This window comes from Barbus barbus, assembly GCF_936440315.1.
Source record: "Barbus barbus genome assembly, chromosome: 38".
Taxonomy (NCBI): Eukaryota; Metazoa; Chordata; class Actinopteri; order Cypriniformes; family Cyprinidae; genus Barbus; species Barbus barbus.
This window is the reverse complement of record NC_136716.1, coordinates 18,529,434-18,600,863: the sequence shown is the minus strand read 5'-3', so window position 1 is coordinate 18,600,863 and position 71,430 is coordinate 18,529,434. Positions and strand designations below refer to the sequence as shown.

The 71,430-nt window shown below is 36.8% G+C and overlaps 6 protein-coding genes across 11 annotated transcripts; 3 read left to right on the top strand and 3 right to left on the bottom strand.

Annotated features, from left to right (window-relative positions):
• Positions 1-433: 433 nt before the first annotated feature.
• Positions 434-1,274, top strand: LOC306857851 (gamma-crystallin M2-like; the record flags this gene model as incomplete). The annotated part of the gene is made up of 2 exons (XM_079398080.1): positions 434-532; positions 996-1,274. 2 exons carry the CDS (start codon positions 434-436, stop codon positions 1,272-1,274), a joined length of 378 nt encoding a protein of 125 aa, XP_079254206.1.
• Positions 1,275-1,901: 627 nt separating this feature from the next.
• On the top strand, positions 1,902-3,610 carry LOC306857850 (gamma-crystallin S-1-like; the record flags this gene model as incomplete). Its single annotated transcript, XM_079398079.1, has 3 exons — positions 1,902-1,940; positions 2,709-2,951; positions 3,335-3,610. The coding sequence occupies 3 exons, from the start codon at positions 1,902-1,904 to the stop codon at positions 3,608-3,610; spliced, it is 558 nt and encodes a 185-aa protein (XP_079254205.1).
• Positions 3,611-4,612: 1,002 nt separating this feature from the next.
• Positions 4,613-17,109, bottom strand: LOC306857846 (delta-1-pyrroline-5-carboxylate synthase-like). Of its 4 annotated transcripts, none has more exons than XM_079398062.1 (18): positions 16,947-17,109; positions 16,356-16,456; positions 14,681-14,832; positions 14,399-14,548; positions 13,017-13,121; positions 12,771-12,929; positions 12,215-12,305; positions 11,397-11,521; positions 11,150-11,294; positions 10,976-11,049; positions 10,698-10,797; positions 10,353-10,573; positions 9,963-10,100; positions 8,696-8,891; positions 8,448-8,569; positions 7,414-7,600; positions 7,045-7,140; positions 4,613-6,959 (listed from the first exon to the last, which is right to left on the bottom strand). In XM_079398062.1, the coding sequence occupies exons 2-18, from the start codon at positions 16,435-16,437 to the stop codon at positions 6,763-6,765; spliced, it is 2,340 nt and encodes a 779-aa protein (XP_079254188.1). In that variant the 5' UTR covers positions 16,438-16,456; positions 16,947-17,109; the 3' UTR covers positions 4,613-6,762. The 4 variants fall into 4 exon arrangements, with proteins under 4 accessions (XP_079254188.1, XP_079254189.1, XP_079254186.1 ...); XM_079398063.1 differs by having other exon boundaries at positions 12,777-12,929; positions 16,947-17,093; XM_079398060.1 differs by having other exon boundaries at positions 14,681-14,901; positions 16,947-17,080.
• A 5,886-nt stretch (positions 17,110-22,995) lies between these two features.
• LOC306857848 (ectonucleoside triphosphate diphosphohydrolase 1-like) lies at positions 22,996-40,671 on the top strand. 2 transcript variants are annotated; one of them, XM_079398073.1, is made up of 11 exons: positions 23,000-23,115; positions 31,567-31,872; positions 35,575-35,702; positions 35,793-35,910; positions 36,683-36,833; positions 37,682-37,841; positions 38,047-38,265; positions 38,727-38,978; positions 39,073-39,180; positions 39,288-39,425; positions 39,621-40,671. In XM_079398073.1, the coding sequence occupies exons 2-11, from the start codon at positions 31,764-31,766 to the stop codon at positions 39,822-39,824; spliced, it is 1,587 nt and encodes a 528-aa protein (XP_079254199.1). In that variant the 5' UTR covers positions 23,000-23,115; positions 31,567-31,763; the 3' UTR covers positions 39,825-40,671. The 2 variants fall into 2 exon arrangements, with proteins under 2 accessions (XP_079254200.1, XP_079254199.1); XM_079398074.1 differs by lacking the exon at positions 31,567-31,872 and having other exon boundaries at positions 22,996-23,115.
• Positions 40,672-44,333: 3,662 nt separating this feature from the next.
• On the bottom strand, positions 44,334-52,172 carry LOC306857465 (solute carrier family 35 member F3-like). 2 transcript variants are annotated; one of them, XM_079397421.1, is made up of 8 exons: positions 51,708-52,172; positions 51,424-51,638; positions 48,627-48,981; positions 47,076-47,295; positions 46,819-46,944; positions 46,476-46,668; positions 46,149-46,238; positions 44,334-45,217 (listed from the first exon to the last, which is right to left on the bottom strand). In XM_079397421.1, the coding sequence occupies exons 2-8, from the start codon at positions 51,632-51,634 to the stop codon at positions 44,967-44,969; spliced, it is 1,446 nt and encodes a 481-aa protein (XP_079253547.1). In that variant the 5' UTR covers positions 51,635-51,638; positions 51,708-52,172; the 3' UTR covers positions 44,334-44,966. The 2 variants fall into 2 exon arrangements, with proteins under 2 accessions (XP_079253547.1, XP_079253548.1); XM_079397422.1 differs by having other exon boundaries at positions 51,424-52,155.
• A 3,117-nt stretch (positions 52,173-55,289) lies between these two features.
• Positions 55,290-63,093, bottom strand: LOC306857612 (potassium channel subfamily K member 1-like). Its single transcript, XM_079397637.1, has 3 exons — positions 62,511-63,093; positions 57,300-57,695; positions 55,290-56,913 (listed from the first exon to the last, which is right to left on the bottom strand). The coding sequence occupies exons 1-3, from the start codon at positions 62,863-62,865 to the stop codon at positions 56,660-56,662; spliced, it is 1,005 nt and encodes a 334-aa protein (XP_079253763.1). The 5' UTR covers positions 62,866-63,093; the 3' UTR covers positions 55,290-56,659.
• Positions 63,094-71,430: the final 8,337 nt, after the last annotated feature.

Genomic DNA, 71,430 nt, shown 5'->3' with positions numbered 1-71,430 from the left:
GTTAGAGTCATATTTCATGTTTAGAATTGGTATTTTCACAAGTCATTATTTGCTACATTAGGGATGTGAGCTTCACCCTGACTTGGAACAACCTGAAGACCATATAGTCTGAAATGAACTTCAAAATTCAAACTAGATAGAAGAATAGAAGATCATCCATGGAAGTTTAGCCATTACAGCTTTCTATGTTATTTTCACATAAGACTGGACAAAATAAGTATATTCATTCACCACTTCCATAGATTATTCCTCTGTTCCTTGCTACCATACTCTTTCCTTCTGCCATCAGATCATCTTCTATGAAGGCTCCAACTTCCAGGGGCGCTCCTATGAGTGCTCTGCTGACTGCACTGACACCTTTAAATACTTCAACTGCTGCAACTCCATACGGGTCATGGGGGGTCACTGGGTGGCCTATGAGAAGCCTCACTATATGGGGTATCAGTACAACCTGGGCCGTGGGGAGTATCCTAACTTTCACCACTGGATGGGCTTCAACAGTTGTATCAGATCTTGTCAGATGTTCCCACCAGTAAGTCAATCAAACTGATGGGTTTTATTTCACGCAGTTAGACACCTTTAAAAAAAAAGCAACGTCAATCAATGAGCCCTTTGAAGTAATTCATATATGCAGGGAAAAAACAGGTTCACAGGTCCACCAGGAGATTTAGTTATTTGAAATGGAGCAAGACACACTCCGATGACTGCGCAGCTCATCATAATTCCATTCATCTCTGTTTTGGCAGTGGAAGAATCATGACACTGTCACTAGAGTTTGTTCAACAAAAATGACTAAACGTCTACTTGAAAATCTTTGAAAGTTGTACGTTTACAGCAGGAAGTCATGTTCAAAGGCTCAGTCTCAACAGCGACATCAAGAATGTTCAAGGTTTTCTCCCAAACATTCTGACAGCTGGTCTCTCAAATGTCTCTGTGTTGCCCTGATTATTGATTCCTCTAAAGCCCTAACTGCTGTTTTTCTCCCCACACAACAGTACAGAGGTGCCTACCGCATGAGAATCTACAACAGACCTGAAATGTACGGACACATGATGGAGTTCACAGATGACTGCCCCAATGTCTACGACCGTTTTGGCCACCACGGCATCTACTCCTGTAACTGTATGGAGGGCTACTGGACCTTTTACGAGCATCCCAATTACAGAGGCCGCCAGTATTTCCTGCGGCCCGGAGAGTACAGAGCCTGCAGCGAATGGGGTTGCATGAATCCCATGATTGGCTCCTTTAGGAGAATGAGGAGCAGTTTAATGTAAACTGTCTTTTTTATGACCATTAAAGACGTTGAAACTGATTAAAACGGTTCTTGTATGCTGTCTTTTCTTCATGACACTTTGAATTATTTGGTAGCGTAGGAAACAGAAAGTTTCTTCAGCTTATTCAGTTGTTTTTCCAAATAAGGGTCCATTGATCCATTGCCCAGTGCACATCAAAATAAAGACATGCATGTTTCAAGCCAAACTCAACTTTATAAATCTGACGTGGTTGAAGAATTCATTTTAGTCTCATTCCAAACCATAAAACAAGCTGATAAAAAAGAACTATGCCTATGTGAGAGGACAATTTCATTGAAATCACTTCATATTAGCATTTCATCTTCATTTATTTGTCCCTGCCAGTTCATGGTGTTTACATGTAGAGCCCTGAAGCAACTAAAAGCTGAGTTTGCTACTTTTTTGTCAAGCACTGAAAAGTGCAGTGGTGCTGTCTTTGGAGAGAGAGATAGAAAAAAAACTTGCAAAGACACAAAGGGGGGCACACACTGGCTGATCTACAGTCGCATCCACTCTATAGAACACATTGTGCTGACCAGACAGATTTTTGTGAGTCACACACAAAGCACTGATCCATGCCGGGTCTATAAAGAGGTCCTGGCCTCAGAAATGGTTTGGTTCACTCAGAGAACAGTCACAATGGCCAAGGTAAGTGACTAAATTGTTTCTGTAAATGATATAGATTGCGGTTTTAGGATATGCAGCCATATTATCCGAAACCTTGCTTTTAACTCTTGAAAATAAATATGAAAAAAAAAATAGAACAGCTGTTATTTTTTTTTTTTTATGGAGAAGGAAATATTTTTGAAATATGTTTTGAAAAACCATAATAAAATAACTAACTCTCGATTAAAAGATTTTCTTTGAATTATATGGTAATCTGTGTTTTAGCTTTTGTACCAGTCGCAGCTTTTTTATTTTAATTTAATTTAAATTTTTTTAAGGGAGTGTATTTTATGGATAAAATAATGAATTACAATCTGAATTCAGCTTTGTTTAACCTTAGTAAAGAAAAAAAAAGTGTTCTTGACTGTATCCATCCTATTCTGATATAAAATGCCATGGTTCCAAGCATCTTATGATGTTCAATTGATTTAAATTGTAGAAAATATTCATTCCAACAATGAAGCGAGAGCGAAACAGACTGCTTTTAGCCTAAGGTAGCCCTGTTGAGTTCAGTTAATATGTTCAAGATTAAATCTGTATAGTGTAGACTTTGGTGCCATATAGAAGACAAATAAATAAACAGACAGATCATAAAATATTCACTTTTTAAAATAGTAATATTAAAAAGAACTATTCAGATTTTCTATATAACTTCTTACAAAAAATCTGATGAAGTAAGAAAAAGTGAAACTTCAGACTTAAAGTCTACCTGTAATGCTGAATTTTTCTTTCTCTACATCCATCCAACAGATTACTTTCTTTGAAGACAAAAAGTTCCAGGGCCGTCACTATGAGTGCACTGGAGACTGCGCTGACATGCAAGCCCACTTTTCTCGCTGCAACTCTGTCCGAGTAGAAAGTGGAAGCTGGGTGGCCTACGAGAAGCCCAACTACTCTGGATACCAGTACATGCTGTCCAAGGGTGAATACCCTGATTTCCAGCACTGGGCTGGATTTAACGACTGCATTCGCTCCTGCCGCATGGTTCCTCCTGTGAGTCTTAACTGTACAGTCAGTAGAAGTAGAAAACAGCATTATTTAAAAATAATCTATTGTGATAGGAAATGTTTTCTCATGCATGTTAGGTTGTGAGAATCTAGCTCATCGAAAATATGTTCTTTGAGTATTTTGTAATGTTCTCTTTTTTATTCTTTTTGTCTTTAAAGTTTGGGATGTTTAAAAAAAGAGGTTTACCAAACATTCACTTTGTCAGCCATTGGTCGACCGAATTAATACTCCAACTCTAAACTCATTCTATTGGCTGATCCAGTGTTGCCATGTTGGGCTGATAAATCAGAGCAATGCCTTACATTTTTGGAGAGAAGTTTTATAAATATATATATATATATATAAAATACTGATTGTTTCTTCCCCAGTACACTGGAAACTACAGGATGAAGATCTTTGAGCGTTCTGATTTCGGTGGTCAGGCAATGGAGCTGAAAGAAGATTGCCCTGATCTACGTCAGCGATTCCACAATGGAGACATCTCTTCAGCCAATGTCATGGAAGGCTACTGGACCCTTCATGAGCATCCCAACTACACTGGCCGCCAGTTCTTCCTGCGCCCTGGCGAATACAGGAGGTACGTCGAGTGGGGCAGTACAAGTCCTACGATGGGCTCCCTGCGACGTGTGACTGACCTCAACTGAAGATCCAAATTATACAACCACCTCTCCCAGTGTGTCAACAGCAATGCCTGTCCATGCAGCGACTGCGTCTGACCTTCAATCACCTCCAGGTGATCGGGCCTGTGGATCTGTCATGCTGAATGTATTTGTGATGCTTTATTCTGGCACAAGTGCCATTTAGCCTCACTTAATGACGGCTATTTGTCTCTTTTAGCACTGTCGACTGTGCAAACTGTATTTTATCAGCACCTTTCCCTTCCCAAATACAACTGGAAATAAAGGAAAATTTGATTAAAATCAAACTAATGACATTTGTACAGTATGAATGTCATGCAATGGCAGGGTTTCTGCAAGTTTTATGGAGGTAAATTTAAGACTTTGAATTTTTTTTTAGGCCAATTAAAGAACATTTAATTGGCAGAAAAGGAATATGGGGCAGACAATGAGGCGTATTTGCAGCAAAATTTAAAAAAATTAAATAAATTAAAAAAGTGATGCTCTTCCTCAGTATTTTAGTCATGTTTTCAGGTGCAAAAGTCTAAAATTCTAGACCATAGATGCAATGATGACATAAAAAGTCTTGCTTGAAATGTAAATTTGTAATTAAAAAAAGGAAAAATATCTGCCAATGGGCTTAGAAAAGAATTGAAACTAATTAAAATGTAAAAAAAACTTTTTTTTTGATGGTTTAAAATTGTAAGATTAAAAAATAAAATTATTGTAATTTGCATTGGAAAACAAGACAAAGAGATATTCTTTTTTCAGTTCATGCAACATCTAATGCCATGATTTTATGAATTTATTTGCGAAAGGGCAAACTAAGACTTTTTAAAACCGTTTTAAACCCTGCAGAAATCTTGAATGAATGAAACATGTCAAAATGTTGTTGCATGCAGTATACATCCATCGGCTTGATCGTACATGATGTCATCTTATTCCTGAGAGACAAAAGAAAATTATTAAGGAAACCGCTTGTTCTTTGAACTTAGTTATTAAAGAACAAAAAAAGGGGTTTCTGAGGATGGTAGAGCAGAGGACTTTTATAAGATCACATGATGTCTAGCAGACGCTTTGGGCCCTTGAAAGAGGCCCCATATTAGCAGCACATCATAGGGCAACACAGACTCAAAGAGGAAAAGTCAAAGTGGCCTGGTCTTAGCCCCGAGCATGCGGCTCTCTCAGAACACAAAACAAAACCAAGTCCATATCTCAGCTCATGCATTTTTCATAAGGTATGGATACCGAGCTCTTTCAGAGATTAATATCAATTATTGAAATTGTTAATTAGAAGCCCATAATTGGCAAAGATACAAATGAATAAATAACTTCGATGATTAATTATTGATTTGAAAAAATTAAGCTCTGCAGGGAGCATATTTGAGTCTCTAAAGATCAAGGAAACAAGAAATATGAGTTTTCGCCTCAAGTAACGTTCAATTAAAGCTGTACTGACTGTGAAAGTCCAATGGCTTGCCAGGAGACCGGTTCTTTTGAACTTCACATCCATTATACCTTAACCTCTCAGATGTGTGAAATATTGCGAGCAGGTTGATATACAGTAGTAGCAAATCAAGAATTATTTAGAACTCATAATTTGAACAAAACTACAAAATATATCTGAAAATACAGTTTTAGGGTCGACACTTTTGTTACTTTATAAAAAGCAATCTTATATTTTGAAAATCAGCATTGCAACCTTTGTTTCACGTGTTAGTTATAATTTCACTTTTTATACAGCTGCACCTGTATTAGCGTCTCCTGATTTGGCAGTAACATTCTCCTCATTTGAGCATTTGTTAACCTCTTTCATCCAAACAGTCATTGATCACAGATCTTACGCAGTGAAGTTGGAACACAATAACAGATGAATGAGACTTTGTTTCTCTTCATCTCTGGATCTTTTTAGTTTCTGATGAAGGCTCATTGAGCGTAAACCGCACATTTTGCAGAATAAAAAGAAGTTGTGAGTCAAAAGGCACTGGCACTTTCATGGCAAGCCTCAGTCTTCTCACAGTCTCTTCTTTCCTAATAGCAACATAATTAATCCTCTGTAGTATTATTTTCACTCGTCCATGTCCCACTTAGTGCTTGGCAAGTCTCTCTCTCCCTACAGAACAGCCTCTTGATGTTTTCCACACTGAACTGTACTTAAGAAAGATTATTAGTTAAGTTCAAAATGGCCCCAATACTTGTCGGTTTCCTCCCTAAATCCTTTCCAAACGTCTTTCAGGTACAAATTCAACTTTCAGATCTTTGTCAGAGGCATCGAATGCATCCAGAAGCATTTCGAAAGTACAAAAGAAATTTATTCTACATACAAAAATTGTGAACATCTTCAGAATACTTTTACTATTAAGCGTCACTATTTTGTCGAGCATTACAGCACTTTAAAGTACAGATAACGAGGTCTTTTTGAAGCAGATCAGGACAAAAGCAGGGGGGAATTTTACAGCAGTAACACAGAAATGTCTACAGGTCTGCACATTATTCATGATTAAAAAGCAGTGAGCATAAAAAAAATGTAAAGAAAAAAAAAAAAAGCTAAATGAGCGGTAATGCACAGGAAAATTGTTTTTCTGTTTTCTTTTCAATAAAAGCAACTTATACAAACAGAGCAGCTTGAAAATACTAGTTTTCTTTTTTAATTAAAGTTTTCTTATGTTGTACTGTCTTTGACTAGCACTATGGCAAATTTAAAATATATTTCTTCCCATTATAGCTGAAGTTACATTAAATATTACACAAATATATAACATCGGCAATTCGGGAGGTCTCTTTTCATTCACTCCATACTGGAGTGAAGCGATCATTATTTTTGCCATGATCAGTAATACGTTTTGCTGCTCAAAAGAACATAATGACAAAAACAATCATATGGACCACAGCTTTAAGCAAAATCCCTTGTTGTCTTTGTGGCAAGACCCTTCTGCGTTTCCGTAGCTATAAGTTCGACTCGATCTTTCTGAACAAGACACACTTGACTAAAATGGGTGCTTCTGGGAAAATTAAAATGTATGGGTTCACCGAACAGCTCTCGATCCACAGTTAATTTCCTTGTATTCACACATACTCCAAATATACTGGCTGATGAGAGTCTTTAAATAGGTTTTAAGTGGGCGAGCTTTTACTTAAGATTTGATTCTTGATTCTGTAGATGCTTTTATTTCACGACTCTAGCTGGTGGTTCTTCGTCCAGGAAGAACCTGTGCCACCGGAAGATTCTCGTGAAGATACGTCATGCTGCCCTGCTCAGAGAAATCTGCAGCTGTGTGGCCCTCGCCCCGTAAGACCCATTTGGTAGTGAGAAGCCCTTCCAACCCCACTGGCCCACGGGCATGAATACGGGCCGTGCTGATGCCAACCTCCGCACCTACAAAGCACCACAGGGTCATTATGAGATTAAAAGGGAAAAATTTAGTTTGTGGGTGAAAAAAAAAAGAGAAAAAGACACCTACCGAGACCAAAACGATATCCGTCAGCGAACCGCGAGCTGGCGTTCCAAAAGACACAGGCACTATCTAATTGCTGGAGGAACTGCTCTGCTGTGTCCTCTACACAGATTATGTGAAAGATAAAGAGAATTAAATAAAATTCAATAACTAAATAAATTAAAAAACAATGTTTGAAAATAATCTCAATCTTCCCACTAGATGGCACTACAGCACTGCTTTTTTGTTCAATAAGAGCATTTAAAGCTGAAGTGTCATTTTTTGATTAAAGCACATCAGCTTGTACTTCAACTATAACACAGCTTGCTACTAATGTTAACACAAAGTGCCTATATTTATGTCACATGATTATCCACCACTATAGGGCAGTCTTACCATTTTCAGTGACAATAACATCAGTGTGGGAACTGCCGTATTTATGAATGTGATCAACAGCCTCTTGCATACTGTCCACAACCTCGATAGAGCACTCCAGATCCCCGTACTCAGTGCGCAGAGACTTCACCTCTGACGGACTGAAGGTCAGGTAAGATGCAAACTTGGGACCAGCGTGGATCTTCACCTACAGGTCAAATCACCAATAATTTTAAGAAAGTGCAGTTATAAACATTGACTATCATTTTTGAATATGCAGAAGTATATGGAAAAAGAAAAAGGTAACAGTGAGATATAATTAAGATGTATGCTACTCTAGTAGTTCTCAAGTTTTTAGTAAAAAAAATTTAAATAAATTTATACTTTTGAGCAAGGAAGCATTAAATTGTTTAAAAGTGAGTGTAAACTAATTTATTATTTACAAAATATTCTAATTCAAATAAATGCCGTTGAACTATTTTTTTTTATTAATCTAAGAATCCTGAAATAAAATTGTTATCATGGTTTATGCATCATGTATCCACAAGATTATTAAGCAGCTCAAATTCTTTTACATTTATAATAAAATAATATTTTCTATAGCATCAAATGAGCATATTAGAATAAGCTCTGAAGGATCATGTGACATTGAAGAAAGGAGTAATGTCTAATGAAAATTCAGCTTCGCCATCACAGGAATTTTATCAGTTTTAATTTATTTCAAATTTGAAATGATATTAAAATAGGAAAGTAACTAGAATAGAATAATTTCATATTATTACTGTTTTACTTTATTTTGGTTTCAGTAGAAACAGCCTTGGTGAGGAGGAGACTTCTTTCAAAAACATTTTTAATAATCTTTGACCCCAAACTTTTGAACTATAGTATGCATTTGCATTTACATTTTTTAATTTTGTTTTTCCCGAGGCAGAAAACAGCTTCAATAGAGAAAGTATATTATTTTTTCTAGACCAAAGACAGATTTGGTTACAGTCCTCAGAGTGTAAACCTAACTTAGTATGAATGTCATACTGTGCATATATATGCGATCTTACATGTTCTGTCCTCAGCATGTCGATGATCTGATCAAACAATGGGGTTCTGAGAAGTTCTCGATGCACCAGCAGGGTTTCCATGGCATTACAGGCTGCAGGGTAGTCGCATTTGGAGTCTCGGACTAGAGAGAGAAAACATAACCAGTATAATTTAAACCAATTTATACCACAATATCAAATGGTTATGAAGTACACCTATGTGGAAATAAAAAACATCTACACTCGTAAATCTTCACTGGCAATCTTACTGATCTTGATGGCTTTGTCAACACTGGCCTCATGGTCCACATAAACATGGCAGATCCCCTCACTATGGCCAAGAACAGGGATGCCCTTCGCCGCACGCTGAATATCTCTGACTAGCTGAGAGGAGCCACGAGGAATGATCAGATCAATCATCTTCTCCAGCCGGCACAGATCCTCCACCTCTTCACGTGTGCTCACCTGCCACAAATTACATCTGTTAAATGACTACATATAAACACACCACCAAACCATTATTTTTATGCAGCAAAGATGCATTCAATTTATCAAAAGTGACAGTAAAAACATGTTATAAAAGATTTTTATTTCAGTGACTACGTTTACATGGACATCAATACTCTGATTTTAATACGATTAAGACAATACTCTGATAAAGAGTCTACCATGTAAAAAGAGATTTTTGATTACCTTAATCGGGCTAAAGTCATAATCGAAGTAAACACAAATCGAATTAAGACCTGTGTAGTATTCCTATTTTAGTCGCATTATCAAGGTGCAGTACAGATATGTACACACCTTAATCAAACTATTACCGTCGTGTTTTGCGACAGGATACACACACGGCAGTGCTCTTTAATAAAAGAGCTTCAAAACTGCCGTTGTCTGTTTGCATGTACAAATAATTAACTGCACTTGAAGCTTTCATAAAATGAAAAATGATATGTGGCATCATCACGAAGACGAACTGTTCATAAGGGAAATTCTGGAGGGGACGTCGGATGGTGTCACATGGTGACGTAATAACGCATGTCATTAATCGATCTATATACCATAACATGTAAAACGGGAACATGAAAGGATTATTCTAAAATCAACTCATATAAACACCTTAATCGTAATATTGTCTTATTCAGAATAAGGTAAATAATTAGATTACTGATGTCAATGTAAACGTACTCACTTATATGCTGCTCCTTGGCACCATCTATTTATCAAAGAATCCTAAAAAATGATCACGGTTTCCACAAAAATATTAAGCAGCACAAATTTTCTTCAGCATTGATAATAATAATAAGAAATCTTTCTTGCGCATTAAACTTCTAAAGAATCATGTGACAATGAAGACTGGAGTAATAGCTGCTGAAAATTCAGCTTTGCCATCACAGGAATAAATTAGTTTTGAAGTATATTAAAATAGAAAACAGTTCTTTTAAATTGTAATAATACTTCACAATATTGCTGTTTTTACAGTAGTTCTGATCAAATAAATGTAGCCTTGGTAAGCTTGGTGCAAATATATGTTTAATTTACCAGCTGGATGGCATCTTTTACTCCATGGATGGACAGAGCCTCCTGGGAAAGTTCGTGCAGGATGCGATTCGTGTTGGCTGCCTCTTTGCCACCTTTCAACAAAAGAGCATTTCCACTAGCAATGGATAAAGCAGAAACCTGTTGGGATTAAAAAAATAGAAAAAAAAAAAAAAAAAAAAAAAAATTTAGACATTTAGCAGATATTTACACAAAGCGACTTAAGTAAACACACACACACAGACATATTGAGCAACCTGGATTTAGTAAATTTTGTGACAGATTAAATGCTTTGAATCTACAACCTTTCTGTTTACAGCCAAGAGCTTTAACTAAAACAATGACCCAAAAGTTACACTATTTTTGTAGATGCATGCATTTTGTGCACCTGACCTGAGGAAGGCAGTCTGGCCGTGACTCAAAGATGACCAGCAGTACTCCTATGGGGACAGTGATCTGCTCCAGCTCCAGGTTGTTTGCCACTCGAGTCCTGCGCAGAACCCTGCCAACGCTGTCATGAGAGGACACTGCGATCTGACGCAGGCCAATGGACAGACTGTTCAGTTTAGATGATGACAAACTGAGTCGCTTCAGCATGGCTGGAGACAGACGACCTGTAACATAACGGATTGAGATTGAGTGAACCAAAAAAAAAAGCCCTTTGTGATACACCACTCCAGTGGGGAGAAAAAAAATACAATGCACATAGTCTGAAGAGTAGCAATCACTTCCTGTTACCTGTGCTGACAGCATGCTCCATGTCCTTTTTGTTAGCAGATAAGATTTCATCTTTCCTCTCAGTGAGAAGATCAGCCAATGCGCAGATAATGTCACTTCTCTGTGGACAAACATATTGATATGACAGATGTTAAGATAGATGTTAACATAGATCTTAAGATGAAAATAACCCAGAATATTCCTATTTTTTAAATCTAATGATTCTACTGTTTCTGGGAAAATATGCACAAATGATTCCAGACAGTCATGTAAAATAGTGGTTTAAAAGTTAATCTAACCTGCTCTGGTTCAAGGGAAGCAAGAGTCCTGCCAGCAGAGCGAGCCATTTCTGTCTGCTGCTCGACCGTGGGACCTGTGGATGAAGAAAAGTGGCATGTGAGGTCTTTCAACAAACAAAGATAAATGAATCACATTAGAAAAAAACTGAGCCAGTAGAACATGTGCTAACTCACCAGCTGGCTTGACCTCTGAGAAGAAGGTTCCTACTTTCTTGCCCTCAACAATGTCAGTTATTACATGACCTGTGACTTTGGGGTGTGTACCATTAGCAATGACAACAGACGTCCCACCTTGGAGAGCCCAGAGAGCAGCTTTAACCTGACGTTTATTAAACACACAGACTGTCAGTTTCAGTTACTGATCCTAACAAAAGCTATATAGTGTGTGTGTATATCTCAGATATTCTTTCTGTAGTCACACCTTAGCTTCCATTCCTCCAATGCCGACCCTGGACTTTGTGCCGTAGGTTATGGAATGCTGGTCCCCAGGGTAAAATGTGTCCAGGAGCTTGGCATCGTCTGACCCTGGTGGGCTGTCGTAAAGGCCTGGAAAGTGTGATAAAGGCAAGTAAAATGGTTGAGTATAATTATTATTTTACTCGAATATTAAAAGCATGTCATTATTTACTATGGAAAGCTTTAGACTGCATTTAACTGCATTAAAAATAGTGACAATCTTAGTCTTTAAACTTTTCCTTTAATTATATTTAGTCATATATAATTTTAGATTAGTCATATAGTTAAAAATATATTTCTTATAATACTAAAAAAATAAATAATATTTAGTATTATTATAGTGTGCAAAATCATAACCATGATACATTTGTCTGCATTTATTTGAAATAGAAATCTTTTGTAACATTATGAATGTCATCACTTTTGATAAATTTAATGCTTCCTTGTGGAATAGAAAAAATTAAATTTTTCAAAAACGACATTTCTTAAAAAAGAAAAAAAAGAAAACCCATTTAAATGTGTAAAATATAGATGATGATGATGATGATGATAATTCTGTACCAACTACTACAAAAACTAAAATTGATGGTTTTAAATGCTACAATAAAATTTAGGCATCACAATATCTCAACACACAAAAGTTACTAAATACTTTAATAGTAAAAAAAAAAAGAAAATTGTACAAACAAGTAAATATACATTAGACATAAAAAAAATTAATAAAAAATAAATATGATATAGTACTGATGTATTCACTGATTAACATTGAAACTGAAATCTCACCTTCTACATCAGAGAGAGCGATGAGAAGATCTGCCCTCATCTCCACGGCAAGCCGCGCTGCAAGACTATCGTTATCCTTGATACTGATAACCTGCAATATGAAAAAAAGAAAAGAGTCTCAAAAGAGAGCGGCCCTTGTCTTTTAAAACCCACAAAGGCAGACATCACTACAATATTTCATGCTCCCATGAACATTTATCTCTAAACTATAGCATTAAATGGGTGTGATGAACATTGACTCTGTCTAGTCTATGAGAAGACAGAATTCCACATGAAATCACATTTGAAGCCACAGCGAGTGCAAGACAGAGTAAGCGTAAATGTGCCCAGAGAGTAAGCGACAGTACTGTGAATGAGGTAATGTTAATTTCTTTCCGGTTTCTACAGGAATGGAAAAAACCCTTAGGCTGCAACAGTGCAGGAGACAAAGATAAAGTGTCTGCATTGCTCTGACTCCCAGCATGCATCAGTAAAGGCCCCTCCCAGCATGCAGTTCCAAAAGGAAGAGGATGGGTGGCAAGGTTGCTCGGCGATCTCTCTCTCTCCCAATACCCACATTTACCCCCTGTAGGTCACTGTTGGGTTCTGGGGGAGGCACCACAGCGTCGTTGGTATTGATGATGGGCACAATGTTCATACGCAGCAGCTCGTGCAGAGTGCTGTTCAAGTTCCGTCTTTTCTGGTCGTCATGGAAGTCCAGGTTTGTTACCAGGATCTGATGCAACAAATAAAAAATAAATTAAAATATTAATAAGGGTGTATTTTGTAGCTTCACCATGCAAATGTTAGTGTCTGTATGTACCTGGGCAGTACAGGTGCTGTATTGAGTGAACATAGCCTCATACAGAGCCATAAGTCCACTTTGTCCCGCAGCAGCACATGCTCTCGCCTCTAGAACTGGCAGTGACTGACAAAGGAAACACATCCAAATTCATATGCTTAAGTTTTTAAAGTTAAAAGATTAGTATACTCAGCTGAAATATGCTTGCTTGCTGCACAGGACCCAATGAAGTCTGTTTCTCGTATGTCAAATACAGTAGCTTCTGTTTAACATATTTGATGTGCTCCATGTATGTGCTTTGATTAATGTTTATGTGAATTAAAGCCTATATTTAGTCTGTTCATAAAAAGCGATTTTGTCTCTTCAGAAGACTTAAAAAGCTCAATTCAAAATACATTTCTTTCGTGATCTCTAAACCCTATGCCTTCTGTATCATATTTAACACACAAATTTCTAAAGGCCTCTAATTTATCAACATAATTAAAACATTGGTGAAAAAACTCTGTGTTTAGAATGTGGTATATGTGCCTTTATACTGTGAAATTCTACCCCCGGTTTCACAGACAAGGCTTAAGCCTAGTCCCAGACTAAAATGCAAGTCTGGGCTATTTCAAATGAAAGAAACTTGCACAGAATGATCTTAAACTATATCAGTGCCTTTATTTTGTCTCAAGATGCAAACCAGTAATGTTTTTTCGTTTATAAAAATTACTTAAATGTCCTAATTGAATTATGGCCTAATCCTGGTTTAGGCTAAGCCCTGTCTATGAAACCAGGCCTTAATGTATAAAGTAATGTAAGAATATCTTTTATATTGCAAGTAATTTAAAGATAAACACTTAACGGACTGAAGCAACTTAGGTTTACATGATTATATATACTTTTTTTTTTTTTTAAGAAGAATCATGTAAAAGTGTGAGTATCAAAAACATAAGACATCAGGCTTTTGAGGAATGTTTATTTAATTGTTTTGCACCTGCCAAATTATAACTATAGTTTTTATCATAAAAGTATTTAAATATCATCTTCATAATATAACATATTATTGGGAGATATAGAGTGACAACTCATATTTATATACATTTTATTTATGTAAGTAGTTTGTTAAACCGTTATAAAGATAATGGTAAACTGTTCCATTTATATATTTATTTTTTTGTGACTATTTAATATTCTAGGCTGTAAAGGGTTAATAAACCCTTTGCAATTTTGGGTGAATGAACTTTTAAACGGAAGGACAGAAATCTCTACAATTCACAACAAATGAAAGTCTTATGGGTTTGAAATGACACGAGGGTGAGTAATTGATGACAATTAAATCCATTTAATGTAATATTATATTTTTGTTTAATCTATTTTTATTTTTAACTAAAAATATTGTTAACAAATTTATATGTCCTCACCATATCTTTGAGCTGATTCTGGCCTGAGTGCAGGGCTTGTCTGACACTCTGTGAGAGAAGAATTTCGTGCCTCAGCCTTTGTTTTCCAAACGCTACAGCACCACTGGTCACGATCATCATCTCTCTGCCCTGATTCTGAAGCATGGCCACCTTAAACAATCAAAATGCATAAATAAAGAGTTATAATGTGGCATCAATTAAATATATTTTTACAGCATTATGATTTGTTAGTACAACATTTTATTTATGTGCAAATCATTAAACTTTTATCGTCAACTTTACCTGTTCTACAATTGAAGCGAGTCGGCCCAAAGCGAGGCCGCACTCGTCACCGCGGGTTACAACAGCACTCCCCAACTTGACGAGGATTCTCTTGGCCTGGCGGAGATCACTGCGGTGGGCAAATGACTTGCCGTGTGCCCGTGCCAGCGGCACTGTAAAAAAAGGCACGTTACTCCACTGACGCACAGCATGGAGTGTGAGAAATGGGGAGGAAGAGGGATCTGTATGAAGAGAGAGCCGGGAAAGCACCCAATGAGGAGCATGCCATGCAGGAAAGCCAGTGAGTGATGGATAAATGGACTGTGTAAGTGTGCATTGATTGTATCACCGATGAACATTAGGATATGAGGGGAAATGGTAAAAGACAATCAGAGAAAATAGGAAGTATGTAGTGCATGTCCATAATGTAACAAATGGCATTGTATACTATGAATATACAGTAATTAGCTCTGTGACAAATTGCTTAAGTTCTTCTCTTGTAAAGTAAGTCTCTTTGAAAATGCATAAACGTAATGTAATTGTAAACAAATGAATCCTATGCTATTCCCCCAAAAATTAATCAATGCATGCTTTTTATTATCTATAATGTAAAATGGAAGAACTTTATGTGCTTCTTTATTACTGATGTAAACAAAGCCACATGGGCAGAAAAAAATAATAATAACATCACTGTCCAACTTTCATTATCCATTCTAATGAAGCCTATTCTAAAAATTACGTAATTAAGAATTGTTTTTTTTTTTACATCATTATAAAAAATATTAACATAAAATATTATTAGTTTATAAAAACATCATAATATGTGTGTATATAGTGAAATACATAAAATATCTGGCATTTAGCGGTAAGATGATAATTATTTCCATGTAATGGCCGATACGAACAATAAAATGTTTAAAAACTAAATCTGACTGTTTTAAATACAAATGTGCTGAAAATGTGTCTTTTTTATAAGTCAGCATTTAAGAGTGTCATTAAATGCTTAAAATGAGTCATACTGACCAGTTACTTTTCATATTTTGAGTAAAAACAGTGAATCTGAAATCTCACTGCCTACATAAGAGACAATAAATGTAAACAAATTAACATTATGCTGGTGTCTATGGCATTCTAGAAAATTCAAGCCAATTTATTTAAAGAAAATATGAAATTAATACTGACTATATTTACTTATAAAATATCACTGGTCTTATTTTACAAAATTCATCAATAAATGTCAGTCCAGTAATAAAAGTGATCTGTAAAAGCAGTCAAATCTTGGACAAGCCATTCACAAAGCTGTGAGCTTATAAAGTTCAGTGCCCACCAAACCCAGCCACATTCTTTATGAAAGAAAATAACATAGTAAAAGCTGCCACATCAGCAAAGCCAAACAGCACACCCAAACGCTGACAGGACAGAACTCAAAGAGGAGCGCCGGCCCAGTCAATGAGACACAGACATGCTGTAAATTAAGTGCAAGGGTCATGAATGGAAACAACTAACTGTATCTCCATATTTAAAGCTCTGACTGATTTTAATCAATAAGAAACAAGGATATACTGAACAGTATCCGTTCTGATATAGATCCGTTTCACAATCCTTAAACTTTTCTTTATAGCACTCATTTTTCTTTCTTTCACGAGGTAAGTTATGTGTGATACAAGGTAAGTTACAGAAATACATAAATACTTACTTTTGCCTTGTGAAGCAGCTCTTTTGAATGTTTGCAGAGCATTTAGTCTCGGATAACAGGAGAGCATCTTCTGGAGATACATGGTGACCTGATTTGTACAACTGAAACATAAATCATATATTTATATCAAAACACAATTGATCGGATCAATTTAGTTGCAAAATATTATGCGAGATCACACATGATCATAGTTTATTTAACTTAAACAAAAGCTTGATCTACACCCAACTGACATGCATTCAATTCAACAAGTCGAAGAGAAAGATTAAGTAGTTAAATTACCAGGGTTGGATGTTTTTATTACATGAATACATTAAATAATGAGTAGGGAATATTTATATTGTGCAAGATTGTGCGTAATAATATTTAACAATGCTAAAAAACGGGGTTCAAGAAACCACCACGACAAATAATAACGAGTAAACAAATCAATACTAACAGCCATTAAAAAACAAAACACTTATTTTGTCTGTAAACTTTCTTTAGAGACACGTTGGATGATGCAAGAAGGAAGATTAAATGGCCCTGCGTCACATTTCTAATGCAAAGTAAATGTGTAAAGCAGTTTTGCGTAAATGTCATTTTACATACCTTAATCTACAAAATAAATGTGATTTATTAAGCTCAAGTTCACTGCCGCCGCTGCTCTTCAGTGCCACATCAACTCTCGGCAGCTGCTCTCATGGATTCAGCCATGTTGACGTTCATCCACGTAGTTACGCAACGTGCGTACGCACTGCTACCGTCACGATTCACAAACATATTTACGCTCGACTCCGCCTGGGTCACCTGTAGAGTTGTTTTTTGTTTGTTGTTGGTGTTGTTGCTGTTAATAATAAAACACTTTAAAACGCCATTAAACGTCAGAATATGTATTATGTAGTATTTTATTTCTAGTTGTTTTATAGTCTATTTGAATCTCAGCCTCCAGCACTAGAGGGCGGTGTGTAAACATCTGGACACATCTGCATTCCAAGAACAGAACACTGACAATGGACCATTCTTAATGCTGATGCTTTGCATAGTTTTCTTAGGTCTTTAGTGGGTTAGTGACCCATTTCTCCATAAACTCCATTGTAAAGTGATCACTCTAAATAGACTTGTTTATGAACACCAGGGGCCTGGACCATGATGGGAGATTAACAAATTCAGAGTTATAGGATACATTTTGAGTTGACAAAACCACTCCAATCTGGCTTTGTTGGTACCATGAAGTTGATCATCAACTTTCTGTGTCAACTCAGGCTTGATCATTTAATTTTTTTTTTTAATTGAATGCTTGAAAAAACAACAACAACAACAAAAACAATAACAATCGTCATCGTCAAAACATAACAATACAACAACTGTTCGATGTTTCATTGTTTTCTAAACAGAAAGAACAGTTGGTATTAATATCATTCTTAAGTCTTTTAAGAGAGCACTTATCCGGGTAAATTATATGAATCAACTTAAATGCAATTTCTCTCATTTTGTTAGTAATGAAATATTTGTGAGGTAATGACCAAACTTTCTTCCAGGGAATATCACTTACTAAACCATTCCAATAAGAGATTACATCTGATTACATCTGAAACAAAACTCTAATTTTCTTATTGTTTTTTGACTTGGATGACGAAAGGCACTGTTTTCCAACAAATGTTTTACAAAGATGCACTGAGTGACATGAGATTGGAAAAGAAAGACCTCCAAAAAGCAGGAGAATGTGGCACTGCATCAGCATCAATTACAAACTCTTTCGGACTAATTCCATGCTTAACTAAAAACTCAGAGTAATTACAGATTGAACCATTTTGATTGAAAAGTTGAGACACAAAAATAATAAAATTTTTAAACCAATTTAAAAAAAATATATATTTGTGTTTATACAGTAGATACTTGTTATTCCAGATTAGATACGAGTGAGGTGTAAAATTGTGTTTAAAAATGAGGGACCAAGCTAATAACATTTGCCTATGAAAAAGAGATCATCTAACAGGGATTTTCATGATGTTATAGTTACAGATTAATAAGAAATTTAAACCACCTAGTTTGGAAAAAACAACATTAGGGATCAGATTCCATACAGATGAGGGCTTATTGATACAGTTTTTTATCCAATTTATTTTAAAGGTGTTGTTTAGTGTGGTGAAATCAAGAAAGTTTAAATCCCCTTTCTCAATGGTGTTCATAAATACAGATTTTCTAATAAAATGAGTTTTATTCTTCCAAATAAAGGCTTGATCATGGAGCGTGACATCAGCGGCGAACAGCCAATCACAACACAGAGCAAGTGTGATTTACTTCTCGCGAGAGAGCCGGCGAGATTCAAAACAATATAGGAAATTATCTTGCTCTATCAGTGCAGTCACAACAAGTGAAACTTGTGAAGTTAGTTTATATAGTTGATAATATATGAATATTAAATTGAACAGGTGTTCCTAATAATCCTTTAGGTGAGTGTATAACAGCAAGAAAATAAACAGCATATAAATAAATGTGAGTTATTGAGAGCTGTTATCTTACATTAACATATAAGTTTGGATTTTTTTTAATCATTTGACACTTTCATTAATTTCATAATTTCTGTACGCTAATTCAAATAGCCTAGTATGCAATGTTTTAAAGTAAGATGTCTACTAAAACCACAATCACTCAAAACATTTTAACAGAATTAATTAAATCCAGTGCTAAAATGAATATACTAGGATGCAAAGGGATATGCAACATATTTTAGAAATTAGTGCAGTTTCCAGGGACATGGGAAAAACATCCCCTCAAACCAATTTTGTGATTTCAGAGCATGTTGCAATTAAAATTTGACTTGATTTCCATATTTAATAATTGTGAGTTTAAAACACATAGTAATGGTATGAACACATGAAAAAGTACTGCACAACAGCATTGACCCATACAGCCTTATCTAATCTATTCATGATGTTTCATGACTCTGCAAACAATTTAGAAAAGCACGTCATCAACAAGGACACCTTAAACAACACAACACAGATGTTCAGACAGGTTTTATTCATTTTCCACATTCCACAGTCTCTTAGTTAAAAGCTCTGTACCCATGACTAAATCAAAGACAAGTCCTAGAGTGTTTTTTGGCATCAATGGTAAGAAACACATGCACGTCTCATGCGTTTATCTGTTTAGACAAAACCATTTATCTTCTGCTATGGAGACCCAATCTGACAGGCAAGAAATATCGTGGTCCTTTTTTCATTCATATAATGCAGTTTATAGTATACAAGTGAACAAATGGTTCACGTTGTAAAGTGGGGAATAATAGTGGGGCATGATTAGCCTATAAAAGATGCAAAAGCACTGAACAGCTCTAAAGTAGTTTAAAACCAGTATTTCAGAGAAAACCACTCACAACACACAGAAAGCATCTCATTCAGCTGAAACACCACATTATGCATGCTTTTATCTTTAGAAATCAAATGAAATTGACAACTGTGCTTAGTGTTCTTTAATTATACTTCATATGTGCTGAGAAATCGAAGAGTTATAGCGAGTAAGAAAATGATGATAATGAAAGTGTTGTGATCTAATAAGTGAGACCAAAAATAAGCAGTGAAGTAAGAGGATTATTTGCATTTTTTCTCATTCTGAAAAAAAATGCTATAGTGTTTTTTTGCATATTTTTGGAAGACAGCAGAATGCGTTGAAAGTTGCAATTTGAAGCTGTTCTGCAGCATTTGTGATGAGCTCAAAATGTATTTTTAACATCAGTATAACTGACTTGCACTACTTATTGTTCAAGATGTGTACCACAAAAGTCCTTTTTAATGTGCAGCAGGAAACCTTTTTGGAGGGAAAAGTTTCTCCAAGAGGGAAGCAGATGGTTGACATCATTGCCAGACAGCTATTATAGTGCGACTGCTGGCTTTGAATCACCATCTGCAAAGTTTACAAAGTTTAAAGTTTACTTTTTCAAGATCGGTTAGTACCATTCGAATCATTGGGGTTCATTTAATAATACTTTGTCAGTTACACTTCAATCTATGCATGAGTTAATATACAGAGGTCTGTGTAGTAATGGTTGGTTACACTTTTGACCTCATGCTAAAACAACACTTATTTCTAACAGTCATTGGAAAATAATCAATGGCTTTGCATGAGAAACTGCTTTATTTACTAGTTTGGGAGCTCATAACAATAGGCTGTGGGGTGAGACAACCACTGAAATCCACAGGGTATTTTTATGGGAAGGTCACAGACAAAATAAGACAAAGGTTTGTGTGGTCCATCGTAACACTGAATGAATCCATATCCTGAGAACGTAAAGTGATTAATATGCTCTCATTTTCAAAGGTTTCCTAACACATGTGTTATTTTTGCTCCAGTCAGATATTTCGGTCCAATTACATTGTTCCATTACCAGGAGAAAAAAAATCACATGGAAACAAGATGAGGCACTTGATTATGTTGTTACCATCCAAATACAGGGGATATAAACATGCACCAGGAAACAGCTTTCTGAAGGTTTAATTGAAAGAGTATGCTGTTTAGTTCTGTTTTTCGGAGACCCCAGGAAGTCATGCAGACGATACATTTTCTTGTAAGGGAAGTTCTATAGGAATCAAACTTTCAAAAAAGTTATGTATTATGCATTTGGTATCACAGAGGACCCTTGTGTGTTCTAAATTTAAAAGGGCAACTAGTTTCCACTCAAACTGACCACGTTCCAATGCATTTCCACTGTTGTGTAATTGCCTCAAAGACTTGTATTGTTCTAAACACATTTGAAATCAGACCTCTCTTATTATGTGTGCCTTTGATCTTGAGCTTAATCTTTTATAGGAAGTATTACTCACTGTATCCGACAAAGATAAGCACTCAGAATATCTGCCGATTTAAAAGAACAGTTCACCCAAAATGGGTTAACTCATCTTCATGTATTTTCAAACCCATATGACTTTCTTTATTCTGCAAAAAGCAGAAGGACAATGTCAGTCACTATATGGAAAAAGATGGACTGAAAGTGGTGACTGAGACACAACATGAGAATTACAGAATTTTCATTTAGGGTGGACTATCCCTTTAATTAGCAACAGCTGATCTCAGGGACGCTGTGCACTGCTCTTTCAAGAATGCCTAGAGGACAGACTAGCATCTGTGTTTCTTAGCATTCAAAAGGAAAACATTTATAAATTGCGACATAAGTGCTCTCTTGCTCACACACCTTAAAAGTGGTTCGTCATTTGGTTCCTCTGGTTGAAGAAGTGAAAATACTGCAAAAATGTCTTGAACAACATCCCATTTTCTTTTAAATAGCAGGCTTGCATGTTATTTAGTCTCAGCAAATCATATTTACTACAAATAATACTACAAATATCAGCAAATCAACATCACTGATGTGTCCAGAGGCATCAGCAAATATATATATATCTTTTTTTTTTTTCATTATAAAACACAAAACTATTTTGCAACATTCCTCTGTTGTTTTTTTTGTCTTTTTGTCTAATTCTTTCAAGGCACTCTTTGCATGAGGTGTACAATAAAACACACACACACACACACACACACACACATATACTGTACATATATGTATATGTATATATATATATATATGTGTGTGTGTGTGTGTGTGTGTGTGTGGTTGTCCATGCACATATACTGTATGTATAGCTGTTTTTTTGGTGTTTGGCTTAGTGTTATGTTAGAATCATTATTATACTCATACCTTTTGTTCTTTAATATTTTGAATTGTTTTTAGCTTTATTTTTTGTTTTTCATTTAAATGTTAAGTTTTGAAAGTTTGTTGAATGCATTTGTCATTTTTATTTAATTTCTTTATTTTTAAAATGTCTATAGGTAGTATTTATAAAGTTTTAGCTTTTAGTTTTGGATCTGTTTTTAGTTGTTTTAATACTACAATTGATTGCTTCTGTATATATATATCCTATATATAATACAAAAAATAAAAATAAAATTGACATAACTTTATGGAATACAAAAGGAGATATTTAGCAGAATGTCTAAACTGCTCTTTTTCACACCATGAAAGTTTAATTTTAGTGAACTATCCCTACATTTACATACTGTAATACTTAATAATAAGATAAGCCTCAATAAGTCAATTATTTCTCACATCCTACATCAATGACATTATTAATTTCCACAAACACCTCTTCCTGTCCCCAGGGCAACATCTGCGTGAAAGACCCAGACATAAACAGAGAGAACAAAAAAAACAGAGAACAAAACATGACTTTTGTTGTGTGTTGATGTTTTTAATGACAACCAAGGGTGGCAGAGCTAATTGTAACCCAGAGAGAAACAAAAATGTCTTTGTTCCTGGTTAGAGCTCTCGCAAAAGTGGTACAAAAACGGTTAGTGAGGGAGAGTGTGGATACTGTAAGGTAAGCTCTCTCTGTCTGTCTCTCTCTCTCTCTCTCTCTCTCTCTCTCATAAACACACACACAGACACACTCTTTGTCAGTGTCTTTGTCTCTCTTTTTACACACACACACACACACACACACACACACACACACACACACACACAATTGAGTACAGAGAGGTAACAGGCAGATCGTTAACATGGCTGGTGGCGGAGGGAAGGAAGGAGGGAGGGAGAAAGCTTGGCGACTGGCCCGCCCACTCATGCCCCCTAGCCTTATAAAGAACCTCAAGAATGGTAAAGACCCTCTAAGAGAGCCGAGCCAAACACCCGAAACAGCACTCAGAGTTGGGACGAATCAGAAAGAGGGCGAGAGAGAAAGAGACAGAGGATTATAGGACGCTGCATTCATGGATGAACAAGGAGGTGAGTCTATGACAACCACTCACATGAACACACACTTCACCATATTGGGTTCACGGCAGAGCAGGATGTAATTTGGAAAGGAGTGCACAAAGGAAGGAAGAAGAAAAAACAATGCAGAACTTTAGGATCACATTTTGTGGAGCGGGATCACTGTAAATACACTCCAAATGATCTGATTTTGTGGATGTTTCTTATGCTAAATCAGGCTTTCTTAAAAGGACGATTAATTTAAAAGTGGTTCTGTGAAAACTGATTGTCCTCATCCATATTTGTGTGTTATCTTTATGGTTTTTAGTTTCACAATGCTTTTTGTTTTTGTTTGTTAAATTACAGATCTGTTGTTTGCTGAGATAACTATTTGACTTATTCAGCAATTCAAAAAATGTAAATCAGTGATATAATCTCTATAAAAATTCCAGATGGACATCATACGCTCTCATTTAAGTCTAAAGGCTTTAAAGGATCCTTTGAACCATGCAGTTTTTTATTAACCTGACGAACTACCTGTCAAAAAGTTCAAAAGTTCATGCATCAGATTTATTTGCGACCTCTAAGAAACGCTATTGTAGATCAGGAACCGGTAAAGTGGATGGATAATCCAGTATTGTTTTGTGATCTCGCGCTACATTTGGCTTAGACGTGTAAACAGATTATAAGAAGCAATGTACATAAAGGAAGATTAAAAAAATACAGGAATCCACTGCAGGCTGGTTGATCGTCCGACGCATCGGGTTTCAGCATCTGGTGTCCATCAAACCGCTTTAGTAGCAGGAGCCTGTGAGAGTTTGTGCAGGACTGAGAGCACAGAGGCATCGTCAGAGGGGAAGAGAGAGATTGTTACATAACACCAGAGGATTTCTTCCTGAGAGTGGACAGGCCATCTGGTAGTAACAAAACATCCCCCATTGTAACCATGACTAAAAAGTATTTAAGTTAGTTGCAGCTGCATTATATCTAATGGAGTTTTGCATTCTTGCACGAGGAAAAGAACTACCGGAACGTTTTCATTAAGAGAAGTACTGTTCTGTTTTCGCATGCAAAAATAAGGAAACTCACTGAAAATCATGTACTTACTATGCCATCTTCATATGCCTGCAGTTAGTGCCTTGAGCAAACTAAACTTCCTGTAGCTGACACAACAAGGTCAGCGCAGACGTTCCTCATTATTCCAGTCATGTGCACTTGAGGAAGTCCCACCCCTCCCACACATGGGGCCTCGTTTGGAAACCTGTATGAAGTGATTCCCTTTTATTTATAGGGCTACTTCAAGAATCTTTGGACAAAATTAGCTTTTTAAAAAATGGAAATTGTTTTAGAAAGAGTAGAAATAACAAAGAAAAGGAAACTTCAGGTGGTCCCATCATGTTATATAATGAATTAACTTCAACAATGAGCATTAAATTTGTTACAGTATTTATATCTTTGCTAACATTAGTTAATTAAAACACGATTTTTCATTGTTAGTTCATGCAAGCTCAGGTCCAATAAATCCTAGATATTCATCCCTGCTTCTGGGGACCCACTGTCCTGCAAAAAACAAAAAAAAAACAGTAACATTTCAGTATATAGGGACCAGTTCTCACTATTAACTACATTACAACTTCACGCAATACTTCTAGCATGCATTAATCTTAGCTCATGTTAACCCATAAGACAAAACAACTAAACAAAACTGTGATCCAAAAACAATGTTTCAAAATATATTTACATAAATATATTTTCAATATGTTTTTTGGTCACACTTTAAGGTCCAATTCTCGCTATTATCAAACCATTAACTACAACTTTTGCCTCAATAAATGGCCAAGTCAGCTTCTTTTTGTCAATTAGTTTGCTGCTGAATAAAACAAAAAGTCTCCTCTTTGAAATATGGAAAGCTCCCAGAGTCTCCGATATTAACTGAATCTGATGTGTATTTCATAAATGATAATGTTCAAATAAAAAATCTGAACGAACAAACATGAACAAACGATCGAATGAATGCATGAATGAAAATAACTGTGGGATTATATCTGTTGCTGAAGCACCAGTTTTCAAATGAAGGACTCTGCAAAGAGCAATTCCAACCAACCCTTACAAAACTTCCTTGCTTAATCAAACATTTGGCTCAAGGCCCATTTGACAGCAAGGAAAAAGCACATTTCATATGTCCCAGGAGCATCTCTCTAGAACGCAACGCTTCCACAGTTTGCTTTAAATAAATCAATCAAAGTCACTGGTTTAGCACAGCGGGGTTAACGTGCTCAAACAGATTGCAAGTGTTACCTTGCACAACAACAAAGAAGACATGCATTTGAGTGGGTGATTGTGAAGTGGAAATGTTTGAGAAAACTATGACAAAACGAAAAATGAATTCTGGACTATTTGTAATACAGGAAATGCATAGATGCGATTGAGCTTGGCTGGTCATGTCTGAGCAAGGAAAGATGCCACAGTAAAGGAAAGATGTTCCTTGTTGTCGAAGATTAATCATAATTGTGATGATATTTTTTTTTTTTTTTGCAGTCAGGCTTCCTTGAGCTTGTTGGCTGAGATATTAATTACATAATTAATTATAATGAATTCACTTTTGTGTATCACTCAAAATTATTTGGTAGTGTTAAGAGATTAAAGTTTCTGTGTTCCACACAGGAACGTAATTTTCCATATTGATTTCATTTTTTTTGACAGGTGTTTTTCCCCATGTGTTTTTGACTTACATGTTGCACTGTGTTGTGTTTTGGAACCTTATCCGTAAACTGAACTTTTAACGTCCCGGCAGAAAATTACCAGTACCTTTACATATACAATGCAGTGCCATCCTAGGGGTGAGGGCTCATATACGACAAAAGAAAAAAGTAATTATTTTTCAAAAATATCCTACACTGTTAGAAAAAAAAAAAGACCAGAGAATTACTAGATTTAGCAGTGCTAAAAAAAATCCTTCAAATCAAAGGAATTTAATTTGACTCAAAAATGAACATTTTGTCATCATTTACTCACCCTCATGTCATTCCAAACCTGTCTGAGTTTCTTTCTTATGTTGAACATAAAAGAAGATATGTTGAATGATGCTGGTAAACAAACAGTTGATGGTACCCATTGACTTCCATAGAATCTCTTTCCCTTCTGTGGAAGCCAATGGGGTCCAATTACTGTTTGGTTCTTCAAAATATCTTCTTTTGTGTTCAACATAAGAAATAAACTTTTTTGAAGGATATGAGGGTAAGTAAATGATGACATTTTAGGGTGAACTATTCACTTAACACAGTACATTGATCTGTATTATAACAGACTTTTAGTGTGTAAATATAAGGAATTCTTAAGGAAAAATATTTTCAGTTTTAAAACATATTTTAGTTTAAACCTTAAAGGAATTACAAAATGTACTTCCAGTGTCAGGAAAATCCATTTCCAATCTTAAAATACATTTTTGTTAAATGCATATAAATATATTTTGGATAGATGTATTTATAATGAAATGGACATAATGGAAGAAAATAAACCTCTAAAAAGGTATTTATGCAAATGTATTTATATAGCAATATATTTCTGACCATTTTGGTATATCATGACATATTTATGAAATATAACTGTACTTTTTAAAAAATATATACATTTTGCAGGATGGGTTGTTCTGTCTTGTCATTACTCATTTCACAACTCACAGCTCACTTCCTTTAATCTCAAAACAGCTTACAGCAGTTGAAATAAACGACCTTTTCTGATAGAACAAACCCTTCAGGGAAGACCGTCCACATCACACTTTACGTGGTCACTTCATTTCATGTACTGCGGAAACACAGGATGTGTAGTAATAACTCCACAAATAATGATGGTCATTACTATGCCTTTCCTGTTATGACAAAAACACCATTATCTTTGTTTATTTTGAAGTTCAAAGCACAGATCTTAACCATTTTCCCCAAACAATAATTCTAAAGAAGAACACTAAGATTGAGCTTTAACATATCGCTCTTCTCTAGAAGGTTAGTTGAAGACAGATTCAAATACATCTGCTGGGAATCTGTCCTCTTCAAGCGTGTTTGTGCTGACAAGCCTATGTTGACCACAAGATCACACTGGCACATGTTTCAAGGGTGTGACAAAAGCTATGGAAAGTCTGAGTGCAAATTCTCTAAACCACTAAACTTAACGCTTCTTGGCTCATTTCTTGTCTTTATCAGTCTGTAAGACTGAATGAACCACATAACGTGCAACCTAACCCCACTGATCTAAAAAGGCTTCTTGGCTCTGACATAATAAAACAGTCTGATTGCTTTCAAATGGACTTTACGCTATTAGATACTATAGCAAAGAGGCAAGAAAGTTACAATTTATTTTATTACTGCTCTAAAAAAAGCATCACACACAGATGAATGGGAAATGAACAATCAATGCAAAAGCATTTGTTACTGTAAATCTTGAATGGCTGCTAGCTAAAAGCCTACAACACGGTCAAAAATAATTGTCATGATGAAATATTGTAAGATCTCATCAGTTTGACCTTTGGATCAAGCATATTATTCACACCCCTTACTTTTGGCTGATGGTGCTGTTTTTGGAATTCATCCTTGTCAGCTGAGAATTAGTTTCCAGATATTCTGCTAATGCTTGTCTTTTAAGAAAAGCTATGTACAACACATTGAGGACATACAGCACCAAAGGGTCAGGGATTGCATGTTTAGCTTTGTCCAGTTAGCTTTGTCCCCTGCTAGTAGTAGTAGTCCCCTGCCAGTAGATGCAATAATTACATAATTATGACCATTTGCCCCAGGTAATTCTAAAGCACCAAGAACACTCCATTCCTGGTAAAAAAACAAAAAAGAAAAGAAAAAAGAACCTGATTTTCAAAAGCCACAAAATAAACTTAATTCCATTAAATAAGTACAATGAACTAAGCAAAAAGCAATTCAGATGTCTCCAATCACATTTTATAATACTCAAAATATCAAGCATTTCACCCATCATGCACGTTATCACGTCTGTCAAAACTAAAGGCTGGCAGTCGATTGGAATATTAGAACTAAAAACATTGACGCACTTGGGCATCAATCACCTCACTGAATACATGTTGGCTTAGAAATAAATTATTATTCACATAAATCCATTTAAATGTCATCATTTGAATATCGCAACATTGATGTCTATCAAAAAAACAATACATGGCAGTACTTATGAGAAGCATATTTCTTTCCCTATTTATGAGTATTTCTTTCCGTACTATGGAAGCCAATGGGGAACTGTTTGGTACTCCAAAATTCTTCAAAACATCTTCTTTTGTGTTCAACATAAGAAATAAAGTTATACAGGTTTGGAACGACATGAGGTTAAGTAAATGATGTCAAAATGTTCAACTATTCCTTTAACAGTACATTGGTCATATTGAAAATGTATTTTAAAAATCACCGCAATGACGTCTGTCAAAAAATAACAAAGCAGAAGTCCAGAGAGTATACACATTTCCTGGAAAACCCATGTTACCATTCATCCTCGCTTTCTGTGAAGAAAAATGGCAGTCTAATAATGTGCCAAATACATAATATCTAATACAGGGGTGCAGGGACGTGCAGAGAGTTCCTCAGGGGCAGGGGCTCAAATGTAAAATAGGGGCAATGTAAAAAAAAAAAAAAAAAAAATATATATATATATATGTATGTGTTGAAACGGCTAATAATAAAATATGACATTCTGTAGTTTTGTCTCATATTCATCTTTTAATCATATTTGCAAATGTCTTGACTCCACAGCCAACAGAGCAATTTTGTTTTTACTGTTCCAATACTTATGGAGGGCACTGTATATATAAATATTTATAACTATCTATATCTTATACACTATCTCCAGATACTACAGACCACCTTGAGCCATTACAACCTGACACCTTTTATAACACACTCTCTCACAATTTTAATTATCATATATTATAAAATGACATTGTTATAAAATCACAATAATAATAAAAAAAAATATTTTACTTTTCATTTTAAAATATTAAAATAACATTTTACATTAAAAACATATTATTATACTAAATGTTGTACCAGTGGCTCAAAACGTTTCATATATAACAGAATTTCTTCCCCATATATAACAGATTGACAGAATATGGAATAGAATAATTTTTTTGTTTGTTTGTTTTAAAGAAAAGCTACTGTTGCTTTGATTCACGATAACACAAAACAACACAAAGACATTGCAACCTGACACCCCTGATATCCTGCTTTCTCACGATTGCGTTGCAAGAACCACTGTCAGAGTTCCCTTTGTAGGGTGTGAAGTGACATGTACCATTATTTACCATGTCTCAAGAGTGTCACATTGACTTGTATTACCTCATACAAGCTTACTCAGGCACCTGAGGCGTGTTAGTGCAGGTAAGTGTTACAGAGAAGACATTAAACCTGATGTAACATGTTTAGTCATGGATTTGGACTACAGTGACTCTTCAGGCTGATGAGACTAATAAATGCTGTCAGTGCTGTACTATTCTTTCAAAGGATTTAGTAGATGACGACAGCATCTCAATTACGGCTGATTTAAGCTGGAATTTAGAGAAACACCCCAGGTAGAAAGAAAGTCTGTTGACTTGAGAGCATGAGTGTGCATTGACGTCTCTCTTGTGTTCCAGTCAATAAAAGATTCACAGCTGAGACATGTAGGTTGCTATACAAGCATTCTTTGGAAGACCGTCATTTCACAAAGAAAGCTTTTTTGTGTTTCCCTTTGCTCAAGAGGAAATGCAACTTAGTTTCATAATGAAGTTTGGTTAAGTAAAGCAAGAGACATACCACTGATGCTGGAGATAGTTTTCGGTCCCTGTCTCTAGTATCGGTAAAGACATGCATTTGGCAGAAACTCACGAGACATTTACAGTAAAAGCCCAGGGGTGATGCATTTTATCTTGGTGTTTGGAAGAATGCAGTGAACAGTGCAGAAGAGAAAGTGTTCATAAAAGACCATTGATTGGGTTGTTTGGTTTTAATGTTATTTTGTTAGCATAACAGTCATGCTGTTTTTCTTAACAATCTGCTAATGTTCTGTACTGTCAAGCAATATATTCCCAAGAGGCCCGAAGGGAAAATAGAGTAGGATGTCTTATTCAGAAATGAAAAGCCATTTTCCACATGAAAATATTTGCGCTGCTGGTTTATATTTTAAAAGAGGCTTAAAATTACTGCATAAAATAATTAAGAATTATTCATTTAAATAATATGAATACTGCAAAATCATGCATGAAAAATAACAAAGCTATCTAATTTTAATCTTAGTGTTCAGAGCAGTAAAACAGGGCTGTTCAGAACTTAGGTTATTCTAGAAGGTTAATTAACCATTGGGCTTCCTCCTTCCTCTTTTAATTACCTGTACCACATGGATGTGAGTTTTAAGTAATAGTTTTCCCCCCAACAAAATTAAAATTTGCTGAAAACTTGCTTTCAAGCTATCCAAGGTGTAGATGAGTTTGTTTCTTCATCAGAACAGATTTGAGAAATTTAGCATTACATAATTTGCTCACCAATGGATCTTCTGCAGTGAATGGGTGCCGTCAGAATGACAGTCCAAACACAATTCATAAGTTATCAATACAACTCAAGTAAAGTGAAAAGCTGTGTGTTTGCAATAGACAAATCCATCATAAAGACGTTTTTAAACTCAAACATTGCTTCCAGCAAAAATATGAGTCCTCTATTCAAAATATTGCTTTCTCCAGTGAAGAAATCATTTAGTCTGAATCAGGAGAGAAACATGTGCAGATCAAGAACCATTTACAAGCTAAAACAGTTGAGAGGACAACATGGGATGGAATTTTGCCACTGTAAGAAGCATTATTACGGAGTATGGACTCAGTTTGCCTTGTTTGTTTGTACAGCTCTCCAGTTGACAGTGTCTTGAGCTGTGCATTGTGCAATATAGGACATATAACATATGTTTAGATTTTAATCTTCTTAGTCTGCTCAGTGTTTACATAAACTCAGCGGTGTTCCCTTGCAAATACCATTGTATTATAGCTTTAAAATGCAACAGATAAAAGACCTACACTAGCATTCAAAAGTTGTGGTCAGTAATTAATCATTTTATTCAGCAAGGACGCATTCAGTGTATACATTGTTACAAAGGATTTTAAATAAATGCTGTTCCTTTTAACTTTCTATTGATCATAGAATCTGGAAATTCTTGTGGTTTCCACAAACAAATAATAAGCAGCACAACTGTTTTCAACATTGACAGCATATAAGAATAATTTCTGAAGGATTGTGTGACACGGAAGACTTGAGTAATGGCTATAGAATTCAGCTTTGCCATCACAGGACTTACATTTAAATTACATTTTAAAATATATTACAATAGAAAAAGTTTTTGATCAAATGAATGCAGCCTTGGTGAACAAAAGAGACTTTAAAAAAATAATTTAAAAACATTCAAGAATCTTACAGACCCTATAATATAACAGATTGTTTTCATTGTGTCCAGGCAAAACTGCAGATTATCCAAGCATAATCAGTCTTTCAATTCAGGGAAGGAAACCAAGAAGGAACCTGAAATAACATAGACAGACTGATCACTTTCCACTACGAGTCATCTCAGGACAATTAAAGGACCCTGAAGCAGCAAGTAAAATATTTGGGTGGAATATGTAGTAACAAGGACAACAGAGCAATTTGTCCTGGATGACAGTATCTTCCATATGCGTCAAAGGAATAATATTCTGTCTTCATTCAATCACCCTCATGTTTTACCAAGCCTGCATGACTTTCTTTCTTCTACGGAACACACAAGGTGAACTCTATCCTAAAATCTGATTTCTTCACTTCATGCACCATTTACGGCATGCAGCAGATGCTATTTTCCTGGGGGGAAAACTTTGCTGTTCTTACTAAGGAATAATAAATAAATAAAAATAACAAAAATTGACTTGCCATCATAGCATTAACTTCTGTGGAACACAAAAGGTGGATTTTTAAGAAATATCAGGAAATCTCTTTTCCATCAAGGAGAATGGGGGATAGGGACTTTCCAAGCTATAACATGATATATAACCGTCATAAAGTTTTCCAAATATCTCATGTGCTGTATTCCAGGTCTTCTGAGAAACAGACTAGAATTTCACATATTTTATTTATTGCTTTATGAGAACAACAGCTGAATTACTTGTTCTGGAAAATAACATCTGTTACATGCAAATGTTACATGCATTAAATTCAGTGCATGTAGGAAAGTGGTTAAATTTAAAAGCGAGTTAGCCTATTTCTATATCTCATTTCTGATATAGTATATGTTTAACTCCTGCATGAAGTGGACACATCTTTCATCCACTGTGCCCTCTTATGAATACAGTTACCTAACTTTTTAATGAAATATCAATTCTGTTTCAATTCTGAGAAATAAAATTTTAATATTGCATTAAGATGCAGTTTACAGTCTTCAGACCAGAACACTTGAATGCCAAAGACAACAGCTTCAGTTCCAGAGGCTGATTAGTATGCAGCTCACACAAGCTCTCCAAAGTGGTTTAGTCCCCAAACCGGCGCACTAGGGAATTCCTCTCACTCCCGCCCGTGACGTCACTGCGAGCCTGGCTCCACTTGCACAAAGGGTGTTTCCCCAAAATAACGCGAAATCACTTGTGCCAAGCAAAACTGCAGCTACGCACACAGGTGTGATTGATCGTTACTTGAACAAATCCCTAGAAAGAAACTAACTCGCAAGACTAGGCTGTAATTCAGAGGGCAAGAATCGATAAATACTCTGTTGGATGGGATTTACCACATTAACCGTCAACCCTTTTCACACCTTTTTTCTCCAGTAAGAGAAACCGGCGCGTGTCCTGATGGGTAGGTGAAAAGCGCAACGAGGCGCGCTGATATAGCCTAAATGCTTCATTGCTGCATATAGCCTACTATAAATACTTTACGCTTTACTGAAATCTTATGAGATGTGGCTTCTTGGGCTTGCAAGAACTAGACGTAAACTAGCTGGAATAGTTTTTTATGTGTCTCAAACGCTAAAATAATATTTCCACATGTGTCTGCTATAAGGTGGTTTAGAATGGAACAATATGTAGATGTCGCTCTAAATTAGATTCTGTCACATGTACATTACTTGACCAGAGCTGAAATACTGATAATGAGTTCACAACTGTAGCTCATTTCTGATTGGTTAAACTGATGGTGTTACATCTGACCCATTACTGCAACATTCCCTGTTCTCCCCTTCAAGATGATTATAAGACTATGTAAACACTGGTGTACAATGCTGAGTGTGATTTAGATAAATTAAACTATCAAAATAACAGTTTGGTTATATAAACAGTAAACACACAATAATAAAACACACAGCATTTTTTTTTATAATTTCATCAGTCACTCTGAACACAAAATTCACATTCTTCACAGGAAGAATGTTAATTTTTCCCAAGGCTATACTTACAAAATTCGGCCAAAATATTATCCATCCATCAATCCATCCATTCTCCAAGCAGCATTTCCTACAGGGACATGTGAATGCTGGAGCCTATCCCAGCATCTGCGACCACAGAACATATGAACTGGATATTTTCTTTAATTCAGAGTTATTCATTGGAGCGACATTTTTCCTGATCTGTAAAATATCTATTATCAGACACATGAAGGGCCTCTTATTCTTTTAATACCTTACTTAATAATCTAAGCCTCACCAAAAGACAAACAATATTTAGAATCTGCTTCACAATTATTATTTAGACTAGATTAGAGATAACAAACACAAGGCTTCGGTTTACATTTTGCATCGAATCCATACACCCTGTACTGTTGTTAATAATTTAAAATGTTACATGGAGAATATGAAGTACATACAGGTCCTTTTCAAAAAATTAGCACATTGTGATAAAGTTAATTATTTTCTGTAATGTACTGATAAACATTAGACTTTCATATATTTTAGATTCATTACAACACAACTGAAGTAGTTCAAGCCTTTTATTGTTTTAATATTGATGATTTTGGCATACAGCTCATGAAAACCCAAAATTCCTATCTCAAAAAATTTGCATATTTCATCCGACCAATAAAAGAAAAGTGTTTTTAATACAAAAAAAAGTCAACCTTCAAATAATTATGTTCAGTTATGCACTCAATACTTGGTCGGGAATCCTTTTGCAGAAATGACTGCTTCAATGCGGCGTGGCATGGAGGCAATCAGCCTGTGGCACTGCTGAGGTGTTATGGAGGCCCAGGATGCTTCGATAGCGGCCTTAAGCTCATCCAGAGTGTTGGGTCTTGCGTCTCTCAACTTTCTCTTCACAATATCCCACAGATTCTCTATGGGGTTCAGGTCAGGAGAGTTGGCAGGCCAATTGAGCACAGTAATACCATGGTCAGTAAACCATTTACCAGTGGTTTTGGCACTGTGAGCAGGTGCCAGGTCGTGCTGAAAAATGAAATCATCTCCATAAAGCTTTTCAGCAGATGGAAGCATGAAGTGCTCCAAAATCTCCTGATAGCTAGCTGCATTGACCCTGCCCTTGATAAAACACAGTGGACCAACACCAGCAGCTGACATGGCACCCCAGACCATCACTGACTGTGGGTACTTGACACTGGACTTCAGGCATTTTGGCATTTCCCTCTCCCCAGTCTTCCTCCAGACTCTGGCACCTTGATTTCAGAATGACATGCAAAATTTGCTTTCATCCGAAAAAAGTACTTTGGACCACTGAGCAACAGTCCAGTGCTGCTTCTCTGTTCAAAAGTGGCTTGACCTGGGGAATGCGGCACCTGTAGCCCATTTCCTGCACACGCCTGTACACGGTGGCTCTGGATGTTTCTACTCCAGACTCAGTCCACTGCTTCCGCAGGTCCCCCAAGGTCTGGAATCGGTCCTTCTCCACAATCTTCCTCAGGGTCCGGTCACCTCTTCTCGTTGTGCTGCGTTTTCTGCCACACTTTTTCCTTCCCACAGACTTCCCACTGAGGTGCCTTGATACAGCACTCTGGGAACAGCCTATTCGTTCAGAAATTTCTTTCTGTGTCTTACCCTCTTGCTTGAGGGCGTCAATGATGGCCTTCTGGACAGCAGTCAGGTCGGCAGTCTTACCCATGATTGCGGTTTTGAGTAATGAACCAGGCTGGGAGTTTTTAAAAGCCTCAGGAATCTTTTGCAGGTGTTTAGAGTTAATTAGTTGATTCAGATGATTAGGTTAATAGCTCGTTTAGAGAACCTTTTCATGATATGCTAATTTTTTGGGATAGGAATTTTGGGTTTTCATGAGCTGTATGCCAAAATCATCAATATTAAAACAATAAAAGACTTGAACTACTTCAGTTGTGTTGTAATGAATCTAAAATATATGAAAGTCTAATGTTTATCAGTACATTACAGAAAATAATGAACTTTATCACAATATGCTAATTTTTTGAAAAGGACCTGTATATGCTAAAGCACCGAAGCTGTTAAATAAGTGCACATTTTCAACCTGCTCTCTTTATTTTCTCTTTTTAGAAGTAAAAGTAAAGAACCCATGGCACAGGCCATTTGTCATCTTTCTGGCTGCTTTTATCGCCGTGGGAATCATCACCATGGTGGCCATTTCTGTCGTCCAGAACAAGCCTTTACACCAGAAATACAAAGTATGACTAACACTTTAAGTGAACCATTTATTGTTACGTATTAGATTTGTACAGATTTCACTGATGCAACGGTCCTTGTACACTTGACAGTATGGAATAGTTCTGGATGCAGGTTCCTCCCACACCTCTGTGTTTATCTATGAATGGCCAGCTGAGAAGGAGAACAACACTGGCATGGTACGACAGAAACACACCTGTAATGTGAAAGGTAAGTGATCCCTAATTTGCATAGAGAAATACTTCTAGTTACATGTTTTGGATAGTGTTTTTCCTTTTTCCTTTTTTTTTCAGTATGTGAAAGGGATCATCCACTCAAAATAGAAAATTGTCATCATTTACTCACCCCTCCATGTCTTTAAAATCTGACTTTCCTTCTCTGTGGAACCAAAAATGAGCTATTTAACAGAATGCCCAAGCTGCTGTCTTCCCTACACTGTAAAAATTTCAGAACTCCCAATTTTCTAGTGACTGATTACATCTAAATTTTTCCATTGGCTCAACATATTATTTCTCATTGAGCCAATGTTAACAGTCTGTTGCCACTATTGATAGCAATTGGGCCAATGGAAAAATTTAGATGTAATCAGTTACTAGAAAATTGAGTTGGGAGGTCTGTAAATGTTTTACAGTGTATAGTGACCACAACTGTCAAGCATGATTTCCATTAAATAAAGAGCTATTGTATGGCTTTAGGGGACGTTAATGTATATAATGAAATGTGTAAGTCACATGGACTACTAAAATGATACCTTTTGCAGCTTGACAGCTCCTGGTCCCTATTCACTGACATTGTAGAAGAGCTCAGACATTCTGATAAAACGTAAAAGTCAAGAATAAATCATGACAGACGTGTAACTTTTGGGTGAACTGTCTATCCCGTTAGAAGTTGTTTAAAGACAGCATTATTTCCAACAACATTTGCATACTGCAATAAGCCTGTAGGCAAAGTGTCTTGAGAAACGTCTTTCTGTTTTTTCTAGGCAAAGGCATTTCCAGTTACTCTGCTAATCCACAGGGGGCTGGCGCATCTCTGCAGGAGTGCATGGAGGAAGCCAAGCAAAAAATACCCGCACACAGACACCTCGAAACCCCTGTGTACCTGGGAGCCACAGCAGGCATGAGACTGCTCAGGTAATTCATTTCAATATTCAATACTCAATATTCTCATTTCTCAAGAATCAAATAGTGAGTCTAGTGTGGCCGAGAATAATTCAGAATAAAACTTTAAAAGAAATGAATTCTACAATTCCAGCACCTGTCAAAAGTTATAAAGGAATAATTAAGATTTTTAATGTTTTTGAAAGAAGTCTCTCATGTTCACAAAGGCTTTTGTTTTTTTGAAAAACAGTAATATTGTGAAATATTATTACAATTTAAAATAACTACTTTCTAATTTATTCCTGTGATGGCAAACTGAATTTTCAGCTTTCATTCTAATAAGCTCATTTGATTCCCATTATTTTAGTAAATTATTACTGGTGCTCAACTATTAATAACAGTTCTTATCAGTAATATTAACTTATCAAAATATTTGTAACATAAAAAAAGTTTACTCTTGCTTTTAAACAATTTAATGTGTTTAATGAATAAAAGTATTATTATTTTTAAACCTTACCCAAACTTAGCATGGTATCACGGTTTCCACAAAAATATGTACCTGTATATAAGTATCAAAAACTGTTGTCAACGTGAATAGCACCAAATTGTTACTCTCAACTAAGCTGGCATAACATCACAGGAATAAAAAACATTTTAAAACCTGTTACAGTAGAAAATACTTATTTGAAACTGTAATGATATTTCACAGTGATGTTTTACTGTATTTTTGATTAAATAAATGCAGCCTTGATGAGCATAAGAGACTTCTTTAAAAAAATGTTAAAATCCAAACGTAGTGTATATTGTTTAACTAATTTATTTATTAAGTTTTATCATGCAATTGTTGAGTGGTAAAGGCTAATCATTTTTTTTTTCTTAAGGATGGAGAATGAGGAAGCCTCAGATAAGGTATTGAACTCTGTAGCACATTCACTGAAGAGATACCCCTTCTCCTATCAGGGAGCTCGTATCATTTCAGGCCAAGAGGAGGGAGCTTTCGGATGGATTACAGTCAATTACCTGAGCGAAAACTTGAAAAAGGTATGGTTGTTTTTAACCTGGACTTAGCAATGTTTTTTTACATTTGTAATTTTGATTTGTAATTTTTAACCCAAAGCCCTTTTTTCAAAGAATTGCAGTGCTGAATATATACAGTGTACATTTTATATCTAGTATAAGAATGATTATTGAATCAGTTTCAGTGTGAAAAGGCCAATTGTTAAATCTTCCTGTGTTTATCATGCAGCCCACAGGGACGCTTGGAGCTCTGGACCTGGGTGGAGCGTCTACTCAGATAACCTTCGTACCTCAACAGAATATTGAATCAAACGACAATTCTATTGACTTCAGGCTGTACGGAAACGATTATCACCTGTACACTCACAGCTTTCTCTGTTACGGAAAGGACCAAGCTCTCAAGCTTTCAATGGGCAAGAAATTAGAGTCAACACCTAAAGTTGATGAGGTATGCTTGTCATTGTATTTGAAGCTGTACAGACCAGGGGTCTATGGAAATTTATACTTATTCTATACAATAAAGTGGTACATCGAAGCAGTATTTCACTGAAAAACAAAAACCAAAAAACACTGCAGTTTTCACTTCTAGTAAATATCATAAATAATTAAAGAATAAGCAAGCATAATTTATTTTTTTGTAAAATGTATTACTATAATCTATTTCTCTTTATTTACTTTTACTGCACATATGCATGCTTTGCAAAGCAAATAAAATAAAATAATTATTATTGCTGTCATTGATAAATGTGACAGAAATTATTTGTTAGGAACAATAAAACAATTAATTGGATTTTAGCTTCTTGTAGCTTTGTTTAATTTTAACTATTGTATTTTTATTTAATGCATATCTAAAGAGACCACTCTTATACAATTGTACCTTATATTTTTAAATGTTTTTTCTTCCCTAAGACAGACTCCATTGAGTTAAGAGATCCTTGCTTTCACCCTGGATATAACTTCACCAGGACAGTTCCAAATGTCTTCAATACACCCTGTATGAAAGAAGTGAAACTGCCAAAGGAAAAAGTATTCCATGTGGGGCTTGGGAATTGGTCTCAGTGCCAACAATCAATCAGAAAGGTTTTAAATACCAGCTATTGTCCTTACTCAAGATGCTCTTTCAATGGTGTTTTCCAGCCTTCTGTCTATGGAAAATTTGGGGTAAGAAACAATGTATATTGTTTATCTGAAAGAATTTGAATGGCTGGTTGTAAGTCATAACTAATAATAATAATTACGCCATTTGACTCTCTAGGCCTTTTCAGCTTTCTTCTTTGTGATGGACTTTTTGAATCTGACAAGTGATGCTTTAGCCTCTACAAAGCAGAGGCTAGCAACGTACTGTTCTACACCATGGAAAAAGGTAAAATGCTTTATTAACCGTCTTTGAAGGATGTTTAAAATGGTTGCATCTTTGTAGGAACATGATGTCTAAATGATACTTTTTTTTTTTTTTTTACTTTTTTGTAGATTGTAGAAAATTATCCCCAAATAAAAGAGAAGTACCTTTCAGAATACTGCTTCTCAGCAACCTACATTCTCACTCTTCTGGAAGACGGATACAACTTCACCTCCAACAACTGGAAAGACATCAGGTTCATTAAGAAGGTAAGCATGGTGTAATTAAAAATGTTACATTATTTCTCATTAAAAGTATTCAGACTTGATTTTATGTAGGTTAAAAAAGAAAGTGATAAAGCAATATATATTGTTCAAAATGAAGTATTGAGAAACTTTTATTTTGGGCCATTGAATATGGAAAATGATTGAGATTATGTTGTGTCATCCACTCTCTATGTGCAGATAGGAGACAGTGATGCAGGATGGACATTAGGTTACATGCTTAACCTAACCAATATGATTCCCGCTGAAGCTCCAGACACACCGCTGATGCCTTATGGGGGATATGTCTCATTTATGATCCTCGTCTCACTTCTAATACTACTTCTTCTGGTCTATTTGTATTTCCGTCGGTCCACTAGAACAGTTCAGAAAGACATCATATAGACAGGGATATTATTCTGTGGTCTCTCTATGTTGAATCTTTATTTCTGCAGAACATCCAAAAGAATCCAAAATCATGGTTTGACTTGATCTGAAATGTTTTACATTTCAAATAATTTGGAAATCATACCTCATGTGAAGGATAAACAGGTTTTTGGAGAGAGCTGGGTTACAGGTTTCACTGCAACTGAAGGGACATCAGACTCTATTCCCATTCCTCTGTATTTTTGTGACCACTTAAAAGTCTTTGTTAAAAATCATGAGTACAGGTTTTAGATTTTGGGGGGCTGGGTGAAAAGTGTTGTTGAGCTTCCTTAAAAGGAAATGTGCACTGACATTCAATATAGCATGTGCCTTCAGTCTTTATTGAAGTTGCCCATTTTATGTATAGAAAAGCAAATATCTTGATGCCAGTGTTTTTTATTTTTTTTTTACTTATTATAAAGAAATGTCTGTGAGGGTCAAATCTTTTTTGCATTATGGTCATATGAAAATCACTGGATATCATTGTTTAAACATTGCTTTCAGCATAGCATATTTTTTTAATAATTGCAAAATAATGGGGGGGGGGGGGGGGGGCTCTGTCGTTGTGTCCTTTTTTTTCTCTCTCTTTCTGTGCTTAATGTTTCTCGCTTTGTATTGCAATATTTTTTTTAATACCATGATGTAACAGGAGAGTTAAAATAATTATTTGTCCTAAAAACATTTGTCTGCTTCTATAAAGCACATTCTGTGTATGAAATCCCTGTGTATGGCTCTGAAGTGATGTGTAAAATTATGTGAAATTTTGTTTTATATATATTTAAACAAAAAATGGAGCAAATTTCTATTAAAATTACAAATGACTGATTGTGTAAGTTTTATTTATAAAACATAAATGCATTTTTGAGAGAAATCTCTTATGCTCACCAAGGCTGCATTATATGATCAAAAATACAGTAAAATGAGCAATAATATGGAATATTATAATTTAAATGTTTTGAAATGTCATTTATTTGTGTGATGGCAAAGCTGAATTTTCAGCAGCCATTCCCTAGTAAAAAACTAATATATTTAAAATACATTTATTTCATATTAAGTATAGTTCAAGTATATTAACACATTTACTGACAAATAACTCGAAACTTACTGATATAAAAAATTATAATTGTGCACAACGCACATTTCTTAATATTAAATCTAAAATGTGTTTTAATGTCACTGTTGATGAGGACTGTATGATCTTTGAATATTGGTCTTTAAATGTAAAATATTTGTACCTTAGTGTACCTTAAGTATACTCGCAATAGTTTCACTTTAGCACAATCAAATATACGAAGCATATCTTTAATTGGACTTCAGCACTACTTCAGCACAATTAAAATGCATTAAGTACAAAATTAGTTGTTCCAATTTAGCAGACTTTAAGTATACTAGATTAGTATACTAATAGTACAATTGAAAGGAATTTTATTAAGTACATAAATAGGAAAATGTATTTGTAGTATACTTAGCATGAACATGAACATTTAAGTGTATTGGTTTTTCACTAGGGTTACTTCAGTCACACATGATCCTGCAGAAATCATAAAATATGCGGATTTGTTGCAACTAACATTTCTTTAAAAAAATAAAAATACATTACTTTCAGGGTTCTTTGATTAGAAGGTTCCAAAGAACAGACTTTATTTGAAATACACTGAACAAAATTATAAATGCAACACTTTTGTTTTTGCCCCCATTTTTCATGAGCTGAATTCAAAGGTCTAAGACTTTTTCTATGTACACAAAAGGCCTATTTCTCTCAAATATTGTTCACAAATCTGTCTAAATCTGTGTTAGTGAGCTCTTCTCCTTTGCCAAGATAATCCATCCACCTCACAGGTGTGGCATATCAAGATGCTGATTAGACAGCATGATTATTGCACAGGTGTGCCTTAGGCTGGCCACAATAAAAGGCCACTCTAAAATGTGCAGTTTTATCACACAGCACAATGCCACAGATGTCGCAAGTTTTGAGGGAGCGTGCAATTGGCATGCTGACTGCAGGAATGTCCACCAGAGCTGTTGCTCGTGAATTGAATGTTCATTTCTCTACCATAAGCCGTCTCCAAAGGCGTTTCAGAGAATTTGGCAGTACATCCAACCAGCCTCACAACCGCAGACCACGTGAAACCACACCAGCACAGGACCTCCACATCCAGCATCTTCACCTCCAAGATCATCTGAGACCAGCCACCCGGACAGCTGCTGCAACAATCGGTTTGCATAACCAAAGAATTTCTTCACAAACTGTCAGAAACCGTCTCAGGGAAGCTCATCTGCATGCTCGTCATCCTCATCGTGGTCTGGGTGAGCAGTTTGCTGATGTCAACGTTGTGGATCGAGTGGCCCATGGTGGCGGTGGAGTTATGGTATGGGCAGGCGTATGTTATGGACAACGAACATGGGTGCAATTTATGGATGGCATTTTGAATGCACAGAGATACCGTGACGAGATCCTGAGACTCATTGTTGTGCCATTCTTCCACCATCACCTCATGTTGCAGCATGATAATGCACGGCCCCATGTTGCAAGGATCTGTACACAATTCACGGAAGCTGAAAACATCCCAGTTCTTGCATGGCCAGCATACTCACCGGACAAGTCACTCATTGAGCATGTTTGGGATGCTCTGGATCGGCGTATACGACAGCGTGTTCCAGTTCCTGCCAATATCCAGACACTTCACACAGCCATGGAAGAGTAGTGGACAACCTGATCAACTCTATGCGAAGGAGATCGTATTTTCAGACCCCCCCCCCCCCCCCCCAATACAGTAAAACTGCACATTTTAAAGTGGCCTTTTATTGTGGCCAGCCTAAGGCACACCTGCAATAATCATGCTGTCTAATCAGCATCTTGATATGCCACACCTGTGAGGTGGATGGATTATTTCGGCAAAGGAGTATACTGCTCACTAACACAGATTTAGACAAGATTTGTGAGCAATATTTGAAAGAAATAGGCCTTTTGTGTACATAGAAAAAGTCTTAGATCTTTGAGTTCAGCTCATGAAAAATGGGGGCAAAAGCAAAAGTGTTGCGTTTATAATTTTGTTCAGTGTAGAACACTCTAAATGTATACTTTTTTACTGTCACTTTTGATCAGTTTTTTTAGTGTTTCCTTGGTGATTAATAGTTTTTTTAATATATATATATATATATATATATATATATATATATATATATATATGTGTGTGTTTGTGTGTGTGTGCGCGTGTATGTATTATTTATATATATATATATATACACAGGTACATCTCAAAAATTTTAATATCGTGAAAAAGTTTTTTTTTTATTGTAACATTTCAAAAAGTGAAACTTTCATATATTTTAGATTCATTACATGTAAAGTAAAACATTTCAAAAGTTTTTTGTTTTAATGTAGATGATTAGACCTTACAGCTCATGAAAGTCAAAAATCTGTATCTCAAAATATTAGAATATTTACATTTGAGTTTAAATTAATGACCATCCCTACAGTATAAATTCTGGGTATCTCTTGTTCTTTGAAACCACAATAATGGGGAAGACTGCTGACTTGGCAATGATCCAGAAGACGAACATTGACGCCCTCCACAAAGAGGGTAAGTCACAGAGGGTCATTACTGAAAGGAGTGGCTGTTTACAGAGTGCTGTATCAAAGCATATTAAATGCACAGTTGACTGGAAGGAAGAATTTGGGTAGGAAAAGTTGCACAAGCAACAGGGATTACCGCAAGCTTGAGAATACTGTCAAGAAAAGCTGATTCAAACACTTGGGAGAGCTTCACAAGGAGTGGACTGAAGCTGGAGTCAGTGCATCAAGAGTCACCACGCACAGACGTCTTCAGGAAAAGGGCTACCAAGCCACTTCTGAACCAGAGACAACGTCAGAAGTGTCTTACCTGGGCTGTGGAGAAAAAGAACTGGACTGTTGCTCAGTGGTCCAAAGTCCTCTTTTCAGATGAAAGTAAATTTTGCATTTCATTTGGAAATCAAGGTCTGGAGTCTGGAGGAAGAGTGGAGAGGCACAGAATCCATGTTGCTTGAAGTCCAGTGTGAAGTTTCCACAGTCAGTGATGATTTGGGCTGCCATGTCATCTGCTGGTGTTGGTCCACTGTGTTTTCTGAAGTCCACAGTCAACGCAGCCATCTACCAGGAAATTTTAAAGCACTTCATGCTTCCTTCTGCTGACAAGCTTTATGGAGATGCTGATTTCATTTTCCAGCAGGACTTGGCACCTGCCCACACTGCCAAAGGTACCAAAAGCTGGTTCAATGACCATGGTGTTACTGTGTTTAATTGGCCAGCAAACTCGCCTGACCTGAACCCCATAGAGGATCTATGGGATATTGTCAAGAGGATGATGAAAGGCACCAGACCTACGTGTAATGAATCTATATAATATATAGGTTTCACTTTCTAAAATGAGTGACAAAAAATATTGACCTTTTTCATGATATTCAAATTTTTTGAGATGTACCTTTTAGGGAATGCTACAATAGGCATAGGATATACATTCGTTCTTTATTATTGCTATTAAGAAGTAACAAAAATCCTTACAAAGGTTTACATTAAGCCTTAATTCCACAGGAATATATGAACGAAGTATTGCCACTGATAGACATATAATGCAAGATATTATTCTGAGGAATCTATGGGTGTAGCCTTTCTTTCAGATTATATGAGGCCATAACACTGTCAAATACATATGCAGAGTATAGAGAACCAGTGTGAGATTACAGCTCATATCAGGAGTATTATGTTATGCTGAAGAGTGTGACAATGTGTCAGCAGTGGAGATACTGGCAATATACAAAGGTACTTCATTCATCACATGAAGCGACAATGAAATATACACATCTACACAAGACATTTACAAACTCTCACACAGTGGCACTTAAAAATGAAACACAAACTTGCTCGTCATTAACTAACTAACTGTGTAACATGTGAACCAATCGAATCCTAAAACTATCTTCTGATCTAGCACCCTCCTTTATAGATCTCTAGCAACTTTCATCTGTCTAATCAGTTGTTGTTATTCAGTTTGATGTGCAGTACATTTAAGTTGCCTCGTAAATGTGGAAGAGAGTAATCTGGTGCCTGTCGGGAGCTTTTGGAATTAATAAAATGCAGAGTCAGTGGACACTGGGAGTAGTTTTGGAGTTGCAGTTCTTGGCCTCTCTCGGCCTGATGTGAAGCGTTTCTGAGTGTTTGTCTCTGGCACTCTCTTGTGGCTCTTCCCGGTTGTACAGCATTGATTGTAATTGTGGCAGACACTGGTCCCAATCCTCAGGCAGTAAGAGCAAAAGGAAGCCCAAACAAATGATGGACACCGCAATGATGCGTACACTGTTGAGCTGGATCTCACACATGTAGTGATCTATGACTGGAGTATGAAAGATTTTTGATGGTCACTTATGAATTACAGTTAAATGTTTGAATATTTTAGTATTGAAACACCAAGATGCTAATGTAATCTATTTGTAAAACATTTAAACTATATGAAATCTTTTAACTACAATTAAAAAAATTATACCTTTTTTTTCAGCAAGGATGCATTAAAAATTGATCAAAAGTGACAGTAGCAACATTTATAATAATACAAAATAATTACATTCCAAATCAATTCTAATTATCAAAATCCAATTATCAAAGAATCATAAAAAATAGGTTTATTGGTCTCCAATAAACTGTTTTCAAGAAGAAATGTTTCATGAGCATCAAATTAGCATATTAGAATGATTTTGAGCTGCTGGAAATTCAGCTTTGAGATCACAGGAATACATTTAATTTTAAAATATATTAAAAGACAAAACAGTTATCTTAAATTGGACTAATATTTTACAATATTACTTTTTTTTACTGTATTTTTGATCAAATAAATGCAGCCTTGGAGACATCTCTCATTTTACAGAACCCAGATTTTGAACAGTAGATTATACAGTATTATGGGGTAAAAGAGTAAATTAATCATATAAAAAGTAATTTACTCAAAAATCATTTACTCATCCTCATGTTTTTGGATTCTGTATGGCTTGTTTTCTTCCGTGAAACACAAAATGAAATGTTTAACAGAATATTGACGCTGAAATTTTTCATTCAATGAAAGTAAATGGTGATGAAGTATTGTCAAACCCACATTTCATTAATTCATTCATTTTTTTTTTTTTTTTGGAAGTTTGATGACCCCTGGTCAATACTTATGTTCAACAGAGTTAAAATAATGCTTAACATCACCTTTTGTGGATTACAGAAGAAATATAACTTTCTAACAACATAAAACTTCACAAACATCAAGTGGCTGTATTATGACTCACCAGCATTGAGAGGCACACTGAGGACAACGCCCAGAGAAATCAGAGCAGGAAGTGTTATCAGAACACCAAAATTCAAGAGGAAGTTGAACACTAAAAGAGCAGCCAAAGAAAAGAGTCAGAAGTTAAACGTCTTAATGATGGATTTGTTTATTACAAACACACAGCTTTTCACTTCTGTAGATGTTAACCAATATACTGGAGTCGTGTGGATTACTTGTGGATTATTGCGATATTTTATCAGAGGCTTGAACTCTCATTCGGATGGCACACATTCAATCTGTGTAGATAAGAGAAGTTTGTGTCTGTGTATTTGTGTCCATCTCTTACCCAGCAGAAGAACGGACATGCCACAGATGCTTGGCCATGGCAAATCTCGAGGTGAAACAAAGTCCTCGGCCCCCATGAGAAGCAGGATCAGAGGTACAGCACTAATGAAGACCAAATTAGCTCCTCCGAGGACAGTAAGATACACAGCTGCTTCACCCAGCTTTGCACTACCCAGAACAAGCTTAAACAGAACCTGAAGAAACAGATTTACACTTATAGATTTCTCTACAGATGAAGAGAGCATAAAATAATTACATGTTCATTTGAAACATCTCTGAAATAGCAGGTCATTGGTGTATGACAGTCTCAGATGTGTTTGTTGTGCTTTGTAATCCCATCTTACTTTGTATATAGCTGCTGTTGATGCAGAACCAACCACAAGGGAGATGCCTATCACAGAATAGCTGTGGAAACCATCGGCATATGTCATCATAACAATGCCCCCAATGGCTAAAATGGATGCCACAATCTGTGATTAGATAGAACAAAGTGCATTATGATAAAAAGTAAAAATCAAGTATAGACTTAATCGCAACTGCACACAACAGTATAACCATAATTAAAGGTTTTAATAGATCAGTTTATGTATCATAGACTCACCCGCACTCCCATAAAGCGATCCCGCAGGACAATCCAGGATATTAGGAAGACAAAGGCACGACTACAGCAGAAAAGGGCACAGGCATCAGTGGCAGGGATTCTGCGAAGGCCTTGCAGGTACAGGTAGCTGGTGAGAGTCCACAGCACTCCAAAAGGAGCCACGCGAGAGAACAGCATCCTTAGGGACAGCCCGTCATCTCCCAAGAACTGACAACACTCTCTGTTGTGAATCCACACACATGCAAATAACGTATCATACCATAATTTATCGTACCGGCATTTCCAATACACATTTATGTAACAGAGAATGCCAAAAGTTTGGACACACCTGAATGGCTGGAAGATTGATCTTAAAGATGTTTGATCTGAAGTCTAGTGCTTCATTTTCTATATAATTAAATAATCTAATGCTTAAAATTATTTTGTAGATGCATATCTATGTATTTCTTTACAATTTAAAAATACATACATTTTGTTTTTGTTTTTTTAAGACTGTAAAGTAAAAAAAAAAAAAAAAATCCAACGAGTGTCTACACTACCAGGTTTTGGGTCATTTGAACGAAAATGTTTCATTTAAAAAAATAAAAATAATTTTATACAGCAAGGACCCAATAAACTGATCTAAATTGAGAGTAAAGACATTTACAGTATAAAGTTACAAAATATTTTTATTTTTAAATAAAGCTGTTCTTTTAAGCTTTCTATTCATCAAAGAGTCCTGAAAAAACATATCATAGTTTCCACAGAAATATTCAACATTGATAATAATAATAAATGTTTCTGTAATATAATATTAGAATGATTTCTGTGATCATTTGACACTGAAGACTGAAGTAATGGCTTCTGAAAAGCTTTGCCATCACAGGCATAAATTACATTTTCTAAATCAAATATATTAAAATATTTTTTTATCAATAAATGGCTACAGTAAATTGGCAAGATATATAAAATAAAATATATTAAATATATACAACAGTAGCCAAAATAAGCCTTTTGATAATGTTTAACAATAACCAACATCAAGCAAAAGTCGTTTCAAAGGTGGAAAAGTAATTATATTTTTATGAAAGTTTACAAAATCAAACAATTTTTGTTTCCTTAGAAATAAAATACACTGATGAGCGCATTAAGATGTGCACATTGAGACATGGAACTTATTAATAAAGTAAATAGGTTTTGATTTTATGATGTCTTAATGAAGAAGAACTAGTAACTAGATGAACATTACAAAACCAGCTATCCAATTAGGGAAACCCTGCTTTGATTAAATTACTTCCAAAACTGCTGCTAAGTTAACCTTTAAGAAATCCTTTGTGCTGAACTCACAAAAGACAAAAAATGCCATGAGACATTAAGAAAATGAGATTAGTGTCAAGTCCTCTATCTAAGCAGCCTAGCCCAAAAAAAACGCAAAGTCAACAAAAGGTGTCTGCATAAAACTATTACACAGTGCAGCACTTTTGCAAAGAGTTCTCATTTTGAAATGCAGTGAAATTTTATAGGTCACAGAGTCAGATCTCCTTGCATGAAAGGAAACACAACCCATCTTACCTGAAGCGCTGTCTGGGAGTCTGTCTGTCCTTGCTACAGCACAGGTGACCCAGGTAGTAAAGAGGGAAGATGGCACAGTTCCAGGAGGTGGAGAACCAAGTGAGGGTGAACGGGGCATTCAAGCGTCTGATGGTTATTTTGGCCAACTGAGTGCAGCCTGTCCAAGAAACGCAGATGCAGATCACCACAGCAACACCCCACAGTGCTCCGCGCAGGTGGACTGCAGTCATATGCAAACAGCAGCGGAGCCTCTGCAGCCTGTTCCCACAATCTGATTGGACTGTTTCTGTGGCAGAATGGCCATCTACCTTCACTTCCACCTTCTCACAGTTGGACTGGTCCTCCCCTGCAGAAACTGACAATATAATTGCATAATACAACGTCATAAGTATAGCCACAGGTATTTAAGCGCATCAACCCCTCTTTTTTAGCAATAAACTTTCATAAATGACAAAAATGACTGCAAATCTGAAATGCAGTACATAAGAGATATGTAATAATATCATTTCAGAACTGTAACTTTAGTAGGACAACTCACAGTTAGCACCTTTGTAAAGTTGAAAACATCTGAAATTCTAACAATGTTCTGGAGTCAATACACGTTAAGCACATTTTTAGAGCACTGTTTTTTGTCTTAGTAAAATAGGTGATTATAGAAACACTATTATTTAAAAGTTTGCAGTTGGTAAGAATTTGTTAATGTTTTTGAAAGGAGTCTCTTATGTATGTTCTCTAAGGTTGCATTTACTTGATAAAAATACAGTAAAAACAGTACTATTGTGAAATATTATTACAATTTTAAATATTTATATAAAAATGTTTTAAAAATGTATCCCTGTGATGGCAAAGCTGACATTTCTGCAGCTATAACTCCAGTCTCCTGTGATCTTTCAGAAATTATTGTAATATGCCAATTTGGTGCTCAAAAACATTTCTTAATATTATCGATGTTGTGCTGTTTAATATTTTGTGGAAACTTTTTTCAGGTTTCTTTAATTCCTTAAATAATTTTTACTATAACATATTACATTATACATATAAATTAAGCCCACGTTTAGAAGAACAGCATATATTTATAAATCTAAATATTTTGTAACATTATAAATGTATTTACTGTCAGTTTTAATCAATTTAGTGCATCCTTGCATATTTGTGGCATAATGTCATTTATCACAGACCAAATTTTTGACTTGTCCTTACGTTTTTTGTTTTTTTAAGTAAGACATATTTATACAACATTATAAAGCAAGATACAAGAACATTAGATTGCAGGAAGCAATACACAAGATATATGAATAATGTATTGCTGTCCATGGTACTGGAGGAATTATTCTATCACTAAGTTTTAAAGATGCTCCGTTGCATCATTTGAACTCCAACATTGATGATGAATGATCTACTTAATTAAAATGCTCTAAACGGAAGTCTCAACATTTTTACTTTACTACTAAGCATTATTTTGGAGAATCTGTTAACACCAAATATTTGTATCTGTTGCAACTGCATTCACAGAAAACCTTTTACTCCATTACAATTTCATGTAGCCTAAAATACTACATTGGTAAAGTTTATGTTATACTGTATGTCGTTATGACTTAAATCTCTCCTCAATGATTTCAAAATAAAATCAGATTTTTTTCTTTACCCTAATGTGACTAACAAGTCGATCAATCATGTTCACATGTTTAACTTGCACGCAAATCTTATGCTATGATGCAGTCAGTGGAGAAATGGAAATGAGAATTGAGAGAGACCTCATCTGCCCCTCATGACTCTCAAAACTGGGCTGGGACTCAGTTACCTTCTCATGCATAGTAGGAAAAACTGACAGAGCTGCACGTCGTAACTCAGGCAAGTGCTCAGCTCAAATACAACAATAGATACATCAGGGGTCGCATTTGCTAAACGGATATTTGCAGAATATGCAAGATGCTTCTTTTTTTTTTTTTAATAAGAGGGATTATAAATATTGCATTTTTGTTTTTCCTGTTTACAGTATTTACATATAGAAAGTAACTAAAAAGTGCTCTTTGTTAACAGATGATCTGACTCTGTTGTTTATCAAATAGGTGATAGATTTTGTCGCCTATGCCTGTGTCAACAGTATTTGAAAGTGCGGCGACAAATAAATATTTGTGCGGGTGGTTGCAGAGGGGCTCAAATTGATGCAGGGGTGTGAAGCTGGTCTTTGATCGATGTGTTTACATCGCAAAGCCTAGATGTTCAGCTCATACAAAAAAATAAAAAAATAATCAAAGACAAAAGAATTTATAGACAGGATTAGCAGCTTGATGAAAAACAAGAAGAAACAATCCTCGCTGTAACATTTAAGCCACTTTTACATTTTTTAGGAAGGAGTCAACCAGATTATTTCAAGTGTCAAGCAATGCAAAGCATCTCCAAACAACAGACTTACATAATGCATGTAAAATTTATATAATCCAATAATGAAATTCATGTAACACCATTTTATTTCTATTTAGGATACTTTATAAGTTAAAGGGATAGTCCACCTAAAAATTTAAATTCTGTCATCATTCACTCACCCTTACAAACCTGTCTACATTTCTTTCTTCTGTGGAACACAAAAGATATTATGAGGAATTTTCATGAACCGGCTACCAAACATTCTTCAATATTTTTATGTTCCAAAGATTGATACAAATTGAGGTAAGTGAATTATGAGAGAATTTCCATTTTTGGTTGGACTATCCCTTTAGGGTTTAAGAACCATATGGGCACCCTTGTATAATATTCATTAAATTTAACTTATAAAACACGCATGAATCAAGTGTACCTCTAAGAGATGCGTTCCAGGGCTCATAGCCATAGTAACCAGTGATCCTCAGGATGCGCTCTTCTATGGATGCGTTGTTGATGTACTCGACCGATCTCGATGACTTCAGTTCTTCACTTAGATCTTCATCAATGACAAGGGATTTCAGCTGTCTGATCTGAGGACTGATATCTGACAAGCGGCGCGGACTCATGTTTGAAGGCTTCCTCATTCCCCTGAAGATAAAGAAAAGACAATGGATCACAATGGATCACTGCGGAACTGTATAGCTTAAAAGAACCAACCTGCATGTAAACACTCCGTCCACAGCGCTAGAGGCACGACACAACGCAACGCGACAAAACGCTGCCAATCAATGTGTACAAAACTGCGAGTGCGCGCACGCGAGCGTTTTCTAGAGTCAAACTTGCAGTTGCGTTGCACTGCGGTCCTAAACCGTGTAAACTTGTTTATAAAACAGCCAACTGCAAGCTAGAGGAAGGCGTTTAAAAAGACTAAAAGATGTTCACGCGCTCATTTCGAAGCATCTGTAAAAAAAATTTGCCAAGAAATGCACCCAGTAACTCCCTCTGAGACAGATGCGTTCTGTTACTTCCGGCATTCCGATGAGCCCATTTTAAGAAGCAGTTACAGAATCAAGCGTTTTGAAATCGTGACTGTCCATGGTTAAAAGTTCAGAGTGCTGAGCTGAAGCAGCACTGCCGTCTGAAGAAGACACGACTAACCACCTGTGCACGCACTGCGCCTGCGCAGGCATAGATTCTGACATCGTCTCAGCTTTAATTCCACTAATACTGATGGTTCATCTTATAATTTGGCGTTATCCACGTTGACCACCAATAAACTCTTTTTAAAACACACTTTTTACACAAAATTAATTTGGTCAGCAACAGTCCATGTGCATAATTCAGTACAGAATTCTGACATTTTTCCTTTTTAAAGTTTTGAGCATTCAGTGGTTGAAATATTTTTGTAATAAAATGGAAGACTCATGGCTATTAGAGTATTGTATAGGTATATTAAACACACACACACACACACAGTCACACACACACACACACACAGGAAGTGGCTCTTGGTGAACGACCCATGAAGAGGGAATTGCATGCAAAGCCTTTTTGATCAAATGCGACTGTTTTTCACTGGGTCTTTCAATATTTTTTAAATTAGTTTTAAATACATTTTAGACCCATCCTAATACACATACACACAAGCTCATACTTGTTGCCATGCAGTTGCTATTGCATTCAGTTTTTAGCATGTCACTGTGTGTTTCTGAGGGTTTTCTGGGTGGCTGTGTATTATTCCGACCACCAAATTTCTAGGACATTCTGGTCCCTACATAAACCTCCATTTTATTGCGACCCTGGTGAAAATCTTAATTCTGATTGCTAAGAAAAGTGATATGACAGCAATATTTCATCAACAAGCCACACAATTTGAAAAATCATTCATGTCATCATTCAGAGTAGCATGCCAAATGTTTAATACAATATTTCTTCTTTCAACTCTGAAATATGATACATTTTAACCCAATAGTGATGCTGACCTTAACATGCACCATATGTTAATTTTCATACTTAATGGACATGTATGCTTTTTAATAAGTACCACATTTACTGCTTCACTATAGTTTATGGCATTTTCATTGCTGCTCCTAAAAAAACAAAACAAAAAACAACAACTTTAATTTACCCTGTGAAAATGCTGCCTGTTAAAAAAAAAGATGATATAAAGTCAGGTTTCTAAATTATATTGAAGTGCAAAGAACTGTAACAATCGAAAGTAAGTTGAGCATTAATAATCTATGCTTGGTAATCAAAGCTGTTTTAATAGAACGCCTTAAAAGCATAATTTTGCCATTAAACTGTCACCCAGATTAGCTTTTCAGCACTTAATCTACTGTAAAAGATCTACCTGTCTTTCGGAGGACACAGTTGAACACAGGGTGCTGGAGTCTCGTCCTCTTTCTGCATTGTGCCGGCACATCATGTGTAGGGATCTTGTCCCTACAGTGTGGCAGCTTCACGGTCCACAGCCAGGTTTTGAAAGATGGCTAGCAGTGGGGGTGTGAGCCAATGTGTGTGCGTCTGTGTGTGTGGTGAGCGAATGGGAGTTCATTGTAACTGGTTGGCACCTATCGATCGGAAGGGCCGTCTCCGCCCCAGCACAAGCCTCAAACAGGAGACCTGTGCTTAGCTAAGCAAAAACTTCTGACAGTGCCATCAATACCCTCCCGACACCTTCCGCTGGAGAACGCCGTGGGGAGAAGCCATGAGGTCTGCACTCCATATGCTTAACTCAAAATTGAGCTTGGCATACAATGTAGCTGGACCTGACATCTAATGAGGCAGACTGGCTTGGATAAACACAGGCCATGGGAGAGAGAGTTTAATTGAAAAATCTTGGGTGAGAACTATCGAAGCGCTCTGGTGGAGAATATTCACATTTACCAAGGACACACCAAAGGCAAAGTTAAAAGCAGACATTTATAAATAACAACTGCAGTATTCAATAGTTTGTTCTCTTCAAGGAGAACAGTATAGGGTAACATGCCCGTAAGGGCAAGATGACCCCTCTTTTTTAATCTCTTTACCATAGATGGTACTTAATTAAACATGTATATAATTTATATTACTTTACGGAAGTCATATTATACATTATATCTTTTACTGATCTGCTTTATCTGTCTTTGGTACTTCAAGTATTGAAGTAAATTCTCAAAAAAGCCAGACAAAATAGCTTTAACTCTGGTACAACACATCAAATTTCCCATAGGAAAGAAAATTTATTGAATATCTTGTTCTTTCTCCTAAATAGCAATGAGACTGAATGAAGTCTCAAGTCTCTTCAAATGGAGATTATCGAGCTTGCGCTTCTCAGATTTTCATTTTGAGAAAACAGTTGTTGAAACAGTTGGAAATTTCGATATGAACTGATATTGCACCAATATCTAAGAATATATTTCTCATCAAATCAAATGCCAAATTATTTGTGTTCTGATTTGAATCACTTGAAAAATTGTCTATAATATTATATATTCACATTATTAAGCTCTGCACTTTAACTGTTTGTTAACAAATGCCTCAGTTGTGCCTATTTTTATGAGAAACATCTCATATAATGTCAATATTCTATAGTAAAGGTATGAAAAGGAAATAAAATTGGCATGTTAATAATAAAATTGGCATCATTCATTCATTCAATGTTTCATTCATTCATCATACATAAACCAACAGATACTAACATGAAATCATTCCGAATATACTCAAAAAAGAGTATTTTCCCATGAAGGAATTATTCACCTTTGGAGAAGCCCTGAAATATAACCTCCTATATCACCTGCAAGCAAAATACATTGACCATTTACAAGCTCAGCTTTCTCAACATCTTTCTCATCTAATGCTGTGATGATAATGAATGTGACATTTAGATGCATGTCTAGGGAACTCAAGAAGGTCTCTTATAGTTTCATGTGCTCAACTTATTGAAATTTGTCCTGGTCAAGTTCAACAAGGTGAGCACAGCTGCAGGGCCTTGTTAACATAACCTCGGCTCAATTTCAGCACCACTATTACAGGATGGCATCAAATTCACTTTCAAACAGCAGAGTAAATATCTCTTTTAACAGCACTGAGCAGGCATCCTGTTAACAGACTGTACAGCTGCTCAGCGTTTTAACACACCGATATAGCCACGCAAAATGATCTAAGTAAACAACTCTGAGAGGTGAAGGAGATGTGTTTGGATTACATCTGATATGTGCTGCAAGTTCAGTTCATATGTACGTCTTGCTGTTGACTGTGAACACAACATCTTGCTTTTGGCTGTACCATAAGAACGAACACAATACAATTAAAACTTCTACAGAATAACCAAAATATCCCGTTTATTCTGTTTTGATAAAGTGCGACTCAAGACATACAATAAACGCACAACTTTCAGTATCTTTAGGCATGTGCAATAAAATTAAAATATAAAAATGAAAACTACACATGAATGACAAAATAACATTAATTTCCTTCAGCAATATACCCAGTCACTCATAAGAATGTATTGATGCACTGATGTGATTCATGTTCTCGGCTTACAATACAACAGTAATGGCACTCAATGCACAACAGAACCTTTTGGTGGCGGACAATGCCTAATGCAACTGCAGAAAAGCCAACATGAATAAATCTGTAAACGTAAAGAAATTAAATATACATATTTTTGATTGTCTGATGCCTCTACTAAAATATACATATTTTAAATTCCCTTCAAGAGTGAATTACAGAATGTGTCACTAGGAATGTCATCAGGGACCTGCCCCTGTCTATTCTAAAAATCTATTGAAAAAAAAAAGACTAAAGGCTGGAATACACTACATTATTATTATTTTTTTTAAAATCTGAACAGATTGTTAAACACCGGCATTGTACATTTGCAGACTTTGAATAGAGTTAAGGCTGGAATATACTATACAACTACTGTTTTTCCAATCTTTCTAGAAAAACAACAAACTCACTTGGAAATGTATCCCTTATTGCTGACAAATTAAAACAATGTGTTCTAAAATCGGCTCAAAATGTCAAACATTTGCATTTGATATTCTCAGATTGGATGGAATCTTAATCTGAAGCTAAAAATAGAGTCTGTGCCCATCATACACTATACAATTTTCTGTGAAATCTGTCACCTTTGACTGCCTCAAATCAGTAGACTGGGCAAAAATTTGTATAAAAGTCATGCAGTGTTTTCCAGCCTTATGAAATATCTACAAACTTTGTAACCTGAAAACATGATTTCCATTAATACATCTGTAAAACTATAATACAGGATATGGATCCCTTTATATCACCTAACAAGAACAGCATTTAAAGTATGTAATGCTAGTCTATGACCACTTACCAGTTGACTATTTATATTTTGAAGTCATGGATGGATTTATCTTTTACATATATACACACACACACTCAAGCACAAAACCCTGGTCACAAAATGTTTTTCCGTTCAGCAGCAGCATGAACCACGATGTCCTATAATATTATGTATTATGTACTACAAATTCATACAATTATTTTTCCCCAATAAATTACCTTCAGCCTGTGTTTCAAGTATTCATATCTATGGAAGGTTTCAGTTAACTTGACAGCAGAGTACACTAACAAATTACAATACATTTATGCTCTTAGCGGAGATGTTTCAGAAACATTAACGTGCCAGGATTCTAGACACAGAATTTTACGATGCATCATCTGTCCATTGGTCCATTGGAGGTAGTAGTAGGTGAGGTGGAGACTATGTCATCAGTTTTATCCTCCCTAAATGAGGCTGCCTGGTCGGACACAGAGGCGAATGAGAGATGATCATGATCCACAATGTTTAGCTGGTCCTCTGTTTTTAGTTTCCTCAGGTAGAACATCTTTCTGAGCTTCTTCAGCTGCTGAAGTTCACAGAAGGTTTCCAGAACCACCAGCATCGCGATCAAGCCCAATATCAGGTATACTGTAGAGGAGAGAGGCAGGTAAGGTTAAAGAGGGCCAGAGAGCCATAAGGGGTCTGTGGTGATACTACAGGGGGTGTTGGCAAATTAATTGTTTAAAAAAATTAAACGCTAAGTTAACAAAGCAACTTAAGATAAAGTTCAACCAAAGTTAATGAAACTTAAGTTAAAGTCCAAAGTTAAATTGTTTAACTTTGTTTAATTGTTTAATATGTTTAATTGTCTCTATCACATACCATTCAAAAGTTTGGGGTATATATATAAATGCTGTTCTTTTGTTCTTATCAAATCCCAAACTTTTAAACAGTAGAGCATGTATAAATGTAAGAAAGTAAAAGTAAAATGTATATATGTACATCAATAATGATTAAATGAACTGTGCACTTACATGTAATGCCCAATTTATAGAGCTCTCTGAACCTCTGATGGTAGCCCTCTCCTGGTACATAGTCTCCTAGGCCAATAGTACTAAGAGAGATGAAGCAGAAATAGAAGGACTCCAGGAAATTCCAGTCATCTTCCAGTACTGAAAAGATGATGGCAGGTATGAGGAAGAAGCAGGAGATGATTATAATGGCCAGCAGGGAGGCGTGCAGGGCGGCCAGCAGAGGTTTGGACATGCCCCAGCGACGGTGCAGGTACTCCACGGGCCTGCGGGTAATGAACTCCATGATCCTCTGGACCACCGCAGTCAGGAACAGCAGGGTGAAGGGGATTCCCACCACTGAGTAAATGATGCAGAAGGCCTTACCACCATCTGAGAGAGGAACGGTGTGGCCATATCCTGGAAAAAAACAAAAATAAAAACACATGAAGCTCTTTGAATAGGTCTTTGCATTTCACAGGTTGATTTTTTTTCCCATGGGTTAAAGGTCATAATGTATTTGACTGAAATGTAGTAAAATATTTTACTAATTTTATATTCTACCAAAAATAAAACTTGTGAGACATTGTGTTTGTCACGAATCCGGTTCGTGGTCTTTTGTCCAACTGCCACAAGAGGTTGCCACTCCATCATATTGGCTCTCACACCACACAGACTGTCATATATTACCCTGTACTGCATTTCCCAGCATTCATTGCACACAAGTACACACAGCTGTCTCAATCACACGCTCACACCTGAGAACCATCTCACAATCACACACCCTTTATAAACCATGGACTTCTTTTCACAGATCGCTGTGTATTGTTCTGCGTATAGCACTCCCCAAGTATTAGCTGCCTTACTGGGCCATTCTGTGTTTATGTGTGGCTCCGAGTCTGGTTCTGCGTTTAGCACTCTCCAAGTGTTAGCTGCCTTACCGAGCCATTCTGTGTTCTCTAAGTCTAAATTTAGTTTATTTTATTTATAGTCTCATTTCCTGTTTCCCGCCCTTGTATCGTGGATTTACCCTTGTCTCACCGTTTCGAACTCTGTGTTTTACCTCGTTTAGATTATTACTCAGGATATCGGACTACCTAGAGCCCTGCACGGGCCTCAAATTTATGCCCTAGCCCAGCCCTGGCCCGAGACGCTCAGGCCCCAGCCCGGCCCACGTCCGACAGCTTTTCAGAATTACCGGCCCGAGTCCGACCCAAGCCTGTCTTTTTTCCCCCCTTCTCCTAAAAGAGTTTATACTACTGTTTCGGCTATTAAAATAGTTCAGTTTTGTGTGTAATGGCAAAAATATTATATTTTGTTTTGTTTTTTTATTAAGTTAATTTAGAAAAACGATTGGAGCATTTTTGTTCGTTAAATAGCCTATAAGTTTTTGTTTTTTTTAAAGTAACGACCAAGCGGCCAGCGGCATGAGCTAATCATAGCCTATGTTTGATCAATTTAGCCTTCTCAAATCATCACGACTTGCCTAAAATAAAACATATAGATATACTAAAACAGTTCAAGTATATAACAATGTTTAAACGTTAAACCTGCGCTATAATAATAATGTGCACTCTATCTAAGTTTGAGCGGAGAGTGGAAGCTAAAGCGCGCTCTGCAGGACATGGAGACACCGGTGCAAACACTTGGATTTTTTTCAGTGGAAACAAATTAAAATAGCCTACGCTGTCTTTTTTTTTTTTTTTAATAAAGGTATGAGTAACACATCATTCGGACCTGTAAAGGGTCTACTTGTATTTGTGTGCACTCACAATACCAACAAAAGGTAGTTCTTTTATAAAACAAAGAAAACAAACATGATGCGCTTTCTGCCGTCTTTAACAGGAGCGCTTCACAAAAATGAACCGAAACTGAACGAATACATGCTTCACAGACATGATAAATATATCTATAGAAAGCTTTAAATTATCACTTAACGAAAAACAAAAACTCTTTTATTATAATCTTAATCATAATCAATAAAAATGCATTTCTCTCTAAAGGCGCGTCTAATGAAGGTGAGTCAGGATCAGTAACTTCTTCCTTGCGACACGGTCTCAGAAAACATTAGTTTAGTAGTAAATAATTAAAATATCTCCTTACTATTTCCCGCAGACACATTCATGGTTATGTTTGCTGGGGTTTTTCAGCAAGCTTTAGCCTATTGCATGCATTTGAACGCAGAACTATTCAGCTGCGCTGAAGTCATTTGCGCACCTGCTGCTGCGGTGGGACACTAAACACCATCGAGCTGCTCTCAGTCGCGGCAGCACGGTCTCATGTTGTTTCCACCAGCGCTGCATTTTTTTTCACCGCTAATCGATAGATGTCTACAATATAAAATAAGGAGAAACCCAAAACAGCCCCGATGCCCGGCCCGCGTCTGAACTATGACGTGGATATTGGCCCGAAGCCCGGCCCTAGAGGCGTAAAAACGCCCAGCAATGTACTCTCAGCCTGTCATGTCGCGGTCAAAGAGACCGTTACCACTGTAGAACCTCCAGAGGTGGCGGCAACCGCTGCAGAACCTTCGGAGGTGTCGGTGGTATCCATTCACTAACTTTTTGTCTGTCCTGTCGCAGCCAGAAGGGCTGTCCCTAAACTCTCGTGCTGCCCTGTCACGGCTATGGAGGCTGTCTGCGAATCCTCGTCCTGTCATGGCTATGAAGGCCGCCTGCGAATCCTCATCCTGTCACGGCTATGGAGGCCATCTGCGAATCCTCGTCCTGTCGTGGCTATGGAGGCCGTCTGTGAACTCTTTGCCTGTCCTGTCGCAGCCAAAAGGGCTGTCCCTGAACTCTCATCCTGTCCTGTCATGGCTAATGAGGCCATCTGTGAATCCTCTGTCAGGAATCCGGTTCGTGGTCTTTTGTCCAACTGCCACAAGAGGTTGCCTCTCCATCATATTGGCTCTCACACCACACAGACTGTCATATAATACCCTGGACTGCATTTCCCAGCATTCATTGCACACAAGTACACACAGCTGTCTCAATCACACGCTCACACCTGAGAACCATCTCACAATCACACACCCTTTATAAACCATAGACTTTTCACAAATCGCCGTGTATTGTTCTGCGTATAGCACTCCCCAAGTGTTAGCTGCTTTACTGGGTCATTCTGTGTTTATGTGTAGCTCTGAGTCTGGTTCTGCGTTTAGCACTCCCCAAGTGTTAGCTGCCTTACTGAGCCATTCTGTGTTCTCTAAGTCTAAGTTTAGTTTATTTTGTTTATAGTCTCGTTTTCTGTTTCCCGCCCTTGTGTCGTGGATTTACCCTTGTCTCACTGTTTCGGACTCTGTGTTTTACCTCGTTTGGATTATTACTCTGGTTATCGGACTACCCCTCTTCTCAAGCCATCTGGATATTGTTCACCGATCGAGGACCCACGCATGCCCTAGGATTACTCTTGTGTCTTGCCCGTGCCATACCCGTTTGCTGGTGTTTTCACCTTGTCTGTTATTTTACTTTGTTTATTAATAAAAGCTTGCAAATGGATCCGCACGTCTCACGTCTCGTTCACCCTGTTACAGAGTTCCTGTGAACTCCTTAATAAAAACACTGTATTGCATTGTAATTGTATTTGATTGCTATACTGTAGAAAAATAGTGACGAAACAATGAATTTTCATTCAAAAATGATAAAGAAATGGCAAGTAACACGTTGAATTTTACATGAAATTGGTAAAACATACTCCAATAATCTGTTTTATTTACCTTAACTTCAAAAAATAATTTACAGTCTACTGTGTTGTGATTTTCAGGTTGAAATTGTGTATAAAGCATAATTGTAACTGTATGCATTTGGCCTAGTCATGGCAGTGACATATTTTATGTTTGGATATTTGAGATACGGTCATTGGATTAGTTCTGGATATTTTTGACTGCCCATTGGGCTAGTTTTGTTTTGCAGACCTGGCAATCCTCATCTAGCATTTTACTCAAATGAACCAGTTAATTGTGTTTTAAACACTATCCTAATCACATAATGAAAAGTAACCAGGAAAGTCAAGGGTGTTACCTGTTGTAGTATTTAAATCCTGCTCGATTAAGTTACATAATCCTTGGAAACACTACACACACTCCATGCTTATCCTTCAGACATCCTTCAAATCACCCACTGCAATGAATTACAAAACCACTAGGGCTCCTAAAGGGCTGTAAATATGTGAGCATGCACTTATTTTGCTTTATTTTTAAGAGTGTCTTAATAAATACAGGATTTGAAGATGAAGATGATCATCATCATTAATACAAAAAGATTCAAAAGTGTCCCGATTACAATTATGTGTTGTCTGTACTATGGTATTATATAGTGTATTTGGTATCATCTTTTTTGCTTAGGTTTAATACATCCTGAGCACTGATTAAAATGTTAATTTTACTGTTATTAATAAAATAGTCATTTACAGTTATAGTTATTAACAGTAACAGCCAACTGCATGACACTGCTGGTCATTTGAAACAATGAAGCCCATTATAAGCAATTTGTTCTATGCAGAATAATACTTCTACTCTAGAAGACTTATATATTTTTATTTCATGTGATTGCATATTATTTTGCAGAAGTGCTGGTTATTTATTTGTGTAAAGCTTGTTTAATGAGCAAACAATTACTACTAACTGTCCTTAAAAATACATTGTGTTTGTGTGAGTCTAAAATCCCAGTGTATCCTATTTTATTGAACTTATTTATTTTCCCCTTTGTAGTAGGTTAAGAAATAATATTATTTGCCTTTATTCATAGTCTGCATTATATGTCTGTACACAAGATCTTGATATATTGCAAGGCCCATAAAGCATTGTTGACCTTTGACTCATTATGAAGGGAGGGAGAGAGACAGACTTGTCTAACACATTAAACACAGTAGGCAGGTTTCTTTTCTTGAGTTGCATCCTTGTTTTAAAACATATTTAGTCTATATAAAAATCTTATTGTAAATGTGGGGCTGTTTAAAAAGGCCACATCATACTGTACAAGCTTTTCAACCTTCACAGGCGTCAGCTAATGCTTTTATCAGAGATCTCTGAGAGGACAGGTCGACCTTACAAATGACACCACGGTGTTTTCTACCATTGCGGCCGCTTTTGGGTAAATTGTAAATTATTGTGACTTATAGGACTACAGACAGTAAATTATATCATGTAAATTAACTAATGTTACTAGGCTAGAATACAAAAACCAATCCTATTATGGCTATTTAATACTTTGTCAAGAGAAAGTCTGTTCTCACCTGTCGTGGACAGCACAGTGCTGGCGAAGAAGAGGGCTGATGTGAAATCCCAGTTCCAGTTAGTAGTAGCATTATTGAGAACCGACACACCGTAATTACTCGCCTCTAAAGCTCTGGTGAGAAACTCCTCCAGTTTTTCTTCGGACAGACATTCATTATCATTTAGAAACTGCTGCTTCACGGTCCGAAGCTCTTGCCGAAGCTGCTCTTCATACGGCAGCTCCACCGCGGAAAACACTAAAGCACCAAATATCAGATATAACACATACGCCAACACCAGCACCAAGAAACACCACGTAGACCTGTAACCTTCTATGACACGCACACAAGAACCTCCAGACAGACACTGAAGCATTGTCTCCGCGGGAGAATTAATACAGGCAGCTGTATTACAGGAATACACTTGTTTCTTACGAATAAAAGGGAGCAGACTCTCTTACAGCTGTCTTTTGATTATAATTCCCCGTTTGTTCCCTGCCGGTATCGCGGAGCTGATGTGACGGATGACCAGGAGAAGCGTTTACTAATCGTACTATGGCGAAGGGATTTTATTAATATTCATAAACCCACCTATCGCCTGTGCAAAGCCGTTCAGAAACTCTCTCTATGGCTCTACGCCTATGGCAAGCCGTTTAGACTTTTATTCCTTCTCAGGATATGAATTCTTGATACCAACAATTCAATTTTTACTAGTTAAAATGCTAATTCTTGATATCAGGAATTATATTTCTACTAGTAACAATGGCTATTTTTGATATCAACAATTAAATTTTTACTATTGACAATGTTCATTTCTGATATCAACAATTGGGAGGGTAATTTCTGATATCAACAATTTAGTTCCTAATATCAAGAATAGACATTTTTACTATTAAGAATTGTATTTCTGATGTGAAATTGGAATTTCAACTAGTAAGAAATTAATTCTTGATATCAACAATTTAATTCTTGATATCAAGAATTAGCATTTTAACTAGTAAAAATTGAATTGTTGATATCAAGAATTCATATCATGTGAAGGAATAAAAGTCAAAACGGCTTGCCATACTGCGCCTGTGGAAGGTAACAACTCAACGTCAGCACTGCCTAATATTTATAAAACAAGCCATCGCCATTGGATGGCTACAACGGGCGTCAGAGTTATCTGATTAATATTCATGAGATAGCCTTCGCTGTAGTAGGGTTCATATTTTTGCGTCAGGCTCATGACGTCTCGTTCCTCCACGTCTCACCTTACACAGGTCAGCTCTATTCATTACATTTATCACGGTAGGGCGCACCCAGTAAGGTAAACCTGAGGAATTTGCGTTTAGAAGACAGTTAAGCAGCTGTCTCAATGAGAGGATACTAGGCTAAGTGAAAGTGACTCATTAGGGTCAGCAGCAACTGCTTCAAAGATATACATATTGTGTTACCCGGTAGAGCAGGTTTGACCAGGTGGTGATATGGGATGGTCTCATGGGATGAGAAAAGATTTGAAAAGTGATCTCAAACAAAAGTGTTGTTGGAGTTTCCCATGTTTCCTCGTGTATCAAAAAGCTTTCAGGTGTAGCAATGGTTATGAATAGCCAAAACTCTTGTCTGGTTTCTGTGAAGTGGTCTGTCTACATTTAAGGGTTCAGTGACCTGTTTCAGTCTATCGTCTGATCAATAAATGTAAATGAAGCCGGAGTAGCCTATGAAAGCACCTTATAAAATATCATAAAGGTGGTACATAGCCTATAACTAGCCTATATTTCAAATTTCTTGAAGCCATTAGCTGTGTGACAAACAAAATGTCAAAACAAGATCAGTTTGATTCACAAATGAATCATTTATACTGGTTTTGCTATTCAACAAGATAACTATTCAGAACTGGCACTTTCATGTTTTGTGATTAAATTGTTTATTTGAGAGACAGACATATTCGATACAAGTCCGAATGATTCATTTGTGAATCAAACTGATCTTGTCCTCGAGTCTTGAGAAAAGCTAGGATGGATGTCAACATTTTTGAAGAATTATGATGTAATTTATTCCTTTCCTCACAAAAAGCTATTGGATGACTTCAGGGCACACAGAATTTAGCAAAGGAATAAAAGGAATAAAATTCATGCAAGTTTGGAACAACATGAGGACAGAATTTTTTTTTTTGATGAACTACCCCTTTAAATCATCACATTGTTTGCGTTTAGACAACTTCTTAATTTTAAAAGCATCACTCCACCCTGCACAGGCATTACACAGCAGGAGATGATTATCTCAGTAAACAGGTCTGTGCACATTCTATAGCTAAAGCTGCTGGTGCACAATAGCAGTGGTTAATACATCTGAGATCATCACTGCTTACGTGGATAGTGTCATACTTGTGTGTCATACTTTCTCATTTCTGTTTAAACTTTTACTGTATTTAAATGTTTTACAGTCACAAACTCTCTCAACAATGCTCTTGTCCTAATTTTATATTAATGCCAGATTTCGTGAGTGGACAGCTTGATGTGACAGGCTGTAGCCTACTTCCTGTGCCTCTTGCCATTCTGCAGTTTTGCTGCATCATTGGATGACTGTATGCTTCATTCTTGGTACTGAACAGAAGTCAAACGGAGAGCTTCCTTTTTATATTCTGTTCTGCTCCTTTGGGTTATTTCTGGATGATCGAGTGAAATGTGAGACCTCTGGCCAGACCTGAGCGCCAATAGTCAAGGTTGTTGCTGTCACACAGAGGCACACGGCCGTGACACAGAGCCAATGTTATTGTTACACTGCTAGTGACATGTTAAAGCTAATCTGCAATGACAATTATTTACATAAACGTCACTGACAATAAGATTAATAGGAAGTTATGTTAGTGTAGTGCAAAATCGGCAGATATTCGCCAATAATCTAATGATTCTGCACAATGAAAAGTAAACCTGGAGTAAAAATATTAAATAAAAACATATATTTATTTGTTTGTTTTACAAAAAGTTGAACTACCTTTTGATTTTATAACCATGCGCGAAACGCAACAGCAGTGGAATGCATAAACGCATTCACACAGAACGCATTTTTGCGTTTGAAAACGCGAGAAGCAGGGTAATGGAATGGAAAAAGCATTAATATAAATTGAACAGCTTATAACTTGAGCCCTGTGTTTTTAGATGCCAGTGCAAAGGTGAAACACGTCCGTCTAACGCAAGTTCACACAGAAAAACAATGGAAAACAGCACGGTGAAATGCATGTTTAAACTGACCCTTTAATACCCTACTGCAGAATAAACTGAGCCATAAACACAATATTGAAAATGACACATCCCTGCTAATATTCAGATTACTGGTTCACCAACATGGGGCTTTCAGAGACTGAACTTAAAATTATTACATTTGATCTCCCGAGTTCTGAATACAGTAGGCCAGGGGTTTTCAAACCTGTCCTGAAGGACCCCCTGCCCTGCACATTTTGTATGTCTCCCTCATCTAACACACCTAATTCCACTCATCAGCTCATTGGTAGAGACTGCAAGAACTAAATTGGGTGTGTCTGATTAGGGAGACATACATAGGGTGTTTCTAAATGGAAGGCTGCATCCTACAAAGGCTGCATTTCTCGGCTGCCACTTCATTAAACATCGCTGAAGGCCATCTCAATCGGAAGGATCCTTGGAAGACAGCCTTCATTTCGCGTCCTTCATTCAACTGAATTTGAAGGATGCATGGGATGTATCCTTCGCTACCTTCAATCACCCACAATCCTTTGTACCCATTCCATTTCATGAAAATAAACTGACGAAAAACGAGTTAGTACTGAGCTTGTCTGAATTTATTATGAAATCTAAGACAAAAAATAATGTTTTCAGGCATGAAAGGATAGATGTTATCTTTTGTTTTGGTGTAATAATAATAATAATTCATTACATTTATATAGCGCTTTTCTGCTTTTCTAAGCACTCAATGCGCTCTACATTGTGAGGGGTGGTGTCTCCTCGTCCACCACCAGTGTGCAGCATCCACCTGGATGATGCGACGGCAGCCATAGTGCGCCAGAATGCCCACCACACACCAGCTTACTGGTGGAGAGGAGACAGAGTGATGAAGCCAATCAGTGTAAGGGGATGATTAGGAGGCCATGATGGTCAGAGACCAATGGAGAAATTTGGCCAGGATGCCGAGGTCACACCTCTACTCTTTTCGAAAGACATCCTGGGATTTTTAATGACCACAGAGAGTCAGGACCTCGGTTTAACGTCTCATCCGAAAGACAGTGCTTTTTGACAGTATAGTGTCCCCATCACTATACCGGGGCGTTAGGACCCACACAGACCGCAGGGTGAGCACCCCCTGCTGGCCTCACTAACACCTCTTCCAACAGCAACCTAGTTTTCCCAGGAGGTCTCCCATCCAGGTACTTACCAGACTCAACCCTGCTTAGCTTCAGTGGGCAACCGGTCTTGGGCTGCAGGGTGATATGGCTGTGGCACGTGTACTTACTAAAGGCTAAACTGTCAATAATTTAAGCCACAGGGAGATTGTAGACGGCTGTGATTCAATTGTATTGTAGAAAGCCAAATAATATAAAGATTTGTAATACAAAGTATTTTTCCAAAACTAAGTTTTATTAGTGTTTTTGTGATGAGACAGTGAGGGCAGGAACATATGTGATGTAGCCACGCGCACTTACTAGAGTGTCTCATTCTAGTGTTTAATGCCGAGGAGGAGTCTTGTTAGCTTACAAGACTCTGAAGGACTGAACCATGAAGGACGCAGCCTCGGTAGGATGCAGCCTTCCATTTGAGAAGCACCCAAAATGTGCAGGGCAGGGGGTCATCCAGGACTGGTTTGGGAACCACTGCAGTAGGTGTATGTAGTAGCATCCTTTTGTGCTACTACTCCTTTGAGGACCACTAGAGGGTACTGTCACTCCAAAAACTGGAAAAATCACCTTTAGATGTTTGTAGAGGTGTGGTGTTTCAAAGGTCAGATGCAGACTCTGGAAAAGTGTCTAAAACCTGGTCTGGTTATTCTCCAGACCATGTTTTTGAAAGCATAGCAAACTCATTTGATCACCTGAACACCTATATTTGCATTCCTCTACTGTGAGTGGAGCAAAAAAATAGAAGTTTAACCTGCCACATCTGTAGAGTTATAGTCCTTTAAAGTGTGTCTAGAACACTGTCAGTCTTACACCTGGGTTAATTTATTGTTCCTGTTTCACGGCCGCAGACCTTTGATGTTTCTCTGTCTACTGTAATTCTCCGCCTACTGTTGTAAGACTTATATTTTGAAAGCTTGTGATTTCCATGTTTAGCCACTTTAAAAACAGAGGAAGTTGTTTGTTATTTTGCCCATTTTACAAGGCTACCATTAGGTTATTACCAACAGCTTAAAGCAATTTTCACATGCTTATTCCATTATTCAAATGTTTTAAGGGGAAGTCGTGGCCTAATGGTTAGAAAGTCGGACTTGTAATCCAAAGGTTGTGGGTTCGAGTCTCGGGCCGGCAGGGATTGTAGGTGGGGGGAGTGAATGTCCAGCGCGCTCTCCACCCTCAGTACCACGACTGAGGTGCCCTTGAGCAAGGCACCGAACCCCCAACTGCTCCCCAGGCGCCGCAGCATAAATGGCTGCCCACTGCTCCGGGTGTGTGTTCACGGTGTGTGTGTGTGTTCACTGCTGTGTGTGCACGTTGGATGGGTTAAATGCAGAGCACGAATTCTTAGTATGGGTCACCATACTTGGCTGAATGTCACTTCACTCCCTTCAAATATGGAATGGAATATCAGATCTCGTAAAGATTATGTCAAAGGGAGGACACAGAATGAAGATTAATCGGTGGATTTGTTGACACCGTTGATCTACACCTGTGCACATAAAGGAACGGCAGAGAAGCATAAATGCTTCAAAGCATTCCATCTTTATTTTAGTGCTTCACAGAAGGCCTTTTCTTCCAGTTACTGGCTTAAAGGAAAGACAGATGAAATGTCAGCACGCACATAGGGATTAAATGTCCTGTTTGTTGAAAACAAGAACTTCCCAAAATCCAACATGAGGCTACTTCATAAATCAAAGGAGATCATGTTATTAGACTCCACCTAACCTTGTCTTTAGTCTATCATTTGTCTCTTGCGTGCCACAGCCTGCTTATATTATTCGCTGTAACCATGGCATAGCTTCTCAGACAGGAAGCGAACACGTGCAGGGCTATCCAGCCAGAGTCAACATTATGTCTCAATGGTTGGCATTTGTGTTTGGGTTGTTTTTGACCATCCCCGGGCTGTTGACCAGTTCCCAGGATTATGTTGCAATAGTGCTGAAATTGAGATCAGGACAAATCTGACAGCTGGCCTCAGTTTGTCATCCTTTTGTGATGCACAAGCGCCCTGACGCCATGTGCCCGCCAGGCAGCCGCTCGTTAGCCGGGTTGCGTGCTTTGGCAGGAGTTGCCACTTAGAGTGTATGTTCTCAGCTGTACTTTTTTGGGGCACATCATTGATTGGGGCCACATGCGGCGTATATGTGCATATGTTTCAGGTTGAGTGCAGGAGAATCCTCCTTGCCCAGCAAGTTCTGCGGTTCACTTTGGACATGTAGGCTGTAGTCCGGACTCAGAAAAGACATCCCTGCTGGCATCTGGAAAAGCCATCCCTGCCGGCAGGTCCACCCCACAGGGGCTCTTACGCTGGGTCTAGTCCATGAAGAGCTGTGGTAAGCACACTGCATTCTATCTATCAATCAATCAATCTATCTATCTATCTATCTATCTATCTATCTATCTATCTATCTATCTATCTATCTATCTATCTATCTATCTATCTATCTATCTATCTATCTATCTATCTATCTATCTGTGTCTGTCTGTGTGTCTGTCTGTCTGTCGTTTTGAATGTTTGAATGAACATCTTTCATTTTTTAATTAAAGAGTCGTTTGTATGTGAATTGGTCAATCTGTACGCTGTTGATTCACTGAAAAGAATCAGTTCATAAGAGTCATTTGCTTGTGAATCAGACTTCACAGGTCGCACTTGATACTGCGTGCAGCCAGTCTGTGATGATTACTCAATAAAAACTTGATTTTATTGCCAAAATTTTTCAATGCATGTGCTTTTTAATTTCACACTCAATTCGGATGGCAAACTTCAGTAACAATAGCTTGTGTTGTAGCTGTAGATTCAATAGAGTGTTATATTTAGTTGCATATGTGGGTCGCCGCTGAAGCACAGTCGGTGCACAAGATTGAAATGTTATCAATATTGAGATTAAAATGTGTTCAAATAAAGATTTTATGGAGCCCTTAAGGGGACATGCTGAAGGAAAATGATATTTCAATGCTTTTGTTTTCTCGTGCAAAAGTATTGCATTCACCCAAGAAACTCTCTTGCAAAACATCCTGCCACTGCTTATTATTGTCATCACAAAACTTTTGCAAGCAAATGTTAAAGGATTGGAATATAATTTTTTAGTATCTATTTTCTTTTTCTTACCATTTCCATGTCACTTTAGGTGCAGAAATTGCGATTAATCTGAAAACTGATATTTTTTATCAAGTCCTGTCTATAATAGCTGACCATTGTCTTTTAAATATATCAAAGGAACATATTTTAAAAATGAAGGAGAAAAAAAAAGAGGCTGGAGAATGTTACTCTTTTAAACAGCAGCACCCCACAGACATTTGCCCATGAAGTTACGTAATAACTCTTAACGCTTTGAGAGCCTGCTTTATGTAAAGCTTTCCTAATTGAATCTGCCACCTTTCTTCATGACCTCAACACCATTTTTTGGTGTTTTGAGTGCAGAGCTAATCGGCTTCGCCTCTCAGACAGATGATTGGCTGGGTACATAGAAATGTGAAAGTGGCTAGTGTTTGAAATGTGCTGAACTTCGTCCATGAGCTCATCTCATGGCCAGCATGTGGCAATGTTAATATCCTCTTGATTTACCCTGAATCATACATCATCAATTTGCCATGCCGCTGTACGACAACTGAAAAGATGCATCTGTAATTTGCTCTGAAATGAATACTCAGGCTTGTGCTCCCTCTATTTTCAAAACATTGAAACTGGCACCCTTGCAGCATTAATTCATCTTTATTTGCCTGCCAATAGTGAAGTCAGACTGGTGTCTTTGATTAAGATGTTTGCACTCACATCAAACGAATTTAAAATAAGCGTGTTACCTTTGCAGATGACTTACACCTTTATGTGAATGAATGAAACAGACTGGGTTTTTCCATGTGGTTCCTTAATGAGCAAAGGAGATTTTTTGAACAAGCTGTTTTAAGTCGTAATCAAACTCCCTTGGTCCTAAAAAAAGAAAAGGGAACGGCATGTATTTTGACACTGAATCTTGATGAAGGCGTTTATATGTAAACATGAGAAAGCAATTTCACTGACCTTTTGGATTAAAGTAAAACAACAATTCTGAACTCATTCCCCCTTTCTATTTTTTTATCTTACATAAAAAATAGTCTGACTGTCAGTAAAGTATGATTAATGAAGGTAATTAATGATGGCCGGTCTTTGTTTCTCTGCTTTTTGTGAAGATAACATGAATTAGTTTAGACATTTCTAGGTCAGGAGATTTGTTTAACTGGCAAAACTGTTGTGATATGCAAACTTTTGCTTGAAATAACCTTAGACCTATATAGGACAAATATGCAGATGAGTAAGCCAATGTAATTAAGCATGTAATGGCCACAGAGTGTGATTAGTGAGAGCTCAACCATTGTTGTGACAATTCAGTTCCTCTCGCTCTACGGGTATCTGCAAAACAAGCTGTTGTTTTTGGCCACAACATTAGTATCTGTTAGATGAACCAATAGCAGAAAATGTGTGAAAGACATTTAGTCTGCTAGCTGGTCACTAATATCTGCCAATTTCAAGACAACTGATCCTTTAATGAGAAAGTAATGTAATGCTACATTTCTCCAAATCTGTTTTGATGAAGAAGCAAACTCTTATACATCTTG

Bases quoted from the DNA above. Each gene is read 5' to 3' on its own strand.
- LOC306857846 (XM_079398060.1), bottom strand. From the start codon at position 16,437: ATGTATCTCCAGAAGATGCTCTCCTGTTATCCGAGACTAAATGCTCTG. The intron at 11,295-11,396 runs GTGTGACTACAG...AATAAACGTCAG, and splicing joins TTGGAGGAATGGAAGCTAAG to GTTAAAGCTGCTCTCTGGGC. The intron at 10,574-10,697 runs GTAACAGGAAGT...GTTATGTTACAG, and splicing joins GGAGCATGCTGTCAGCACAG to GTCGTCTGTCTCCAGCCATG.
- LOC306857612 (XM_079397637.1), bottom strand. From the start codon at position 62,865: ATGCTTCAGTGTCTGTCTGGAGGTTCTTGTGTGCGTGTCATAGAAGGT. The intron at 57,696-62,510 runs GTGAGAACAGAC...GTTTTTTTCCAG, and splicing joins CACTGTGCTGTCCACGACAG to GATATGGCCACACCGTTCCT. The intron at 56,914-57,299 runs GTAAGTGCACAG...TCTCCTCTACAG, and splicing joins CTATAAATTGGGCATTACAT to TATACCTGATATTGGGCTTG.
- LOC306857848 (XM_079398073.1), top strand. From the start codon at position 31,764: ATGACAGTATCTTCCATATGCGTCAAAGGAATAATATTCTGTCTTCAT. The intron at 31,873-35,574 runs GTGAACTCTATC...TTCTCTTTTTAG, and splicing joins TCTTCTACGGAACACACAAG to AAGTAAAAGTAAAGAACCCA. The intron at 35,703-35,792 runs GTATGACTAACA...TACACTTGACAG, and splicing joins CTTTACACCAGAAATACAAA to TATGGAATAGTTCTGGATGC.
- LOC306857465 (XM_079397421.1), bottom strand. From the start codon at position 51,634: ATGAGGAAGCCTTCAAACATGAGTCCGCGCCGCTTGTCAGATATCAGT. The intron at 48,982-51,423 runs GTACACTTGATT...TTATATTGTCAG, and splicing joins CTGGAACGCATCTCTTAGAG to TTTCTGCAGGGGAGGACCAG. The intron at 47,296-48,626 runs GTAAGATGGGTT...GATTCACAACAG, and splicing joins ACTCCCAGACAGCGCTTCAG to AGAGTGTTGTCAGTTCTTGG.